Below are 60948 nucleotides of genomic sequence, written 5' to 3'. Positions count from 1 at the left end.
GAAACTCTGGGAAAGAGGGAAAGGAAAAGAGAATGACAGAACATCAGTAATGTTGCATATCATAAGATATGAAAGTAGAGGACAGAGAATGTGTATTGAAATCTGTTGAAAATCTGGGGAAGGAAGTAAAGTGTAAGGGAGAGCAATGGAAAGGATTAAAGAGCCCAGAGTAAAGCACACCCACAGTGGATAGATATTGGAACATCAACTAAATATTAATTACAAAAAACAGTACTGTAAAATAAACACAGTGTATTCAGAGGGGGAAGGTATTAGTGTGGGGGGGTGAATGAAGGATATCAAGTATATATCCTTATATATCCTATATATATATATATATATATATATATATATATATATAGGAACATATATAAGTATATGGTGGATAGACTACATATAAGTATATGAAATAGAACTACAAAACCTCTTGCAGAAAAGGTTAGATTAAAAAGAATTAACCTAGAAGGTAACACACACACACAGGAAATCAATGTGAGTCAATGCCCTGTATAGCTATCCTTATCTCAACCAGCAAAAACCCTTGTTCCTTCCTATTATGGCTTATACTCTCCCTACAACAAAATTAGAAATAAGGGCAAAATAGTTTCTGCTGGGTATTGAGGGGGTGGGGGGAAGTGGGCGGGGGTGGAGTGGGTAGTAAGGGAGGGGGTGGGGGCAGGGGGGAGAAATGACCCAGGCCTTGTATGCACATATGAATAATAAAAGAAAAAAAAAAAATAAAATAATAACAAAAACCTCTTGCAATTGCTTTAAATGGGGTGGAAAGAAGGCTAGGGGCTGAAGGAAATATAAATAATGTACAATATAAGTCTGATTGGAATTGTCACTTCAAATCCCCCCATATAAAGAATATAGTCTAATAAAAATTTTATTAAAAAGAACTGCATTACTTTGACTATTTTGCATTAAGTAAAACACCCAATAATATATTATTGTATGCTAACTTTACCAATATGCCTAAAAAAGGGAGAGAAAGAAATGAAGCACACACAAATACAATTGGAGTAAATAAAATTAACAGTGAAAAAAAAATTATAAGAACCTTCCATACACTATTATAGTAGATTTGCAAAAAAAGTGACATAAGTAATTTTTCAATAATCTAACTTATGAAGAATGATCTAAGAAACTCCAGATACAGTGAATCCTAAATTTTGAAATTATGCCAATTAAAACTCTTTCTGTATTATTTTTACTTTCTTATTTTAATTTAGATGGCAAAAGTTAAATGTTTCAATTGTTTTAGGAACCTAATCCAAAAGGACAGTACATAAAAATATGTACATATTAAAGAAAATATAGGTTGGGCTTAGTGGCTCAAGTCTGTAATTCCAGCTCTTTGGGAGGATAACGGTTTGAGGTCAGTCCCAGTAAAAACTTTTTGAGATCCCATCTGAGCCAGTCAGTATACTTAGGCAGGGTTGTATGTGCTTATCATCCCAGTTACTCAGGAAGGCAAAAATAGGATGATTTCAGTCCAGGCTGGCCCATTCATAAATTAAGGGCCTATTTAAAAGAATAACAAATACAAAATTGGCTGTTAGAGTGGCAGAGTACCTGCCTACTAAACACAATATTTACTAAGAAGGCATAAATCAAATAAGAATTAATGCAGTTAGCTATTACCAGGAAATACAGTTAATAGAGGAACAGAATATTTGGGTACATTAAAAAAGCAAAACTGAGGACATGGATTCAATATAGGACAAACAAATTGAGAGAAAAACAAAGAGATAAAAAGGAAAATACTTTCAAAGACACTTTTAGAAATCCAATAACTATTTTGATAGTGAAATCTTGTCTTAATTTTGTTTGAAACAATTTACTATAATGTTTGCCATTAACAATAGAAATTTGAATATTTGACATTGAATGTTTTAAAATATTGTTCACAAGAGTATCAGTTTTTTGTTTATTTTGTTTAGCTTTGCTTTGTTCTTATTTCTTTATTTTGGTAGTGTGTTGGCCCATGATATTATCCATAGCTTATGTATTGTCTTGTCTCGAGTGTCAACAAGCACTGATATACTTCAGTGTTGTGTGAACTGGATGATCCCAGAGCGAACAATACACTACAAAAGTGTCCTTAGTTTGCCTCCAACTCACCTATATACTTGCCCCCTCTCCACTAAATAAAATAAAACAAACAGATAAATCATTTTTGTTTAATTTTAAAATACCCATAGATCTAATTTTGAGTTCACTGAGATATTCATGCTGCCTTCTCTGTATGACCAATGTTTATATCCTCACTGGAGAAAACAGGATCCACAAAACTGAGTCACAGTTCTTAATTTGGTGATCTTACTAATGGTGTGTTATAACATGGCAAGAAATTAACTTTGATTATGATAAAAAGTCCCATCTTGACATTCTGTTTGAGAATTTTCCTTAAGAGTTTTCCTGATTCTTTTGGGAAATGTAATTTAATCTGTGATTCTATATATTGAGTCTGACTCTTTCAACTCTTCAAGTTTGAACAAAATATTTCCAAGCTGTTTTGTGAGGGGCTCTTTTATTTATTTGAATATTAATGTAAGTTCACAAACATTCTCACTACCCTAGTTAATTTCATACTCTGCCATTATGGATTTCATCCATCCAGGTTAATATCTTAAAATGGCAAAATCAAATAAAAGCTTAATCCCCTTGTTGTGTTTGCCCTTGATCTAATGTCCGCATATGAGGGAGAACATACGATTTTTGATCTTTTGGGCCAGGCTAACCTCATTCAGAATGATGTTCTCCAATTCCATCCATTTACCGGCAAATGATAACATTTCATTCTTCCTCATGGCTGCATAAAATTCCATTGTGTATAGATACCACCTTTTCTTGATTCATTCGTCAGTCGTGGGGCATCTTGGCTGTTTCCATAACTTACAAGATAAAAGTGAGTGCACTTTTAGGTGCACTCACCTAAAGAATTAGCTAGCATTTGTTGCCCTTAATGCAGAGAAACTAAAGCAGATACCTTAAAAGCAACTCAGGCCAATAGGAGAAGGGGACCAGGTCACTTGCTGTATGACTCTAGATAAATTATTTAACCTCTCCTTTGTGTCCTCATCTGTCAAAGTTAGTGTAGTAAGGGGAAATCTCTACTTGGTTTGCAAAAATATGTGCTTAGTCTAAGTTATAAATTTTCACGTGTGTGAAAATAGGAGTGAGAAGTTGTCATTTTGGGTGTTTGTGGTGTCATAACAAGCACAGCTGCTGCCATTCACAGCATCTTATAGTTGAAACCTGGACTGCAAGGAGAAACCCAGCTGGTGCCCCAGGTCTTTCGTTGTTTAAATCTGTGGTTTTGGAGCAATTTCAAACATTGTCCACCTTTGCAAAATGGAGATAATCAACTGCTCGAGTGCCACTGAGTTTTAACCTCTTTTCATGTTTGAATTTTTATTTCCCTTTAAATAGACACTTAAGAAAATCATGAAGCACACGAGAGAGACAGATGGGAAGGTAATCTCCACACTCCGACCACCAGTGTGCAAGAATTCTTCTTGCTTCACATTCTTGCTAACTTTTTCATTTTTGCCAATCTGGTGATAATAAAATAAAGTGCATTCGCATTTCCCTGGTCGTTAAAAGGTTTGAGCGTGTTTTCCTGTCTCTAGCTCACTTTCGTGTTTCTCTCCAGTGAAATGCTTGCTTAGGTCTTTTTGCCCAAAACCTTTGAGTTGGTTTTTCTTTTTCTAACTTTCTTATAGTTCTTTGCATGTTCTTGATAATGCTCTGTTTTGGTCGTGTGTTGGACATATCTTCACCCAACTTGTGGCTTGTTTTATTATCATCTTATGCCGCTTAGAAGCTCCTGGTGCTAATGCTTTTGCATTTATTAACATTTTCTGATGACTATCAAAGTCAAGGCCCTTTCTCATATGCTTACTGGCCATTTAGAGATCTACTTTGGTGACATGACTTTTCAAGTCACTTGTCCATTTGCCTATTTTGTCACCTGCCTTTTAGAGGTGTGTATGTGTGTGTGTGTGTGTGTGTGTGTGTGTGTGTGTGTGTGTGTTTTACCCACTCTAGTTATGAGTCCTTTGTATATCTGTGGTACAGGGATCTTCTCCCATATTATAGTTAGCCTCACTCTCTTAATATCTTGTGATGATCCAGGAGTTCTTCATTTTAATGAGCTCCAATGTACCCTTGTTCCTTTATGGCAAATGCTTTGGGGGGTCTGTTCCATAATTAATTGTTTTGCCCAACACCATGTCTTTTGATGGAGTACATGCATTCAAGAAGTGTTTTCTCGGGATTCTGTACTCTTTCTATTTTATATTACAGAACTGATTTTCTGGGGCCAGGGGTGTGGCTCAAGTGGGTAGAGCACCTGCCTAGCAAGCACAAAGCCCTGAGTTCAACGCCCCCAGGACCACCAAAAAGAAATAAAAACTGATATTCTGCCTGTTTACAATTGCCAAGTTCTCATCATTCCTATTATTTCTAAAGGAGCATGAGAATGTAGAATCAGAATGTGATTTCTGAAAAGTGCTGGGAGTCACCATGTCAAAGTTCATTCACGACTGGAGGCATGACTCAAGTGGTAGGGCACCTGATTTGCAAGCACAAAGCCCTGAGTTCAAGCCTCAGTCCCACCAAAAAAAAAAAAAAGCATACGATGAATGTATTTTGTATTCATATATGAAAATAAAAGAATGAAACCTGTTGAAATTGTTCTAAGAAAGGAGAGAAGGGGGAAGAGGGAGAATGATGGAGGAGGTAAATCTGAGATGTGTTGTAAGCACATATGTAAATATCGCAATGTATGCTTAAAAAACGTTAATTCAACTTGCGAAGCAGAGATGGCTCACTCGTATAATCCTAGCTTCTCAGGAGGCAGAGATCAGGAGGATCATAGTTCAAAGACAGCTCCAGCAAATAGTTCAACAGACCCTATCACAAAATTATCCAACACGAGAAAGGGCTGGTGGAGTGGCTCAAGCCATAAAGTACCTGCCTAGCAAGTGTGAAGCCCTGCGTTCAAACCCCAGTACCACCAATATTAAACAGTTCACTTAAGACATTGGCTCAAAAAGTTTGGCCTCAAGCAACAGCCAAAGAACTTTTTAGCTCTTCACTGACTGGTCCCACCCTGGCTTTAATTAGGATTCCAAGCAGGCAGAAGACAAATTGGCGGTCCAAAGCTGAAGGCCCTTGGTCAGGGAAATTTTTCATTCTTGAATGTCTTAGCTGAAAGACAGAAGTAGGGTGACCTGCCCCTGTCCCCTGTATGTAGGTTCTTGGAGCCAGTTACAAATATTTGATTTTTTTACCTTTTATTTGAAATGCCAAAAGTCAGCCATCAAACCAATCTTTGCTTTTGTTTTGTGAGACAGGATCTCTTTGTGTAGCTCAAGCTGGCCTGGAACTCACTAAGTAGCCAAGGCTGGCCTTCAACTTGAGGTCACCCTGCCTCAGCATCCCAAGTGCTGAGATCACAGGCAGGTGCCACCACGCCCAGCTACCATCAGTCCAGTCTTCAACTTTGACCTCCTTGAATTCTAAGGCAGGATGATTAAATATTAGATATAATCACGATTTTCATTTTTAAACACAGGCTTCAGAAACATCTGACAAGGACACATCTGAAGAGGATGAGGCTGACGATGAGGATGAAATAGAGGGTGATGAAGACCCCCTTGATGAACTGTCTGCATCAGGTGTGCTTGCCACCAATGGTTCTGTTAGCCATCATTTAGGAACTGGACTGCCTAGGCTCATATTCAAAGCTCCTCCACTTCTGAGCTTTGTGGCTTGGGGCAGGTCACTTAACCTCTCTGTGCTTAGCTTTACTTTACCATCTGCAGAAGGGGAAGCTAATGTTGTCATGAGATTTCAGTGAGCTAAATCTGACTGATGGATAAGAATAGTGTCTGACATGTAGGAAACTCTCAAATATCAGCAGCAGCTGCTGTTATTTTATACATCATGCTAACAGACTGTTGGTGGCAGCTTTTTCTCAGTTGAATGTAGGGATTGCTGGCTTTTCATAGCTCAGAGTCTCAGAAAGCATCCATGATTGACTACAGGTGTAGTCTCATTAAGGAAATTGCAGTTGGGTCATGGCATGAGTGCCCTCTAAAACGTATTGTTGACTCCGTGTGAGTAGGAAGCACTTTATAGTAGAGGCAATTGCCTTTGAGAAAACACAGTTCATCCATCTTCATCCCATCAGCAGATGTTGAACAGGTAAGTCAGGTGTTGTACAAATGCTGGGGGATGAAAAGCCACAGCCTTCATCATCAAGGACCCATAGCCAGTGGGGAGACAGACATGTGGGCCAACAGTCATAGTGTCACAAGATTAAAAAGTTAAAAGAAGGTCAGTCAAAATACAGTGGGAACACAGTGGCAGGAGCCCCTGAGTCTGGGCCTATGAGGAGAGGTGAAGGTAGTAAGGAGCGTTTGAGGGGAGACCAAGCTCAGAGTCATGACTGGCTAGGCAGCAGTCGGGCAGGAGCAAGAAGTAAGAAGCAGCCCTGCCCTCTGGCCATCAGTCTTTCCCAGCAAAAGAGAGAGGACAGTTTCTTAAAGATGGTCACTTTGTGTATTGAGGCCCAGGTAAGTGTGTGTACAGGGCAGCATGGGGCCACAGCTCAAGTATATGGGCCTGGATCCCCAGAGTCCTGCCGGCCTAGTACTTCCTGCCTCAACAGGTACCTGTACCTCCCCCACCACACCCCACATCACCTCCAGATTACAGCTTTTGTTTTTTCTTGTATTTATTGTTGAAACTCCAGTTTCAATTTTGTTTTGTTTTCTTCCACAGGCATCCAACATAGAAATTCATCTTCCAAACCCAAGATGCCTTGTAAAAATGCCATGAGAAGACCTCAAAAGCTGGCGGTTTTACAAGCTGCAACCAGTGAGGGCGACTAGAATAAAAAAGCCTATTTTAACACTGATATGAAAGACAGCAGACAAAAGAGCACAGGATCCTCAAGGTGAGTCACTCAGCTCCTCATTTATCCACATAGGAGAGTTATAACTGACATTCTGAGAATTCTAAGCAGTATTATTTCTTGAGCCCTTACTTCACACGTAGCAAACACTGTGAGGCACTCAATTTAACAGAAACACACTGATGGCCTCCAACATCCTTCTACGATTTCTTCACTGCTTTAGAGTTTTCATTGTAGCAGTCTTCGACAAGTCTCTGGTTAAGCTTATGCCTACTCATTTTTTTCTTTTTGAGGCTATGGTGAATGGGATTGTTTTCCTGACTTCTTTTTCAAACAAGTGCATTGTTGGTGTATAGAAAAGCTACGATTTTTACATCTTGCTTCCTTGGTGAAATTCCAGATCAGATCTCAGAGTCTAGAGGGCTTAGGATCTTTTAAGTATAGGATCATCAGCAAACAAGGATAGTTTGACTTCTTCCTTTCCTATTGAAGGACTAAAGGACGGACTGCAGGAGGTCCCATAAGGTGATAAGTGATGAAGGAGAAAATCTCTCCTTCCCAGGAAATCTCTGTCTGCACCTGAGAGACATCTCTGGACCCAGGCAATGCCAAAAAAGGCTATAAAACCCAATCCCCAACCTGACCCATGGGATCACTGGTTTCCGGGTTCCCCTGCATTCTCCAATATGCAGTCTTTCTCTTCTCTTCTCTACAAATAAAATCTTCCTGACCTCTGCTGTTGGAGTCCACCTGTGCTTTCTTCCTCAGAGCGGGCTCAAGAACCCTGAGCACCTGAAATTCCTGCATGTGTCATCCATGCATCACTATTTGTATTCCCTTTCTTTCTTTCCCTTTCCTTATCACTCTGGTGAAGAACTCAAACACTACATTGAAGGAAGAGTGGTGCTTGTGGCCAGCCTCAATTGCTCCTGGTTTTTCAGGAAATGCTCTGTTGTTCTGCATTTTGTGTAATATTGGCTCTAGGCCTGTCATCTGTATCCCACATTGTGCTTGGGTATGACCCTTCTATTACTAGTTTCTTCAGGTATTGTTACCATGAGAGGATGCTTGATTTTATTAGAGGCTTTTTCTATATCTGTGTAGGTGATTGCATGATTCTTGTCCTTGCTTCTGTTAGTATGCTGCATTGCATTTATCGATTTGTATATGTTGAACTATCCTTCAGTCGTGCAGCGAAGTCAGTTTACACATAATGTATGATATTTTCAATCTGCTGTTGAATTCAGTTTGAAAGTATTTTATGAAAGATTTTTGCATTGAAAATGAGGCACAGGCTAATGACATCGAAAACATATTCAATAAAATAATGGCAGTAATTTTCCCAAATCTTGGGAAAGATTCTCTGGAGGCTCCCTGAATTTCAATTGTTCCTTGTTTTCTGCTTGCCACAATAGTTCAGTCTCAAATAGTAGATAGTCTCTCAAGATGGCGAATGGCTATTCATTTTGGAGTAATAAGAACTCTAACCACATTATCTCTTTCCAGATCACATACAAAAAGAATACCCCAAACTGGAAAAGCTGCTCTCAGATCCACCATGAGCGTCAACACAAATCAGGAGTGGATGTGTGGCCAGGTAATTGACATTAGTCACAACACTGAAACACCTGCCACAAAGTCCACCCCTGATACATACAAACACAATGTGAACGATTCCATGGCATCTTGCTAAAGTACTCAGGCACCTTTAGACCATAAGATAAGGCACAAACATTTTCCAGCCCGTTTGGGTATGGCCTCATTCCATCATCACAGTATACAGTCTTTGGAGAAGAGGAAGAAGACCGTGGTGAGTCTACAAAACTGATGTAGAGGGCTCTTCCATTAAGTTAGTTTAGGGAGAATAGTTAACTCGAGTCTAATTTTTATGTCCCACATTTCCTGCCAGATATAAAAAATAAGTCCTTTTCAAAATCCAGATTCCTCTGAGCTCCTTGTCCTCTGGTGGCCTGACAAACACGTAGATGTTCCTTATGGGCAGAAGGTTACGGAGATCTTTGGAATTTGTCCTTTATTCTGTGTTTCCAAAACCATAAGACCATTGTTTTTCTCTCCTTAAGAAGCTCTCTTTTCACTTAAGTGAAGCATCGTGGGGTCCTTTTGGAGTTGAGGAAGTCAGGGGCATTTATGAGAGCACCAGGCGTCACCAAGTCTGGAGGGCTGCCAGAGGTCTAGGACCCACCCCAATGGGAGGCCAGAACCAAGTTGCCAGAGACCACCAGCATCTCTATTAATCTTTCTTTTCTTATACCCCCGATTAGACATACAAGCCTCGTGGGATCAGGGAGATTGATCATCTTCTGCTGGATAAAACCCCCACGCCAACGACTCAGAATTTTCTGCCTCATACTTGAACCTAGAAAGAACATGGCTGTCAAAAAACAAAAGAAACAAAGAAGACATCCAAAGGTCACCTTGACAACTACTTCAAAAGTTGTTCATATCATCTTGTTTGAATAAAGAGGTTTCTGTTTTCCTTGAAAAAAATCACCATTGTCTCTCTTGTGTGTGTAGGAGTGAGTGAATCAGAGTGAGTGAATCGAGGGTGCTTTCGTTAAGTGGTGACAATCCTGTTTCCTAAAGAATCCTTTTGCAGGAATTATCCTCTCTCAGTATATATTGGAAATCCTACAAATAATGTTTATTCTGTTTAGCAATGACATCAACTTTGGCATTTGGAGTTGTGTGAACAATTCAGCTTGCTGAGAACAGCTATGTCAGATTGTTTGCAATATACAAACACTGAAGGCTGTATAATACAGTAAAGTTTTACCATGATAAGTGTATTTTTAATCTTGCCATGGTCAGTGTATAGCATTGATACTTCAAATGCTGGGGGTCCTAGAAACCGTAACCTTAGAACAGTCGGCATCTTTTACACTCATCAGTGTTTCCTTTTGAAGTACATATTGTTGTTTACCTGAACCATAGATGCCTTTTTTGTGTACATAAAACAGTACTTGGCTGTTGTTGTGGGATACATTTAATTGCTCTGAATGTCAAATGTTTATCTTTTTCTGCTTGTACTCCCCAAACCTGTCCTTCAGTATACACTCAGGCTTGGAGCATATAACCTAAACGTGGTTGTCTTTCTGTAGGCACTGGCTGCAGTTGAGGACAGGAGCAGTGCACACAGCTGTACACACATGTACGTATGTACACACGTATATCTGCACACACATGTACATGTGTACACACACATACCTATCTATGTACACACATGCAAAGGATACGACACGCCATGAAACTTGAATGTGTGACTGAGAGGTGTAAAGGACTCTACTTGCCTAAGTCATGGGCCTCACCCAGTGAGCCCTGTGATTGGTCACACTGTTCTATAGGTGACAAAGAAATAGTGTTTTAAGAACAAGACAAAAAACCCTTGAATGCACATTCCTTGTCCTAATGCCAGTGAGCTTTCAGTGTTGAACCACAAATAGTTTAAAGCAGGCCAGTGTTCTTTTTACTCACAGCTCTTGGATTAGTAAAAGGAGAGAATTATTCTTTGTGACTCCTGATTCTTTGCTCGTCAGAATCTGTATCCTTGTTATCGAGTAGGGTGGGATGTGTCAGGTTTTAAATTATTTTTATATATTAGCCGTTTCCTAAAGAAGTCAGAGACAATCACCCTAAAATGAGTTTTTTCTCTCTTCCATTTTATGATGATGATGATGGTGAGTATGATTATTTATCATTTGATTATTCTACTGGGGGTACACTGTGACATTTACAAACGTTTCTACAATATATCAAAGTTGAATTCACTCCTCCGTCATTCTCCTTTATCTCCTCTCCTCCCATTCCTGGAAGAGTTTCAACAGGTCTCATTTTTCCATTTTCACACATAAGTACATGATATATCCACCATATACACCTCATACTCCTTTCCTTATATCCTCCCCCCCCCGCCACTGTTACCATCCCCCAGACGAGACCTGTTTTACCTTCCTGTTCTCCATTTAAAAAAAAAAGACATTTCTGTTTATTTAAGATGACTATATGGGGAGTTTCACTGCAACATTTCCTTGTAAAATGGATTTCTGGTATTATTCTGTACAAATGCCATGTGTTGAAATGCCCTGTGATAGCTCCCTGTAAATGTGTGCTCTATGAAATAAACTGCATGTTTTGCTTTCATTGTAATAGTAAAACCTGCACTGGTGGTGGTGTAAAGGTGGCACCAATTGTTAACCAGGCAGTGAACACAGGCAACCAGCAAGTTCAATAAATACTGATCAGATCCAGTGATTTCTCTCTTCATCTAGTTGTCCATCAGGCAGAATTCCACTTTTAGGACAAGCAGGTGTGAGTTTTCAAACTTTGGTCTTCTGGCAGCTATTTGAATGCAAAGCAGAGTGATCTTGATCTACCGGGCTCAAGCAGTACTTCCTCTGAGCTAGTAGCTCTTCCTTGCCAAGTCTGGCACCAGATGCTGTTGATCCATCTGTTGGAACTGTGGACGTGGGTGTTCTTTTCACAACTCCAAGGTGATGATGCACGGATGACACGTGCAGAAATTTCAGATGCTCAGGGTTCTTGAGCCTGCTCTGGGGATGAAAACACAGGTGGACTCCAACAGCAGAGGTCGGAAAGATTTTATTTGTAGAGAAGAGAAGAGATAGACTGCATATTGGGGAATGCAGGGGGACCCAGAAACCCGTGAGGGAAAACCCGTTAGGGGGAAGTTTAGGGTAAGTTTCTGAGCTACAAGCACTAGAAGGCTTACTGTGGCCATTGCTCTGAGGCATCCTGTCCTTCCCTTGGCTACCTGATCTAACTCTTTGCTTAAGTAACCTACTGACTGGGGAGTGATGCCCCAGAGTTGAGTCACCACTCCTAAGGCCAGTCCTCCCTTTTCATAGACATATAATTGAAAGTTCTCTTGTACTGGGAGACCCAGGACAGGAGCTGTTATATAAGAGCCTTTTTTAACCTGTGGAATGCATTTTCTGACTTCTCATCCCACTCAATAAAGAGCTGGGTTTCCTTCTGTGCTTCCTTAAGGATTTGATATAAGGGCCTGGTTAGGTCTGCATAGCCCAGGATCCAAATTCTACAGTATCCTGTGACCCCTCCCAAAAAAGGCCCTCAATTGCTTTAGAGTTTTAGGTAGAGGAAACGTCAGGATTGGACGGATTCTGTCTTCTCCTAGAGACCTCATTTCTTTCTCCAGGACAGGATCTAAATATGTAACCCTAGACTGACACAATTGGGCTTTTGCTTTAGAGATTTTATAACCTCTATCTGCTAAGAAGTTTAGTAAGGACTCAGTGGCTCCTGAAATGACAGGCTCATTTGGTGCACAGAGCAGGAGGTCATCTACATATTGTAGCAGAGTAGCTTGTGGATATTGCCATTCTGCCAAGTCATGGGTTAGAGTTAACCCAAAGAGGTGGGGGCTGTCTCCGAATCCCTTGGGGAGGACAGTCCATGTGACCTGTCCAGACTTTCTTGTGGGGTCCTCAAAGGCAAAGATAGGTTGGCTTTTAGGGTGTAAGGGAATGCAAAAGAAGGCATCTTTTAAATTGAGGACAGAGTAGTGAGCAGTACCTGGAGATATTTGGGTTAAAAGCTTATAGGGATTTGGAACTACAGGGTGGAGAGGCACTACTGCTTCGTTGATCAGGCGGAGATCCTGGACTAGCCTCCATTTGTTAGGTCCCTTCCTGACACCGAGAATCGGAGTATTATATGGGCTGGAAGCGTTCTATTAGCAGTCCCTGTCTCTTTAAGTCTTTGGTTATGGAAATTACCCCTCCTTAACTTCTGGCTTTAAAGGATATTGTTTTTGATGGGGAAACCAGGAGGGGTCCTTGAGATGAATTAGGGCTGGGGCAGCTGTTCGTGCCCGTCCCACAGTGTGTCCATCCATCCACACTGTGGGGTCTACCTGTTCCTCTATTAGGGGCAAGCAAAAGTACTCTCCTGGGGGTAAAATAGCTGTACCCCCAATTTAGATAGAAGGTCTCGCCCTTGCAGAGGAGTAGGGGTTTCTGGGACAATTAAAAAGGAGTGACAGACTGTTGGGGATATACCCAAAAGACTGTGACACAGGTTACTCCAGAGGCACCTGCACGCCCATGTTTATGGCAGCGCTATTCACAATAGCCAAGTTATGGAACCAGCCAAGATGCCCCACTACAGATGAATGGATCAAGAAAATGTGGTGTTTATACACAATGGAATTTTATGCAGCCATGAAGAAGAATGAAATGTTATCATTCGCTGGTAAATGGATGGAATTGGAGAACATCATTCTGAGTGAGGTTAGCCTGGCCCAAAAGACCAAAAATCGTATGTTCTCCCTCATATGTGGACATTAGTTCAAGGGCAAACACAACAATGGGATTAGACTATGAAATGAGTGAGTGAGCATTGCAGATACATGAAATATATATATGCATAAAATGTCAAGCACAATACCAGGATACCAGGATATATTATATATGCATAGATCTGATATATACTAACATATGCAATATCTTATTTATATATAATATCTTACATATATATATACATATACACAGATATATATATCTCCTACAAGCCTGGTATTGCATATAAATAGACATACTTAGTATTGTATTTGTGATCATGTGTACACATTTCTAGGGGAAGAGGAAAGAAGAAAGAAGAGAGAAGTGAGTCCCCCCATCTCTCCACACTAATTTAGTAAAACCATTGTTCTCAGCAAGAAAAGTGTCTCCTCTCTCCACGCTAAGACTCAGCCTTGGTGGTGGCTTAGAAATGGAGTGGGGCTGTGACCGTGGGGCTGAGCTAGCTTGTCTAAATGCAAACCTTCTCTTTCCTCATTTTTCTTTTTTTCTTGGGACTAAGGTTTGAATTCAGGGCTGTGTGCTTGCAGATCAGCTACTCTTTTGTTGGAGCCACACCTCCAGTCCATTTTGTTCTGGTTATTTTGGAGATGTGGTCTCTTGCACTGCTGGCCTTCAGCCACAATCCTCCCAATCTGAGCCTCCCATGTACCAGGATTACAGGCATGAGTCACCAGCAACTGACCCCCCATTTCCTCATTAAAAGGAAAATGAATACCTAGCCTGGTGTGCACACCTGTAATCCCAGAACTCAGGAGGTAGAGGGAGGCAGGTGGGTCCCAAATTCTGACATACTCCACAGTCTGTTTCATCTTCTCCTGGAAATGGAGTTCAGAATTATTTCCTAAACTTTGTCACGTCCCCTCTTGACACACAGCTTTCAAACAACTACCTTCCTCCAAAGTGACGTAAATAAGAAGTTCTTGTGCTTACTCTGTACGTCCCTAAGACATAGCAAAGACACCAAGGGGGGACAGAGAGGAAATGGAAACATCAATTTATGCTGAGGAAAAATATCTTAAAATGGAAGCAAACAAAAAAGATGACGCCAGTTTGTCAAGCAGAGCTCCTGGAAGTCTCAAGGCAGAGCGAGGCCTCCTGAATTCCCAAAGGATAACCCAGAACCAAACTTGAAAGTAAATCAGATTACCCCAAAGCCCTTGGAGAGTTTCACAGGTTGACAAAAACAAAACCAAAAAATCTGAAATGTGCAATGTTCTGGCATTTTTAACTGGACTCTGCAAAGAAAGCAGATTCAAACACTGATTAGGTGACAAAGCAGTAGAAATGAAGGTGACTTGGGTTCCATTGGCCAGTGAGGACAATATTAAGGGGTTTCTGATTCCTGACCGTCCTCTCATTTACACGCATGGTTTACTGGTGAACACAGCGGACTCCATGAGGACAAGAGTACACTTCTTCCCTTCCCAGGTAGAGAGTGACTGTGTCCCCATTGTTGGTCAAAAGCAGGCAGTTCTCATTTCTCTAACTCTTGAGCCCCACGTTAACCATAAAAGATGTCTGTCCTGCAGGCAGGGTGTGAAAGCAGCATGGCGGCCCACCTCCAGGAACTCCACCCTGGTGTATTTAACAGACCCTCTGGATCACAAGAGACTTCCGCGGCCTCCTGGGCCCCACAGGGAAATGGACTTGCGGGGTGAGGTCCGTAAGCATCCAGACCACCAGGCAGATATGCCAGCTCCCTGAGTTCTCTGCCAGCCGTGCAGAACTCAGGGCTCCGTATCAGCGGTCAGCCCGAGGCTTGCATGCTTGCTGCCGCTGGCTACGCAAATTTGGGGTGGGTTGGTAGGGAGCTTACAGAGCAAGTGGGGACCTGCCCTGCTCAGAGTGGTGAAATTTCCAAAAGTCAGCAGCAGCTCCCAAAATGCAAAGAACAGAAAGCTCCAGAGTGGAAGCAGCCCCAAAGCAGACAAGTAACACTCCTGCAAGAGACTCCTGCCACTTTACCTCATCTGAGCAGAGCTGGGGTCAGGCCCAGTGCCTCAGCCAGTGGGTGGACGCTGGTCCCGAACCATACACAGTCTGGTAGTGAGGGAAAAACACCTCCACCTGGCTGCTACACTGAGAACCTGAACCTCGAGGGCCTTGCAACTGAAAGACTGGAGGTGATTGAAACTTCCAACCAATGACTTGGCCTCAGATGTGGACAATCCAATGCAGAAACACAGGAAATATGAAACGACAAGACAACGCGGCCCCTTCAAAAGTCAGTAATTCCGCGGGAGCAAACACACACGACAGTGAAATGGTGGGACACAGAGAATTAAAAAAATAAAATTTTTTAAACAATGAAATTAAAAAGGACACAAATAAATGTCTGAATAAAGTACAAGAAAGCCCAAATAAACAAGTGCATTAAATGAAAAAGACAATGCAGGAAATGAAAGAAGAATGAGTATATAAAACTTCTGAAAACAGTCAAAGTGAAATTTTTAAAATGGAAAGCTCAAAGTCAAATAAAAATCGCAGTTGAAAGCCTCTCCAGTAGACTGGATCAAATTGAAATCAGATTATGAGTGCTTGAATACAAGGTGCAGGTTAGATGTTGCAAATGAGGATAGGAAAGCATATAAAGAAGTATTAATTAACTAATACTTCTTAATATTAATGGCCTCATGAACGCCATTGAAAGATCAAACCTCTGAATCATGGGCCTGGAAGAAGAGGTGAAAGCCAAAGGCGTATAAAATGCATTCAATAAAATAATTGCAGAAAACTTCTTGTATCATGAGAAAGTGACGGTCTCCAGAAGGACAAGAAAAGCACAGAGACCATGTCATATTGTAGTTAAAATTCTAGGCATCCAGCACAGGGGAAGACTAAAGGCGCAAGAGAGAGAAACCGAGTCACCTAAAAGGCAAGCCCATCAGAATAACAATAGATTTTCAACAGAAGGTTTGAAAACAAGGAGGCACGGAATGATGTATTTAAAGTCCTGAAAGAAAGTTGATGCCCACCTGGATTTCTCTGTCCAGCAGAGCTATCCTTCATAACTGAAGGACAAGTAAAAAACTTCTATGATAAACAGAAAGAAATACAATTCATGATCACTAAGCCAGCACTGCAGAAGACGCTTACAGGAATCCCACACACCGAAGAGGAAGATAAACGCAGCCAAAAATACATAGAAGAGCACCAATCTGCCGAGACAAGCAGATAAGCAAATGGGTTGTCAAGAAGAATAAAATACAACAGAACTAGTGAAATTGCACTATTGACTACGTATCATTCAATAAGAGAGCTGGAAGTTAATGGTGTCAGCAAAATACACAGACTGGTGAATTGGGTTAAAAAATAAGCCCCAACCATGATTTGCTTACAGAAACACACCTCGCTGGCTTAGAATCAAATTCCAAGTAAACAGGGCCTGAAGGAAAGCAGAAGCAGATAAACTGTCATCTGACAGAGCAGATTTCACACCAAAATTAGTCAGAAGGGCAAAAAGATCACTTCACGCTGATAAAGGGAACTATTGTGCAGGAGGAAGTAAGTCTAAAAAACATACATGGCACTGAACCTCAGTGCACCCCATTTCCTACAAAATACGAAAATACAGACTCCCAAACAGTAACAATGGGTGATTTTGTTCCTTCTGTCTTGCCAAAGAGATGTGGGTGAGACAAAATCAGCGAGGAAAGTTCAGAATTCAATGAGATGTGATATCAAATGGACTTCACAGACATCTACAGAATATTCCACCCAAACAGCTGCTGAACATTCATTCTTCTCAGCCCATGGAACTTTCTCCAAAACAAAAATTAGTAACAAGATGGGGGCGGAATATATAAAACCATGGAGACTGGTCAACTGACACTTGAATGATCGGTGGGTCATTGAAGAAATAAGGGAGGAAGTGAAAAAACTGCTAGAAGCAAATGAAAACAGAATCACGACTTATCAGAGCCTTGCACACACAGCAAGGCCAGGGCTAAGAGGGAAGTGATAGTTTCATTTAAAAAATCAGAGAGTCCTCAAATGAACGATGTAACAACGCACCCCAACTCTTCTGTGTCCCAGCCACGTACAAGCCATCACTTCAGAGGTAAAAGGATCCCAGCGTCATTGCCACGAGTTCTCACAATCCAGTTGGAACCGAATCTATACCACTACCTTTTGCAAGCAAACCGAAAGGTAACCAGTTTTGCCAACTTGAGAAGTGAAATTTTCTGGCTGGGTTTTCCACAAGCACTGTGTTATAGGGCAAATCCATAGGGTGACATGCACACGTAAATTACATCTGTGTTCATTTATAAGCACAATTGAGCCAATGGCAGAAAACGAATGTGCTGTAAAGGTTATAATAAAATATGATTCCATGGTAGGAACAGTTTTCTGCCTCAAGGAAATCAAACTGCAGCCACTGGCATGCACCATGTAGTGTGTGTACCCCATTTGCTGTCTTGGGACCTATGGGCACGTGTTAGAGTTGTACGAGGTCAGGGGCTCCATCGTCTCAGGTCTGCCTGTGGGTAGGAAGTGTTTCATGGATCCCTCTACTGCCCCAGTTGTCCCTCTTCCACTTTCACGACCTTGCCTTTTGCTTTGTGTGGCTTCGTCCACCTCCCACAAATGAGAAAAAAGCACGTTACACTTGTTTTTGTGGGCCTGGCTTAGAAGGAAAATACGCCACGGAGGACGGGGCATTTATGAGGATCCTCTGGAAAGGCTGTTCTGGACCACGGCTGGCCTCTGTCCTCTGTCCCTGGGAGGGAGGTTTTGTGGGGTGGGGGAGCCCGGCCAGGGTCAGCCTCATCTGCTTTTTAACTGCTACCTCTCACCAGCTGCCTCACTTTGGATAAGTGGCCTCTTTTCTTCATTCATTCTCACACCTTTTTAAGATCAAAATGTCAATGCGTTTACATTCGCGTGTCTGTAACATCACTGAGGCAGGACGGACAGATGAGAAGAGCAAGAAATTATATCATTTTAATAAATATTTAAAGGGCCAGGCTCTGACACTGGAACGAGGAAGTAAAAACTGAAAAGTCAGGTCCCCTCCCCTCTCCTTCTAGAAGCTAAGTGACAGGGACAGGGGGACCCAAAGGAGCTGCCTGCTTCTGCTTTGGTCTTTGAGATGTTAACAAGCTCCTAGGCCCTTGAATGGGTGGAAAATACCAAGCCTGGCAGAGGGAAGTCCTACTGTCCCTGCATTTTGGGTGGGTCGGGATGAGCCCTTGCTGTGTTACAGCCATGTCAGCCACCCAGACCCGTGATTCCGACCACCTTCATTCCCCCAGTTCCCCAGCATAAGGCCAAGGATGGGGCCGCCATTACAGATCTCTACTCCCATTTCCTGCATGGGGGCAGAGCATGCCTCTCTCTCTCTCTCTCTCTCTCTCTCTCTCTCTTTCTCTTTTTTCCCCATTTCTCCCCACTGTTATCCTGTTGTACTAAATTTCCTTCCTAATGAATTTTACTACATCTTGCTTTTGCATCTTGCTTGAATCCTTTTCCTGCTAGACACAAAAGCCAAGGTATTTATCAGTACTGCTCTTCTGGTAACAGCACCATATAAATGATATATTCGTAGATTTGGATTTTCCCTATTGTTTGGCACCACTAAAAACTTCTCTATGCATTACAGTGTACTGAAACTTGGGCATCTTTCCAGAACGATTCCATTTTGAAGCGGAAGAGACTAACGGCCTCAAGGACCAAATGGTTCGATCAAATAGCGCTTTTTTGGGCATCGGTCCAATCACAGATGTTCATTTGAATGATTTCCGTGACTCTGATTCCCAGCAGAAGAATTTACAGTTCTTTAAGGAAGAAAGAGTTGGGAAGAGGGAAAGCGTGGCAGGTTGTGAAAGGCGACAGTTTGGCCGTGGGTTAAATTGGGCTGGGGCTGTGGTGTTGGAGAGGATGTGGTCCATGGCTGCAGTGGGATGCTGGAATCCGAGGGATGGGAAGAAGCCACGCGTGTGGGGAAGGAGGAAGCGTCCAGATGGAGGAGAACCTGGCGGCAATGGAGGCCTCTTCAGAGCCCGGCCGGCAGGAGCGAGCGGGTTGGATTTTGCACAGGAACTGCTTGTGTGATCTTAGAACCCATCAGAGAGCAAAAGGAACCGGGACACTTGTCCTCCTATTGCTGTCTGCACACAATTTTACATCTCTTCCCAGGAAGAACTAAGTGAGTCAACATGCAGGATCCAAGGGAAGTGCTTGGAGGCCCATGTCCTCCTCCTGCAGGGACACACTCCTTCCTAACCCGGGTTCCTCCCTCCCTGCTCTCCCCTGCTCACACCTGTGTGTCCTGCACCTAGAGATGGGAACTGCTGTCTAAAACCCGCTCTCACTTGTGCACGACAGCAGCGATGCATCTGTTATCTGTAATTCGGGTGGCTCTGGATGGCAAGGGTAGCACTTCTGCCATGTGACATCGTCAGGATGCACCCCGATGCTACACAGATGCCGGGGGGCATTCGTGATTAGAAAGGCCAGGGCCCCTGACACATGGGCACCGTCTCCCTTGCCATCCAATCGGCTAAACCAAGTCAAGCCTGCTCACCGTGGTGATGCAATTCTGTGATTCTCGTGTGGTTGGCTGCTTCGAGCTTGTCCTTGCAGAAAGGAGCAGAACACCGGGAACATCAAAGGAAGGGAGGACGGTGGTTAATGTTTTATTTAGTATTATAACAGATCTGAGTGTGCTTTGATTAGAGGAACGAAGAAGTTTCTATTTGCATGAGCGCGTCGCAGAATTTATTTATAGCCCATCACGGGTGGGTCCCATGGGTGTTGGGAATATTTAACAAATGGTAATTCCATCAGACGGGGATGGTGAATTATTGATTTGTATCTGCATTTACACCAAAAACCCATTTCTACCTCATTCCCACCCTCCCACCATTAAATGCACACCCCGTGTGCACTCAATTATTGTATTCCAACATCAAATTCCTCTGCTCCTCCTCCCGCTTGATGAGATCAGTGAGCCAGGGAGGGCCCTGCATGGCCTCCTTGCCCTCCAGCAAGCAAGAAGGCTGCATTTGGAGACGAGGGCACCTTGTCAGGAGTTACCTTTGGCAGCCAGTCAGGATGGTGAACCATTTCCAACACAGATGAAAACGATAATTCAAGAGATTCGGATGCATCCTATGGGGCCGAGCTCCTGCCCTAGAAACCTGCTGGTCTGGGGACAGGATCCCTGCTGCTCCCTCCCTCAGTCTCACCTCAGGGCACCCGCTCAGACTGGCCTGCTCCCCAAGCCCACAGTCCCTTTCTGTCACCTCCTCCAGCATTCAGTAGGAGAAACTGTGGCACTCTGGTTCCAGGGAGAATGACCTGAGTAATGATAGTCAAGAGGGCATCAGGAAAGAGCCTCATGTCTGAACAGTGGCTTAGAAGACACACACTTAGCGCCTGGTCGGAGACCTGAGGATGATGACGGGCTGAAGGAAGTGGACATGGCCGGATGGCGCCTCAGCCTTTCCCTGTGAGCAGTGGGGATGGCACTGCTGTTAGGAGGAAGCTGTGTCCACTACAGGGTGTCCTCGGAAATCCTGCCCCATGCTGCTAACCTCTCACCCCATGTCCTCACGGGAGTGCCCTCTGACCCTGTGTCTCACTCACTCTCATTGATACACACACAAACCCCAGGAACAAATGGCCCCAGAGTCCTCCTGGATCCCAGTCAGGGTCTCTTAGCTCTCTGCCCCACGCATTTCCTTCACTGAGAAAGTCACCGGCCACCTCCTGTAAGCTATGATAAGACAGAGCCTCATGGCAGGAGCATGTGGCAGAGAAAAACCGACCACCTCATGGTGGCCAATACCCCATTAAGCTATGAGTCGATCAATGGGTCAATCGACCCACTGGTGAGTAACAGCCCTCCAGATGTCGTCACCTCCCAAAGGCCCCACCTCTGAGCACTGCTGCACTGGGGACCAAGCCTTCCACACATGAACCTTGTGGGGACATTTCAGATCCAAACGATGAGATATAACAACACTGCACGTGAAATGGAACGACAGCACGGGGAACGGGGCGTTTTCCTCCAACGTGCTGAGGAGGGACAAGTGTCATCACCACCTGTTTTTGGTTTTCAGCAGAGGGAAACAGCCTCAAGGAGTAACAGAGAGCAAGTGCGTCCTCCAAAATCTTTGACTTCTTCCTTATGTTAAAAAAGGTGCATAAGATAAAGCAAAATATTCCCCTTTTGATACTAGGTTTCCATCAGAGTAAAGTGGGGTGTCATTAATGAAGACACTGTTTCATTTTCTCAGGCATAAAGGATTTCTAATAAGACCCCACTACAAACCTCTAACTTTACTATGAAAAAACCAAATTAAAATGACCATTTGAAATATCTGCTGTTTGTCAGTTCCTCAATGACAGATGTACTGTAGTAGGGGATGCTAATAATTTTAGGGGTACAGGGTATATGGTGACTCTTTGTACCTTGTTTCCAGTCTTCCTCTGAGCCTCAACCCTCTCCAAAAACAAAGTCTTACATAGCTGCAATTTTTCCTTCTTGCTTTAAATGATATGTGTTGCATCCATAATTTTTCTGTGAAAAGAAGTAGCCATTCTCTGTAATTTCAGCAGCGTTTTGTCTTGTGCAAGTGTTCTTGGGCACACCAATCGGGATCAGCATTGTGGAAAACAGTGAAAGTTCAGAAGGAAAGTAAACGTGGACCTTCCGTGTGACCGAGCAACCTCTCTTCTGCATATACCCTTCAAGGAAGGGAAATCACCCCCTCGTGAAGATATTTGTGTTCCCATATTCACAATGGGTGAGACATGGGAACAAGTGAGTTGTCTGTGGACGGGGAAATGCGTAGAGCAACAGTGCTGTATACGCACAATGGAAGGCAATTTAGGGCCCAGAAGGAAATCCTGACATTTCTGACAACGGGATGACCCATTAGATGATTTAGAAGAGGGAGTACGGGGTGGAGGAACCTCCTTACCTCATGGCAGTCATGGGGCAAAGAGAGTAGCAGGGTGGGCAGAGGTCCCACTGTCACCTCAATGGCACGCCCCCAATGACCTAACTTCCTCCCGAAAGGCCCCACCTCCGAAAAGCTCCAGCACCTCCCAGTAACTCCTTTCCGAGCACCTTTGCAAACACTGGCAGCGGGTTATTTGTAGAACCGTGATGCGATCGATTACATTTGAAGCCTAAGGGCCTCAACCAGCCCTGGGGGATTAGGCCGAGGCATCTCGTGGTTGCTAAGCTTAGCTGTCACCACCAGCTGTAATCATTGTGTTTCATTGGCTACTTAAAAGTTTTCCTTCACATGTGGGTTGATTTTACTTGAATTGATTCTGCCGTAACACGACGTGCAGTAAGCAAGAGGCAAGACACGAGGGGAGTCGGTGTGCAATGAGTTCTTGGAGAAGCGTCCATGGGCTGGGGTGTAGCTCGGTTGTTGAGTGCTTGCTTATCGCGTGCAAGGCCAAGGGTTTGATTCTCGGAACTCCCTCCCCACCGTGCAAAGGGAAGTCTTTGTTCCTGAGGAGATGGGGTTGGGTTGGTGGAAGGGGGACAGAGACAGCAGCACAACCAATGGGAAAGGCCTACAGGGTCCCAGCCCCATTCTAGTCCTCTGGAAATTCTGACATGCAATTCAGAGTCTCCTTATTGTGAATAAAAACCACGGGCTTTCTTTTGTGCACCTGTGGCTTTCCCTAGACAATGTTCACCCTACCGAGAGTGTCCTAGCTTTTCCTGGGTCTCTCTGCACTTTCAAATCTTCAGGCTATGCACAATTTGCATGGGAGAGTTGTAAAAGCGGGTCCCAAACTGAAAAACAAGTCAAACAATTACACACAGATATGCACACACACATCTGCACACACGCCCTTACACACTAAGAGAACCTGAGCTGTGCTTTTAGGAATAGTTGAAAGGTAAAAGTGATGCAAAGGGTTGGTGCGTCTCCCTGTGGCACGTGCTGTAAGGCAATCAGTAATACATTTCCCCCGAAAGCAGCATACCTGGGATGGTGCAAGTGGGAAATCTCCATCCTCACTGACCTGTGTTTTCACAATTTCCCTGCCAGGCACCAGGGCTCACGCCTGTAATCCCAGCTATGCAGGAGGTGAAGATCAAGGGAACCGTGGTTCAAAGCCAGCACACAGAAAAAGTCCGTGAAACGCCATCTCAGCAAGCAGCTGGGTGTGCTGACGAGCTCCTGCCATTCCAGCTTTGCGAGAGGCTGACATTGGGAGGATTGCAACTCCAAGCCAGAAAAAGTCACAAGACCCCATTGGAACAGAAAAACCTGGGTGGGTGGTGTGTGCTGGATTGGGCCAAAGAAAGAGAGAGAGAAGGAGGGAGGGAGGGAGGAAGGGAGGAAGGGAGGAAGGGAGGAAGGAAGGAAGGAAGGAAGGAGGGAGGGAGGGAGGAAGGAAGGAAGGAAGGAAGGAAGGATGGAAGGAAAGAAGAAAGGAAGGAAGGAAAGAAGGAAGGATGGAAGGAAGGAAGGAAGGAAGGAAAGAAGGAGGAAGAAAGGAAGGAAGGAAGGATGGAAGGAAAGAAGGGAGAAAGGAAGGAAGGAAGGATGGAAGGAAAGAAGAAAGGATGGAAGGAAGGAAGGAAGGAAAGAAGGAAGGAAGGATGGAAGGAAAGAAGGAAGGAAGGAGGGAGGGAGGGAGGAAGGAAGGAAGAAAGGAAGGAAGGAAAGAAAGAAGGGAGGGAGGAAGGAAGAAAGGAAGGAAAGAAGGAAAGAAAGAAGGAAGGAAGGAAGAAAGGGAGGGAGGAAGGAAGGAAGAAAGGAAGGAAAGAAGGAAAGAAGGAAGAAAGATAAGAAGGGAGGGAGGACGGAAGGAAGACAGGAAGGAAAGAAGGAAAGAAGGAAGGAAGGACAGAAGGAAGGAAGGAAAGAAGGAAGGAAGGAAGGAAGGAAAGAAGGAAGGAAGGAAAGAAGGAAGGAAGAACGGAAGGAAGGAAGGAAGGAAATGACAAGACCTTATATCAAACATAACCAAAACAAAAAGGATTAGAGGTATGGTTCAAGTGGCAGAGTGCATGCCTAGCAAGTGTGAAGTCCTGAGTTCAAATCCCAGGACCACCAAAAAGAAACCGTCACAAGTTAATGTTAGGCTTAATATTGGGGAAATGATCATTTTCTGTTTCTTTTTTTCCCCATATAGGTGTATCTTATCTCAAAAGCTGTCATCTTGTAAGAAACAACATTTTCAAAAGACAGGCATCCTTCCAAAGACACTACTGCGTTGTAGAGACAGCTTTATATTAAAGACGAAAATGCGGCAGCTGGATAACTAGCTGTTCTGCAAGAAAACACTGCTTCGGCTTCCTTTCTCTCATCCGTGGTTCCTCAGACGTAGAGACCTGTTTTTTTAAGACACGTGATGGAAATTCAAAGAGAGACGTTGAGACCGGGACACAGTCAAATGTCCTTCCAATTCTCACCCTTATAAGACAAACTGATGTCAGCTTTTTCATTTTTCTCATCTCCTGCATCAGAGGTTTGCAAAATCAGCCTGTGGGCCACATCCAGACAGCCATCATTTTTTGTGAGTTTTCTTAGAACACAGCTCTTTGGCTTATGGCTACCTGCTCGGTACCATTTCAGACTTGAGCAGTTTGCATATAAAGTCAAAAGTCGTCACTAATTACTATTAAAATTACATATCACCTACTGTCCGGATAACAGACAGCACACTGTCAGCTCTTTTCATATGGCTGACTAAAAGTACTGGCAGTAATTTCTAGATCACAAAATTTTGCTTTGAGGAACAAAGGCCAGAGAAAACTCTATGTAATTCCCATAGCGAGCACATGAATGCCTTCTGCAGAGTGCTTTCTAAATGCAGAATTTCAAGCCGGGACCTGGTGGCTCACGCCTGTAATCCTAGCTACTCAGGAGGACGAGATCAGGAGGATCGAGGTTCAAACCCAGCCCAGGCAAGTAGTTCAAGACCCTGTCTCGAAAATACCCCACACAGAAAGGAGCTGGCAGAGCGGCTCAAGGGGTAGAGCACCTGCCTGGCAAGTTTGAGGCCCTGAGTTCAAATCCCAGTACCATTAAAAAAAAGAGTAGATTCGGAATTTCGGAAGCAGGGCTGAGAAAAGGAAGCAGTCTGTCTTATTTCAGCACATTCAACATAGTGTAATTCAAAGAGCCATTTCACATCTGTGTGATTTAATTAACACAGCATCTGAATTAATGGCCCTAGCACTAGTTCTGACTTGTCAGGTTGACATAAAATCCAGCTGCTTTCTACTGTGCTTCTCTCAATCTACAACAACATCTGGATCCAGTCAAAGCAGGTGGAACCAGTAAGATGATATGCTGTAAAATATTGCTTAAAAAGAAAAAAACCAATAAGGGAAAAGCATATGAAATAACTTTAAGATAATTTTTCTTGCCTTTGTCATTAAAACGTGATTTTTTTCCAGACCCTCACAAATCATTTTCCTGTCAGAATTTATATTTTGCAAATATTTTTGGTCTAATCCACCCATGTTCTGATCGTGTGAATGCTTTAGTTTATGCTGACAGCCAATTCTATTGATTAATCCTTTTGAATACATTTTAATTCTTTTGAATACATGAAATATTTTTTGGCAGCACTGGGGTTTGAACTCAGGGCCTCACGCTTTCTAGGCAGGTGCTCTACCGCTTGAACCATTCCCCCAGTCCTTTTTTTGTGTTGGGTATTTTTGAGATGGGGTAGCTGGGATTACAGGTATCTTCTGAATATTTTTAATGTAAACCTAGAGCAATGCTTCTTTGGGGGATAGTCAAGAAATGCGTTATGTGAATTGCAGACTGTAATATAAGCAGTTGAGAAAGCTCCCTCAACCTGCATAATTAAATTACAATGCATAATTAAATTACAATGACAGACCAAGAAAGGGATTTTCTGCATTAAAACAACAATTGAAGAATATCACTAAGTAAATATTTCTAAGTCTGTGTGGCTCTGATTGACTTGCCAGGAAAGCCATGTGGTCTGTGTGCATGGCTCTGAAATATTTATAGTACATGGGAGGCAATTTTCATTACCAACCTTCAAGCTCCATTTTATGGCTAAGACTTAATCAACATTTGCCTCCAGGATTATTTCTTAAGCCAAGTTAGGAGGTCCTTTACCAAAAGAGCCCAGACGTAAATACGTAGAACAATGTGCAAACTTATTTCACAAATGGAGACCCTCAGCTTTATCTCCTAGTAGGGAAAGTGACAAATTCCAAAAGTCAAAAACTACAAATAAAGATAGAAAATGACATGGGCCACTAGCGCTCAATTGAGTAGCATCTTTGCTCTTAATTTTTTTGTTGTAGAAACCCTTAGAGCAGAAGGGCGTCATCTTTACTGAGCTCCGCAGGGTTTGGTAAAACCGTGAGTGTTAGTGTAGAAAGCACTGGCGCTGCTCCCATCCCAATGCAGAATACTCTGCTGTCCTCCCCTCCCTGCTGGGTTTCCGTGGGAAGCGCTCAGTTGGCACCCGTCCTCTAAGGAGCCCGACGAGGTGGTCCGTACAAGGCAGACCCCAGGGACAGACAGAGAGCCAATACTAAAGACATCTCTAACAGAATTCTGCTACTCTCTGATACACATGCAATCCTACCATGGCCTGCTATGACTCCCCCTCACCCCAAGGGCAATGGCTTTCCACATCAGCCAGCACTCCAGGCTCAGCCACCAATCCTTATAAACATTTCATTAGAAAGGAAGAAGTGCCAGGTCAATCCACTGAAAATGACGTTGTGTCTGCCAAGGGGCTTCTGTGAAAGGCACAGGGAGAGCTTTGTTTCTGGACACATGTGCCATGTCCAGGCATCCCTCAAAGACATCGCAAGTTCAATTCCAGACCACGACCAAAAGAGAATCTCAAATGTACACTATGTTCTCCAATTCCATCCATTTACCAGCGAATGATAACATTTTGTTCTTCTTCATGGCTGCATAATATTCCATTCTGTATAGATACCACATTTTCTTAATCCATTCATCAGTAGGGGGCATCTTGGCTGTTTCCATAGCTTGGTTATTGTGAATAGTGCTGCACTAAACATGGGTGTGCAGGTGCCTCTGGAGTAACCTGTGTCACAGTCTTTTGGGTATATCCCCAAGAGTGGGATTGCTGGATCAAATGATAGATCAATGTCTAGCTTTTTAAGTAGCCTCCAAATTTTTTTCCAGAGTGATTGTACTAGTTTACATTCCAACCAACAGTGTAAGAGGGTTCCTTTTTCCCCGCATCCTCGCCAACACCTGTTGTTGGTGGTGTTGCTGATGATGGCTATTCTAACAGGGGCTATTCTAACTAACTATTCTTAGTGTGGTTTTAATTTGCATTTCCTTTATTACTAGAGATGGTGAGCATTTTTTCATGTGTTTTTTGGCCATTTGAATTTCTTCTTTTGAGAAAGTTCTGTTTAGTTCACTTGCCCATTTCTTTATTGGTTCATTAGTTTTGGGAGAATTTAGTTTTTTAAGTTCCCTATATATTCTGGTTATCAGTCCTTTGTCTGATGTGTAGCTGGCAAATATTTTCTCCCACTCTGAGGGTGGTCTCATCAGTTCAGAGACCATTTCTTTTGATGAACAGAAGCTTTTTAGTTTTATGAGGTCCCATTTATCTATGCTATCTCTTAGTTGCTGTGCTGCTGGGGTTTCCTTGAGAAAGTTCTTACCTATACCTACTAACTCCAGAGTATTTCCTACTCTTTCCTGTGTCAACTTTAGAGTTTGTGGTCTGATATTAAGATCCATTTTGAGTTAATACTGGTATAGGGTGATAAACATGGGTGTAGTTTCAGTTTTTTGCAGACTGCTAACCAGTTTTGCCAACAGTTTTTGTTGAAGAGGCTGCTATTTCTCCATCGTATATTTTTAGTGCCTTTGTCAAAGACAAGTTGGTTATAGTTGTGTGGCTTCATATCTGGGTCCTCTGTTGTGTTACACTATTCTTCATGTCTGTTTTTGTGCCAGTACCATGCTGTTTTTATTGTTATTGCTTTGTAATATAGTTTGAAGTCAGGTATCATGATACCTCCAGCATTGTTCTCTTGACTGAGTATTGCCTTGGCTATTCATGGCCTCTTGTGTTTCCATATAAATTTCACGGTAGATTTTTCAATTTCTTTAATGAATGTCATTGGAATTTTGATGGGAATTGCATTAAAAATGTAGATTACTTTTGGGAGTATAGACATTTTTATTATGTTGATTCTACCAATCCATGAGCATGGGAGATCTCTCCACTTTCTGTAGTCCTTCCCAATCTCTTTCTTCAGAAGTGTATAGTTTCCCTTCTAGAGGTCTTTCCCATCTTTTGTTAGGTTTACACCTAGGTATTTGATTTTTTTTGAGGCTATTGTAAGTGGAATTGTTTTCATACATTCTTTTTCAGTTTGCTCATTGTTAGTGTATAGAAATGCTAACGATTTTTCTATGTTGATTTTATATCCTGCTACCTTGCTATAGCTATTGATGGTGTCTAGGAGCTTCTGAGTAGAGTTTTTTGGGTCTTTAAGGTATAGGATCTTGTCATCTGCAGGTAGGGATATTTTGACAGTTTCTTTACCTATTTGTATTCCTTTTATTCCTTCTTCTTGCCTCATTGCTCTGGCTAGGAATTCCAGTACTATGTTGAATAGGAGTGGAGATAGTGGGCATCCTTGTCTGGTTCCTGATTTAGAGGGAATGGTTTCAGTTTTTCTCTGTTAAGTATAATGCTGGCTGTAGGTTTGTCATATATAGCTTTTATAATATTGAGGAACTTTCCTTCTATTCATAGTTTTCTTAGAGCTTTTATCATGAAATGGTGTTGGGTCTTATCAAAGGCTTTTTCTGTATCTATTGAGATGATCAAGTGGTTTTTGTCTTTGCTTCTGTTAATGTGGCTTATTACATTTATTGATTTGCATATGTTGAACCACCCCTGCATTCCTGGGATGAAGCCTACTTGGTCGTGGTGAATGATCTTTTTGATGTGTTGTTGAATTTGGTTTGCCATTATTTTATTGAGGATTTTTGCATCAATGTTCATTAAGGAGATTGGTCTATAGTTCTCTTTTTTGGAGGTGTCTTTGCCTGATTTTGAGATAAGTGTAATACTGGTTTCATAAAATGTATTAGGCAGTTTCCTTCCCTTTCTATTTCATGGAACAGTTTAAGGAGGGTTGGTATCAGTTCTTCTTTTAAGGTCTGATAGAATTCAGCAGAGAATCCATCAGGTCCTGGACTTTTCTTTCTGGGAAGACTCTTGATGCTGCTTCAATTACATTTTGTGTTATAGATCTATTCAGGTGATTAATTTCCTCTTGGTTCCGTTTTGGATTATGATATTATCTAGAAATCTGTCCATTTCTTTAAGATTTTCAAATTTATTTGAATATAGGTTCTCGAAGTAGTCTCTGATGATTTCCTGGACTTCCATGGTGTTTGTTGTTATCTCCCCTTTTGCATTCCTGAATCTACTAATTTGGGTTTTTCCTCTCCTCATTTTAGTCAGGTTTGCCAGTGGTCTATCGATGTTATTTATTTTTTCAAAGAACCAAGTTTTTGTTTCATTAATTCTTTGTATGATTCTTTTGGTTTCTATTTCATTGATTTCAGCTCTTATTTTTATTATTTCTCTCCTTCTATTTGTTTTGGGATTTGCTTGTTCTTGTTTTACTAGGAATTTGAAATGTATCATTAGGTCATTCATTTGGGATCTTTCAGTCTTTTTAATATATGCGCTGATGGCTGTAAACTTTCCTCTCAGGACTGCCTCAGCTTTGTCCCATAGGTTCCGGTAGGCTGTGTTTTCATTTTCATTGACTTCCAGAAACTTTTTAATTTCCTGTTTTATTTCATCAATGATCCATTGTTCATTAAGTAATGAGTGATTCAGTTTCCAGCTGTTTGCGTGTTTTTTGTCTTTATTTTTGTTGTTGAGTTCTAGTTTTACTGCATTGTGATCAGATGTGTGCATGCTATAATTTCTATTTTCTTATATTTGCTGAGGCTTGCTTTGTGCCCTAGGATATGATCTATTTTGGAGAAGGTTCCATGGGCTGCTGAGAAGAATGTATATTGTGTAGAGGTTGGATGAAATGTTCTGTAGACATCAGGTAGGTCCCTTTGATCTATTGTATATTTTAGATCTTGGATTTCTTTATTGATTTTTTTGTTTGGATGACCTATCTATTAATGATAATAGGGTGTTAAAGTCTCCCACAACCACTGTGTTGGCGTTAATATATGCTTTTAGGTTTTTCAGGGTATGTTTAATGAAATTGGGTGTGTTGACATTGGGTGCATATAGGTTGATAATTATTATTTCCTTTTGGTCTATTTCCCCTTTTATTACTATGGAATGTCCTTCTTTATCTCATTTGATCAATGTAGGTTTGAAGTCTACTTTGTCAGAGATAAGTATTGCTACTCCTGCCTGTTTTCGGGGGCCATTGGCTTGGTAAATCTTCTTCCAGCCTTTCATCCTAAGCCTATGCTTATTTCTGTTGGTGAGATGGGTCTGCTGTAAGCAACAAATTGTTGGATCATCCTTTTTAATCCATTTTGTCAAGCGGTGCCTTTTGATGAGTGAATTAAGTCCATTAACATTAAGTGTTAGTACTGATAGGTATGTGGTGATTCCTGTCATTTAGTTGTCTTAGTTGTTTGAAGGTTTGATTGTGTGTACCCAAGTCGAGGTTACTCTCTACTGTCTTGCTTTTTCTTTTCCTGTGGTTTGGTGCTGCCTGTCTTTTCATGGTTAAGTTGGGCTTCACTTTCTGCGTGCAGAATCCCTTGAAGAATCTTTTGTAGTGGTGGCTTTGTGGTCACATATTGTTTTAGTGTCTGCTTATCATGGAAGACTTTTATTGCTCCATCTATTTTGAATGATAGTTTTGCTGGGTAGAGTATCCTGGGGTTGAAGTTATTTTCATTCAGTGCCTGGAAGATCTCACCCCACGCTCTTCTTGCTTTTAATGTTTCTGTTGAGAAGTCTGCTGTGATTTTGATGGGTTTACCTTTGTATGTTATTTGTTTTTTCTCTCTTACAGCCTTCAATATTCTTTCCTTAGTTTCTGAACTTGTTGTTTTAATGATGATATGACGTGGGGTAGTTCTATTTTGATCTGGTCTGTTTGGTGTCCTGGAGGCCTCTTGCATCTGTATGGGAATATCTTTCTCTAGATTTGGGAAATTTTCTGTTATTATTTTGTTGAATATATTACACATTCCCTTAGCTTGCACCTCTTCTCCTTCTTCGATGCCCATGATTCTCAGGTTTGGTCTTTTGATGGAGTCGGTGAGTTCTTGCATTTTCTTTTCACAGGTCTTGAGTTGTTTAATTAATAGTTCTTTGGTTTTTCCTTTAATTACCATTTCATCTCGAGTTCTGAGATTCTGTCTTCTGTTTGTTCTATTCTGCTAGACTGACCTTCCGTTTTGTTTTGCAATTCTGTTTCATTCTTTTTTTCTGAGGTTTTCCATATCCTGGGTGGTTTTTCTCTTTAATGTTGCCTATTTTTGTCCTGAGTTCATTTATCTGTTTATTAATCGTGTTCTCTGTTTCACTTTGGTGTTTATACAGTGCTTCTATGGTTTCTTTTATTTCTTCTTGTGCTTTTTGAAATTCTGTATTTTTGTTGTCTTGGCATTTCTTGAGTGTCTCCTGTACATTTTGGTTGACCCTATCCAGTATCATCTCTATACGATGCTCATTGAGTACCTGTAGTATGTCTTCTTTTAAATTATTCTTGTGGGCTTCATTGCGTTTTTTGGCATAGTTTATCTTCATTTTGTTGGAGTCTGGATCTGAGTATCTGTTTTCTTCATTCCCCTCTGATTCCTGTACTAATGTTTTGCTGTGGGGAAACTGGTTTCCCTGTTTTTTCTGTCTTCCCATCATTGTCCTTGGTGTTGTTACTGTCCCTGTACTGTGTGCAATTAAGTATTTTCTAGCTTGTAATAATAACGATGGTGATATTTAGAATGGAAGGGTGAGAGGAGATGGAAAGCAAGAAGTTAAAGAAAAGGGAAAAACAATAAACAGACAAGTAGGAAAAAACAAAACAAGGAATCAAACAAAAAAGTATCAAAGGTATAAATGGAGTGTTAGTGTACTAATCCACAGTAAGCTAAACAGGCATTAGAGAAACAGAGAGAGGATTGAAAATAAAAAATAAAAAGAATAAAAATAAGAATAAAAATAAAAAATAAGTAAATGAAGGAAATATATATATAAATAAAAAAAACAAAATGAAAAATAGAAATTAAAAAAAAACAAACCTCCAAGTTCAAATGCAATGAAGTTTCAGTCTTAATAATTTTGGTGTCTGTCTCAGTCTCCAATCCTGGAGATGGTGCCTCAGATGTTGTTCTGTAGTTCTCTCATCAAAGGGGACGCATAAAGTAGAACAAAACTGCACACAAAAAACCCCCCACAAAGTGTCCCAAGTTCAAATGCAATATAGTTTCAGTAAGTTTTTCAGCATGCAGGTATAGTTTGGTTGTTTTCTCATCAAGGGTAGGCAGAGAGAGAAAAAAAAAAGAGTCTGGAGACAGTTCTGAGAATGGTATCTGCAGCTGTGGCTTGCCTGCCCCTGCCTGCTGCTCTCAGCCTGCTGTTGCTGGAGGCATTTTTTTATGCAGATCTCAGGAGTGAGCTTAGCACTCACCTGGCCCTGAAGGCTTTGTTTGCTCAGATTTCTCCTGTGTGTGAGCCTCTGCTACAAGCTTTCTCCTTTCCAAGCACACTGGGAAAGGTGACACTGCACTTGCTTTCTCAGGCCTGCGTATTTATTTACAGTTCATGTGGGAAGTGGGTCATCACCCCTCTCCTGTGAAGTTTTCCTCCCACCGCCACTTTCACAAGCTTTCCTGCTCCTGATTACTGGGTGGTGCTGCTGCTCCTGCCAGCCACCATGTTTGTTTACAGCTCATGTGGGAAGTGGGTCTTCCCCCCTATCCTGTGGAGTTTTCCTCCCTTCACCACTCTCACAAGCTTTCCCACTCCTGGTTGCTGGGCACGTGAACCCGCTACCACCAGAGCCTCTCCGGCCCACCTGGCTTGTTATTTACAGTTCCAGGAAGAATTCCCTTCCCCCAATCTTTGGCGCTCAGTGTGCCCCACCCTCTTTCCCATGTCTTTATTGTTCTTATTGCTTATTACTCAGTTTCTCTTTTTTCCCTGGGTGGAGGTTGGTCTGTCCAGGGGGCTATGCTGCTCTAGCCCGGGGTTGTCTGTGGGACTACCACGGTACTGCTAAGCTCACCTTGTCTGCGTCCTCCCAAGCCATCTGGGCACGGGCGACTGGTGGCCCGGGGGCCCTTCTGGTTTCTCCGTTTAACATGAAGTGGAGATGTATTTTCAAATTTAGTTTGCAATTATTTTATTGAGGATTTTCATATCTATGTACATCAGAGAAAGTATTCTATAATTTTCCATTTTGTTGTGTCTTCCATCAAGTTTTGGCATCGTAGTACTGGTTTCAAAGACTAAGTTGAGGAGAAAAAAGATGGTGAATTGCTAAAAATAAATGCCAAAAAGAAAGAGAATAAAAATGCAAATAAAAAATATCAAGATGAAGATAAGAAATAGTACTTTCTGTGGAGCTGCTTTGTCTTCTTTTTAAATGTGAGAACTGGTTGATCCAGTATGGACTGCCTAGTTTACAGGCCTACTTCAGCAGGAGTGTGCCTCTCAAAGCCTTCAGCTGGTTCCCCAGTAAATAAAAGTAGACTTAATCTTTTGTTTAAAAGCTCCCAGGATGATTTCTGGGGTCCAGGCTCTTAACCCCCCCACCCCAGTCCCCAAACACTCCCTACTTAAGGTGCATCATCCTCCATCTCCCAGGGCCTAACCTGGTCTATTTTCTAGACCAGAACTCTCAGGTTTCTTGGTCAGAGATACTGTGCTGTGTTCTGGGATTGCTGACTCTCTGCCCAGTTCCAGGAAGTTTGCAGTGGTCCTCAGGACTCTGTCTCTTGCCTTTTGGCCGTTTCTCTGATGGAACTGATTTAGTCTTATGTGTCTCATGCCACAGGGTCCACCTGAGTGGGTCAGATTTCTCTATTTGCCTGCAGATTCCTTCACCCATCTCTCTCCCCATTGCCTTTGCTTTCTTTGGCCAATCCACACCATGTCCACGCATCCACACCTACCAGCAGCTGCTGTTGAGCTTGTGGGATTCTGTAGTGATCAAATCTATGGTGCCATTAGGGCTGACTTCCTTAGCAGTGCTACAGGGAGTTTGGCATGAGAGTACCTTTTCAGTAAGGTGTGTCCATGAAGAAAGTTTCCAGGTGAATGTCAATAAGCCACCATCTTCATCATTGTTGATGTTTTTCTCTGAATGATGTAACTGTTGGTGAGTGTTGGACATTAAAGTCATCCATTATTATTGAGTTGGAGTCTATCTGTGATTTTGTGTCCAGTAGGGTTTGTTTATAAAAATGGGTGTGTTAACATATAGAGCATATATGCTTATGAACATTACATTTTCTTGATTCATTGTTCCTTTTATCACAATGAAGTGATACTACTTGTCTCCTCTGATTAGTTTTAAAGTCTAGTTGTTACATGAATACAGCGACTGCTGCTTGCTTGTGGACTCCCAGTCTTGGAGTACATTTTTCTAAGCTTTCATTTTAAGCCTGTGTTTGTATTTGCCAGTAAGCTCCATCTTATGTAGGCAAGAAATAGCTGGGTTTTGTTTTTATTGACTTTGACGGTCTGCGTCTTCTGTTGAATAATGGAGATCGTTGACATTCAGAGTTATTATTGAAAGGTTTGTAATAATTCCTGTCATTGTGTTGTTTTTATGGTGTTTCATTCTACCCAAATCCTCACTTGCTCCTGTACTCATTCAGTGAGATTTGTTCATTCTTATATTTTCATGTTTGACTTTATGTTAGGGTTAAGTGAACAGGCTCCTTTAACTATTTTTCCCAGCGCTGACTCAATGTTCGTGAGTTACTTTTTTTGTAGAAGCATTTTATTTTTCCTAACTAAGAATTATTATCTTGCTGGATATAGCAATCTAGGTTGCAGTTATTTTCTTTCGTGGTTTTGAATACATCATTCTGTACTGTGCTGGATTTCACAGTTTCTGTTGATAGATCTGCAGTAACACTCACAGGTTTTACTTTGTAGGGCACTTGGTGCTTCACTCTCACAGCTTTATTGTTTTTCCCTTCTTGGTATGCTTAATAGTTTAACTATATTAGGACACTGGGAGAATTGTTTTATTTTTTGGTTTGGTATCCTAAACGCCTGTAGTACTTGGATGACTATCTCTTTCTCAAGAATTAAAAAATTCCTGCTACATTTTATGAAATGTGTTTTTATGCCTTTACCTTCACCTCTTCTTCTATGCCCATGATTTATATGTTTGGCTTCTTTATGGTATCCCAGAAGTCTTGCATATTCCATTCATACTTTCTTCATATTTTTCTTTATCATTATCTGATTAATTTAACTCACCTACTTATCTTGTTCAGGATTTTTATAATTTTGTTGAATTCTCTGTTCATGTACTTCATTGTATTCTTTATTTTATTCAGCTATTTATTTCTAGTCTCTTTCAATCCATTCTGGTGTTTATCCATGTCCTCTCTAATTTATTGATCATTCTTACTACCATTCTTTTGAATTCATATTTGATGTTTCATTCTCTTCACTATCATTCAAGTCCTTAATTATGGAATTGTTGACTTTTGCAGAATTCATATTGTGTTCCTTGCCAATTTCTTGCATTACTGTGTTGGGATTTGCATATTTGAGATCAAGTCATTGGCTGGAGGTCTTAATTACCTGCAGTATTTTAGTAAAAACTGTCTTGATTTTCTGGTAGGACTGGTTGGTATCATGATCATTATGCAGTTTCTCCTAGCAGTCTGGTGTTATTGGACAGCAATAACAAAATCAGCATTTAAAATATAAATCAAATATTTAAATGAGTTAAGGAACAATTTGAAACATCATTTACTCTTCCAAGAAAGATATATATTAAAGATACTAAGCTTTTTATAAGGTATGCTAGGATTTTAAAAATATTGATGTTAGAGGAATTCATTATTAAATAGTAAAATAAATGTGGGTTGAGGGAATGTAAAAGGAAAAAGGAAGATTTGCAGTAAGAGGTGAAGCATTTGGGATGAGTGACATGAACTAATAATATGCAAGGATACCATACAATTATCTCAGAGAAAGACAACAGAAGCAAGGACTGTAACAGGATGGAAAAAATTAAAATAAAGAGAAAGCACAATAAGTCAAAATGGTTAAAAATTAAAAATAAAATGGCTAGTTCTTTCTTGTAGAGAATATTGTAGACTAGTTGTTTTATGTCAGTGCAGCAGGTGTTCTGTAATCTCTGGCCCTCAGTTATTGGTCTGAAGTTCTTCTGAAGTGTTCACTCCTGATTGTCCTCCAGGCCTGGGGTGTCTGTGATTCTTCTCTGTGTTGACCTGGGTACAGTAATCAGTGTTCTGCTATGACTGGGTCTGGGTCGGGGGCAGTTGCTAGAGGAGGCGTGACCTGAGCATTGGGCTGCTATGACCCAATTCAGTCCTTCTACTGCATTGTGCCTGCCTCTAGGCACAGTATTAGCAACTGAAGGGGGAGAGGGGAGGGGTGGCCTGCATGAACAGCTGTTGGACAGGTGTGGTTCACAAAGTATGCCCAATCCTATGGTCCTCCTTGGGCCTACTTCATGTTCTGTGTTGGTGACAAGGTGCACTGGGTAGCACCTGTTCACCGGTAGTGAACTTTGTCATCTTTGCAGGCTTCTGTTGCTCTCACTCTCCCATGTGCTCTGCCCTGTGTGGTGGATTCAGGATCTGTAGAGCTAGCCAGCTCTCACTCCATGGGGGCTGCCCCATGCTAGCACTTTACCCTGGGTTGGGACTCAGACTCTGGTTATTCCCTGTCCTCTGCAGTGAGGCTTGATGTCTTCCCTTTAGCTTACTAGTTCACACTCGGCAAATTGCCAGTCAGTGCACAATTACTTCTCACTACACAAATACACAGTGGGTCTAGGGATTGAATATGTTAGATCCCACACTGTGGAATTTTCCCACTTTCATAGCTAGAACTGGGTACGGTTGGAGACTCAGGCTCTGGAGTGACTCTGGGTTCCACTTGAGTGATGTTTACCCTTTGTTGTGTAGATCAAAAGTATGAAGATTCTTGATTGCCCTGGTTTCTGTCTATATGTCTGTTTTTTACTATCAAGTTCTGCCTTTCTAAATTGCCCACATTTTCTTGTGTTCGTGAACCTAAGGTTTTATTTCAAGTATGCAGAAACACTGAAACATGGTAGGTACTTTTAATCCACTGTTTGTTCTCTTACATAATTTCTTTCTGCTACTTGCTTATTCTATTTTTTGAATTTTGAAACAAATTTTATAAAATTTTAAATTTAGACAAAAGCATTTCTTTTCCCTATTAAAAAAACCCCCAAGTCTTTGTAGTCTAATGTTTTAATAAACACACAGGAAAAAAAACCATCTTAAACTCTTTTTCAATTTTGCAACAATTTTCAAGAATACATTTGTTAACAGAGCCTAATACATTATGAAAGAAGTTGAATACAAGTTGTATTTTTGATGGAATGAAACTGAAAAATATCTCCTGTCTACATGGCTAAACTTTGATATTTTTTGCAAGCCTCTAAGCAGGCAATTTTACAAAGCAATGACTTTTTAAATCTTCTCTTGAACATTTAGAAAGGATATATTTTTGTATGACAGGATAAAGCATAGGCAGGGTGGAGTGGGTAGAAAAAGAGAGGAATATTTCCTGTTCCCCAAGTGGGAAATGGCAACAAAGACTCCCAGCAATAATATTTAAAATGACTTTTTTTCTCCTTTATCTCTAGCTTAAGCATTAACTCTAGAATGCCTATATATTTAATTAGGCCTGGGTGAAGTAAGAACGTTAAATAACTGGTTTTCTTATGAAAGGCAGCAGAAGAAAAGGTAGAAAAAAATAGAAAAGACAGAAGCAATAGCTCCTCTATATTATTTTTATAACTTCAGTCAATAAACTATCTTGCAGATTTTCATGCACACACACACACACACGCAGAGATGTTTTAAATTAGGAATGCCAGGAATGTCAACTGAAGCATGCCTATGATGAGCTCAAAAATATATAAAAATGTAGTGGCCACAGGTATGCTAGTTAACTAAAATTCTCCCTATGGGGCACCAGGATAGAGTTAGTACTTGTCATTTTTATGCAAATGAAAACAGAGATCTCCAGTTTCTTAAAAAATGTGTCACAAGGACAGTGTTTCCTGTAATGTTTACAGTATTTCCTAAATAATCACATTACAATCTCTACCTGTAAGAAAAGAAACATGAAGAACATGGTAGCTAAGAATCTTGATTTCTCAATTTTAGTTGCAGTTTCTCTTTGGGTGGACAATGCTGGCCCATCCAACTATTTAGGACAGATAGTACTGGAATATCCAAGACATCACTGTTCTAATACTGTACTAAATATCCTAATAAGGGAACATCCCCATATTACACAAGATGAATTCTCTTTAGGAAGCTTGCTAGAAACATATACAAGATTCTCTTCCCTTTTCATAGATAGGAAACAAAAGCAGTTAGAGAGAGACAGGGTAGATGAGCTTTTATTGACAGTACAAGTTTTGCCTTTGTCGCAACTCATAATGGTTTTCTTGACTACAGTGGAGAGAGTTAGATAAATGTGTAAGCTTTTAGGAGACAACTTTAAAAATGTGATGTGTGTGTGTCTCCTGACATATAAAATTGAACGCAATTACTTTCTTGTTAAAGGGGGATAAAGCCCACTCCCCTGCCTTATATATTTCATAAGAAAGGATGGGGATCAGGCTTCTTAATGTAATCAAGGGATTAGGTGTGTTATTCCAGTAAGGCCGATCCTGAAGAGGAGCAGACTGCCTGTTTCCCTTATGAAAAGAGAATCAGGATAGAGGATATTTTTTAAAAATTCTAAGCATACGGGGTATTGTCTCTTTGGGCTATACCTATGGGTGACGTGAAAGGACCTGGGTAAATGTTCTAATATTCCATCAGAAAGCAAGCTTTAAAAAAAAAAGTAACTATGGCTGCTTTGCTCGCTGGGAAGTGTAGTTCAGCCAGGCTACTGCAATATGGCATGTAAACTGGCAGCACTTGAATTCCAGGTCCCCCAAGCATCCAGCTGGAAGTATAAACTGGATGAGGAAAGTTCTGGAGGCGCCTCCTCTCTAATCTTTTCCAGATTGAAAAGAGGCACTGTTTGAGCAAGTGTCAAGCCATACTTTTGTCAGTTTTCCAATTAATGGTTTACATTTCTGCATAGGCATTTCTCTGTTATAATTTCTTGCTACTTGCCGAAGAGAATAGACAGCAGGCTCTGGCCCATAAATAATAGCTCTGAGTTATTATCAGAACAACCTCAGAGCACAAGCACAAGCACCTCATTGCTGCCAAGCCTTCATATTTGGGCAGCAATGCCCAAAATCTCCTGAGGGAGCCTTCTAAACCAGTGGGCCATGGACTCATTTTTAAACAACAGAAGCTCAATAATTCATTTCATGGTGACCAAGGACCTCATCATTCCCACCATTTTCAGCTCAGCACACTAGAGCAGGCACAGGGAATACAGAAGAGGCAAGAAAAGATGTCCATAGCCTGCTCAAGCCACAACCGATCAAGACAAATGACTCTTTAGAATTCTCCACCTTTGGCAAAAAAGTCATCCAAATATCTCTAACCAATAGCTATTAGGATGTATACAATGTCAAGGTCATCCTCAGGCTTTACATATGATCAAATCAACACCTGTTAATAACACAAATCACGAATATTTGACCAAAGCAGAGAGTTCCCAGGAGACAACAGCTTATTCCTCTAGACAGCCTCCCAGAGATTCGGAAATAGAGGCCAAGACAGCCAAACCCTCTAACTGGGAGTGAGCATTTCTGGCATTCACTATGACTCAGAGGGTGTGATGCCCAGAACAGAAGGAAGACTCCAAAAGAAACTTCGGCCTCACTCCACAAAAACAGTAAACTGTCAAAAGGGAATATGCATACAGAATGTAGATTGTTTTGGGGTGAATATAGGCTCTGCTGAGGAGCTCCTTGCGGTGTTTCAGATTCTGACCAGCAGAAATTATGAACCTGCCATGAAGACATGGGACTTACACATGACAGACTATTGCCATGTCCTGATGAAAGCAGTCAAGCACCTCCTCCCCCGTCACCCTGCGGCCCTTGTAAGGGATCAATGGCAGCAGTGGGGGAGGGACCAGATCAGCCTGCCCTCAGGTCTATCCCCAGCCTTTGTCAAGGGGGAGATGCATAGTTTTTTCCCCCAGGCTGGCTTCAAGGCAAACATATGATGATTGAACAGATTAATTCCATGATCTGTGATGTGGAACTTCTCTCAATAATCTAATTGCAAGTGGGCATGACCTTCTTCAAGTTAAGCTGGATCCTCTGCCCAAGACTGTTACCCTGGCATCTGCTTCTCAGCTGGGGAAGATGTCTCTCCATCTCACGGAAGATGTCCTTGAAGCTGACCTTTCTGGAGTAGATGCCAAGCTTGTGTTCAATCCCCAAAGCCCTTCCGGTGAGCTGGAATTAATTTTGCCATAGTGAAAAGAAGCTGCCTGTTACCTACTGATAACAAGGGCCTGAGGAAGATGACCCATGCCATGAGTATAGTGGCCTTTTATCCAAAGGAGTATCTGCTCCTGGTGGTGGGTGCTGTCCTCCATGTGCTTCGCCTGGGAAGAGGCCTTCCTTCTGTGCCTGCTATCTCTGAGCCCAGAGGATATCACCATAGTGGTGACTGGGAAGGGCCACCTGTGAGCTGACTTAGTCAATGTAATCAATTTTGACCTTCTTAGCAAGTGGGAAAAACAGCTAAATGCCTCTTTCAATGTTGTCAGCATTGACAAACCTCACTTCCTCAAAACCAACAAGATCCCTTACTGTTGATCAGTTGTGCCCATCCTAGAGTTTGCCAACAGTATGATATTGGCACACCAGCCTTGTTCTGGCCTCTGAGTTTTACACATAGATCATCATTGCAGTCAAGACAACATTCTTACTTCAGTTTCATGACTTTGGATTTTGCTACTGTGACACCAAAAGGCTACCCTGGGATTACTTAGGCTCCTCCAACCTGAGAGAGATGAAGCTCCTGCTGGAGGAAGCCATCATGCTGGTACACCTGAAATATGGTGTTCTTTCCTAGCTGCCCACCAAACAGTGCAAGATGGTGATGGTTGCCCCAAGATGGATCAATACCAGGCCCAGGGCTTTCCTGGATGCAGCAGAGAAGGAAATTACCAAGGACAAAACTAAATAGCAGCAGAAAGAAGCCCTCTTTCTTGTCTTCCACAGAGCTGCTGAAGCCAAAATCCCATATGTCGTAGAAAATATTCTGGACCTTTGGACAGTGGAAGAGACACACTTCTAGTGTTAGTACACCATCACACTGGATCTGGATGCAATCACCAAGCAACTTGACAGAAAGCATGTTCAGTACATCTGCATTGATGGTTGCAACCTGTAAATAGATAGAGAGGCCCTGTGCAGTTCCAGCCGCCCCAGGGACACTCATTGACACTGCTGACCCTCACTGCTACCCCACTTGCTCCCAGCTCACCTGGTGGTGTTCAGTAAACTCTTTTGGAACCCAGGGGTGCTGATCCAGGACAATGACCAAGAGCACAGGATTATACAAACTCTGTGGCAGTAGAAGAAGGGAGCGTAAAAGGAGACAGTGATTGACTTACTTTACATTCACGTATGGAAATAAACTGAAAGTCAATTGTTGAGATTGCTGACAAAGTGAGAAGGGATAAGAAAGGATAATGTAGGGGATGAATTTTATTTTTATTCATTTATTCACATGTGCATATATTGTTAGGGCCGTTTCTCCCCCACACTCCCTCCCCATCCCCCCACTGCTCTGGCTTCCAGGCAGAACTTGTTCTGCCCTTCTCTCCAATTTTGTTGACAAGTAGACATAAGAAATAATAAGAAAGACATAGCGTTCCTGCTAGTTGAGATAAGGGTTACTATCCAGAGAGATTGCTTCCATGCACAAGTGTGTTACAACCCAAATTGATTCATCTCTACAGACGTCTTCACTACTTCTCAGTCACCTTCTCTTATTGACCTCTGTTGTTTTAAGGTTACTGCATTACTGCTCTACTGTGGGAACATCAAACACTTCCATGTTTTGGGTTTCCTATCTTTCCCTATTCCTCCTGTATGTGCTCTCCCCTTAGCCTGTCACCCAAGTCCAGCAACACTGCTGCATTTGCCCTAGATCTAAAGTCCACATATGAGGGAGAGCATACAATTTTTGGTCTTCTGAGCCTGGCCAACCTCACTCAGAATGATGTTCTCCAGTTCCATCCATTTACTTGTGAATGATAAGATTTCATTCTTCTTCATGGCTGAGTAGTACACTATTGTGTATAAATACCACATTTTCTTGATCCATTCGTCACTAGTGGGGCATCTTGGCTGTTTCCATAACTTGGCTATTGCGAATAGCGCTGCAATAAACATGGGTGTGCAGGTGCCTCTGGAGGAACCTGAGTGTCATTCCTTTGGGTGTATCCCCAGGAGTGGGATTGCTGGATCATATGGCAGATCTATGTTTAGATTTTTAAGAAGCCTTCTTATTGTTTTCCAGAGTGGTTGCACCAGCTTGCATTCCCACCAGCAGTGTAAGAGGGTTCCTCTTTCCCCACATCCTCACCAACCCTGTTGTTGTTGGTGTTTTTGATGATGGCTATTCTAACAGGGGTGAGGTGGAATCTTAGTGTGGTTTTGATTTGCATTTCCTTTATGGCCAGAGATGGTGAGCATTTTTTCATGTGTTTTTTGGCCATTTGAATTTCTTCCTTTGAGAAAGTTCTGTTTAATTCAGTTGCCCATTTCTTTATTAGTTCATTGATTTGGGGGGAGTTTAGTTTTTTGAGCTCCCTGTATGTTCTGGTTATCAGTCCTTTGTCTGATGTGTAGCTGGCAAATATTTCTCCCACTCTGTGGGTGGTCTCTTCAGTTTAGAGACTATTTCTTTTGTTGTGCAGAAGCTTGTAAATTTCATGTAGTCCCATTTGTCCATCCTTTCTGATAGTTGCTGAGTTGCTGGGGTTGTATTGAGGAAGTCCTTGCCTATACCTATTAGTTCCAGAGTGTTTCCTGCTCCTTCCTGTACTAACTTCAGAGCTTCAGGTCTCATATTTAGGTCCTTAATCCATATTTAGTTGATACTAGTACAGGGTTTGATAAACATGGATCTAGTTTCAGTTTTCTGCAGGCAGATAACCACTTTTCCCAGCAACATTTGTTGAAGACACTGTCTTATCTCCATCGTGTGGTTTTGGCACCCTTGTCAAAAATAAGGTGGGCATAGCTGTGTGGATTCATATCTGGGTCCTCTATTCTGCTCCACTGGTCTTCATGTCTGTTTTTGTGCCAGTACCATGCTGTTTTTATCATTATGTCTCTGTAATATGGTTTGAAGTCGGGTATTGTGATACCTCCAATGATGCTCTTTTTGCTGAGTATTGCCTTGGCTATTCACGGTCTCTTGTGTTTCCAAATGAACTTTAGAGTAGATTTTTCAATCTCTGTGATGAATGTCATTGGGATTTTGATGGGAATTGCATTGGACATATAGATTGCTTTTGGGAGTATTAACATTTTTACTATGCTGATTCTACCGATCCATGAGCATGGGAGATCTCTCCATCTTCTGAAGTCTTCCTCGATCTCTTTCTTTAGGGGTTTTTAGTTTTCCTTGTAGAGGTTATTCACATCCTTTGTTAAGTTTACTCCTAGGTATTTGATTTTTTTTTGAAGCTGTTGTAAATGGAATTGTTTCCATATGTTTTTTCTCAATTTGTTCATTGTTGGTGTATAGAAAAGCAAATGATTTTTGCAAGTTGATTTTGTATCCTGCCACCTTGCTGAGGCTGTTTATGGTGTCGAGGAATTTTTTGGGTAGAATTTTTTGGGTCTTTAAGATACAGGATCATTTCATCTGCAAATAGGGATATTCTGACAGTTTCTTTACCTATTTGTATGCCTATTATTCTTTCGTCTTGCCTAATTTCTCTGGCTAGGAATTCAGGTACTATGTTGAATAGGATTGGGGATAGTGGGCACCCTTGTCTCATTCCTGATTTTAGGGGAAATGGTTTCAGTTTTCACCATTAAGTATAATGCTGGCTGTAGGTTTGTCATATACAGCCTTTACAATGTTGAAGTACATTCTTTCTATTCCTAATTTTCTTAGAGCTTTTATCATGAAGTGGTGTTGGATCTTATCAAAGGCTTTTTCTGCATGTATTGAGATGATCAAGTGGTTTTTGTCTTTGCTTCTGTTCATGTGGTTTATTACGTTTATTGATTTTCATATATTGAACCACCTCTGCATCCCTGGGATGAAGCCAACTTGGTTATGGTGAATGATCTTTTTGATGTGCTGTCAAATTCAGTTTGCCATTCCATTTTTGAGGATTTTTGCATCGATGTTCATGAAGGAGATTGGCCTGTAGTTCTCTTTTTGGAGGTGTCTTTGCCTGGCTTTGGAATAAGTGTAATACTGGCTTCAGAGAATGACTTAGTCAGTGTTCCTTGCCTTTCTATTTCATGGTACACTTTAAGGAGGGTTGGTATCAGTCCTTCTTTAAAGGTCTGATAGAATTCAGCAGAGAATCCATCAGGTCCTGGACTTTTCTTTTTTGGGAGACTCTTGATTGCTGCTTCAATTTCATTTCATTTTATAGATCTATTTCAGTCGCTAATATCCTCGGTTCGATTTTGGATGGTCATAAGTATCTGGAAATTTGTCCATTTCTTCAAGATTTTCAAATTTATTGGAATATAGGTTCTCGAATTACTGTCCTCATGATTGCTTGGGTTTCCATGGTGTTTGTTGTTTCTGCCCTTTTGCATTTCTGATTCTACCGATTTGGGTTTTTTGTCTCCTCATTTCAGTCAGTTTTGCCAGGGGTCTGTCATCTTATTTATTTTTTCAAAGGAACAGCTTTTTGTTTCATTGATTCTTTGTATGTTTTTTGTTTGTTTTTATTTCATTAATTTCAGCTATTATTTTTATTATTTCTCTCTTTCTGCTTGTTTTGGGATTTGCTTGTTCTTGTTTTTCTAGGAGTTTGAGATGTAGTACTAGGTCCTTGATTTGAGATCTTTCTATCCTGTTAATACATGCACTCATGGGTATAAACTTTCCTCTTAAGACTGCCTTTGCTGTGTCCCATAGGTTCTGACAGGTCATGTTTTTATTTTCATTAGCTTCCAGGAAGCTTTTCATTTCCTCTTTTATTTCATCACGGACCCACTGATCATTGAGCAATGTGGTGTTCAGCTTCCAATTGTTTGCATATTTTCTGCTTTTGTTTCTGTTGTTGAGTTCTAGTTTTACTGCATTGTGATCAGATAGAATGCATGGTATATTTTCTATTTTGTTATATTTGCTGAGGCTTGCTTTGTGCCCTACAACATGATCAATTTTGGAGAAGGTTCCATGGGCTGCTGAGAAGAATGTATATTGTGCAGAAGTTGGATGAAATATTCTGTAGACACCAGCTAGGTCAATTTGATCTATGGAGTGATTTAGTTCTAGAAATTCTTTATTGATTTTCTGTTTGGATGACATATCTCTGGGTGATAGGGAAGTATTGAAGTCTCCCACTACCACTGTGTTGGAATCTATAGGTGTTTTTAGGTCCTTCAGAACACATTTGGTGAAATTGGGTGCACTGACAGATAGGTTGATAATTGTTGTTTCCTTTTGGTGTATTTCTCTTTTGTTAGTATGGAGTGTCCTTCTTTATCTCACTTGGTCAATGTAAGTTTGAAGTCTACTTTGTCTGAGATAAGACAAGAGTAGCAACTCTTGTCTGTTTTTGGGGGGGCCATTGGCTTGGTAAATCTTCTTCCAGCATTTTACCCTAAGCCAGTGCTTGTTCCTATCAGTGAGATGGATCTCCTGTAAACAACAGATTGTTGGATCTTCCTTCTTAATCCAGTTTGCCAAAAGGTGTCTTTTGATGGGGGAGTTAAGTCTGTTAACATTCAGTGTTAATATTGATAGGTATGTGGTGATTTCTGTCATTTAGTTGTCTTGTTGTTTAAGGGTTTGATTGTGTGCAGCTGAATCAATGTTACTTTGATTCCTTGCCTTTTCTTCTCCTGTGATTTGGTATTGCCTGTCTTCTCATGGTTTTGTTTGCTTTCATTTTCTGTGTACAGAATTCCTTGGAGAATCTTTTGCAGTGGTGGCTCTGTGGTCATATCTTGTTTTAGTTGCTGCTTATCATGGAAGGCTTTTATTGCTCCATCTATTTTTAGTTATATTTTTCTGGGTAGAGTACCCTAGAATTGAAGTTTTTTTCATCCAGTGCCCAGAATACCTCACTCCATGCCCTTCTTCCTTTCAAGATTTCCAATGAGAAATCTGTTGTGATTCTGGTGGGTTTACCTTTGTATGTTATTTGTTTTTTCTCTCTTAAAGCCTTCAGTATTCTTCCTCTATTCTCTGTGCTTGTTATTTTAATGATAGTGTGTCATAGGGAGGTTCTATTTGGTCAAGTCTGTCTGGTTTCCTGGAGGCTTTCTGTACCTGAATGAGCATAGCTTTCTCCAGGTTTGAGAAATTTTCTATTATTTTGTTGAATATATTATGAATTCCTTTTGCTTGCACCTCTTCTCCTTCTCAATGTCCATGATTCTCAGGTTTGGTGTTTTGATGGAGTTGGAGAGTTCTTGCATATTCCTTTCACAGGTCTTGAGTTGTTTGACTAATAGCTCTTCAGTTTTTCCTCTAATTTCCATTTATCTTCAAGTTCTGAGATTTTGTCTTCTGCTTGTTCTAGTCTGCTGGCATGGCCTTCCACTCTGTTTTGTACATCTGTTTCATTCTTTTTTTCTGAGGTTTTTCCATATCATGGGTCACTTCCTCTTTAATATTGTCTATTTTCATCTTTAATGCATTTATCTCTCTATTTATAGTGTTCTCTATTTTACTTTGGTGTTTATTTAGGGCTCCTATGAGTTCATTTATTTGTTTCTGTGGCTTTATTTTTGGTGTCTTGGAATTTCTTGAGTGCATCTTTTATGTTTTGGTTGACCATGTCTAGTAACATCTCCATGAAATTCTCAGTGATTACTTGCAGGATTTCTTCTTTGAGGTTGTTCTTGTGGACATAGTTGGGTTCCTTGGTGTCATTTGTCTTTGTTTTGTTGGATTTCAGAACTGGGTATCCATTTTCTTCATTTCCCTCTGAATCCTGTATTAAATTATTTTTTGGGGGGAGAATAGTTTCCATTCCTTTTTCTTCTTCCCATTGCTCTACTTGGTACTGTGCAACTATGTTCTTGATAGGCAAATTTTTGGTTTCGGTCATCTGTTTTCTTTCCCTTGATTTAATTTTTGTTTTCTTTCTGTCTTGGGTTTTTAGCTAAGTTGGTATGCTATTTCTGACCCTGCTCTGGGTGTAATTTAGTATTAACTAGTTCACAGGTTTAACACCCTCATACAGAAGATCCCCTGGCGGTAATATCTATAAGCAGTGGGATTTGGCAGGGTTAATGTTTGTAATGCTAACTATAGAAATTTGGGGGTTGGATTGGGTGGCACTAAAGGTGGGGATGGGAAGTGGCATGGGTGTGTGGGGAAAGCAGTGTGGGGGCTGCTGTTTTTGTGGTCCTTGTGTGTGTTTGGGTATATTTCTGTTGTTGTAGAAGAAGGTATTTGCGTTAGGTATTGCAGGGGTTTGAGTTGTGTATAGTTGGTATAGTAGGTTGTTCAGTGGGTGAAGGAGGGAGGGGTAGTCAGGTGATATGTTAGGGGAGAAAGTAAGGGGAAGGTGAGGGCTAGGGGAAGAGAGTGGGTGAGTGGGGAGCAATGGGTTTTAGCACAAGAGAAGGATGGAAAGTAAAGAGGGTGAGCGTAGGGATGAGAGGATGATGATGGTTAAGTTGATAGTATAGAAAGAGAAAAGAAAAAAAAGATAATAGGAGTAAAAGTTAAACTAGAAAACCCACAATAATAAAACTAATAACATCAAAGAAATCAATGGGGAGAGATGAACAAACAGACAAGAAGGAAACAAACCAACAAAATAAACTCCAGATTCAAGAACAATAGAATGTCAGTCTTAGTTTGAGTTCTGGTGTTACTCCTCCAGCATCCAGTCCTGGTGTTGGTATGTAAGCAAAAGCTTGTTGTAATCTTGCCAGGTCTTTGGCTTATGAGTAGTGTGTTTTTTCTTCTGTCTTTCAGCAGCAGCTGCTTGGTCAGCTCCTCCCTCAGTGGGGTGTGGCAGTTTAAGTTTGTGTGTTGTCCTCAGGTTCAGGAGATCAGCTCTATAGCCCACCAGCTGTCCTGCTTTGGAATTGGATTTTTGCTTTGTTGGTTTATAGGGGGCTTGTTTCTTTGCCTTGCCCTCTTTCTCTGTGGCAAGGTCAGTGAACTGTCAGCTGGCTCCCTGCTGTCCGTGTCTTGTGATGGTTTGCTGTTTGTCTTTAATTTTGTGGAGCTGTTTGACTTTGGGTGTTGCTCACTGGCTCAGGAGATGACCTTTGTGGTCCACTACCTGCCCTACTTCAGGCAGTGGCTTATCACCCACCCAGTTTCTGTCCTTCTGCCTTTCCATGCTTTATTCATTAATATTTCACACAGCTATCAGCTCCTTGCCCCTGTCCCCTTCTCTGGTGTGCTTTCAGCAACCCTGCCCCCTCCACTGTGTGCTAGTTTTCAGTTCCTTGTTTATTGTTCTTTTTTTTTTTTGCATGGGGGTCAGCACAGCCAGTGGTATGCTAGTTTATCCCAGGGGTGGCTGGGGGAATACCATGTGATACTTGGCGCTTACCTGTTTGGTCTACTGAATGTCTCCCAGGCAGGTTTGGAGGTGGCGTCTGGCGGTCCAGCAGCCATCTGTTTTCTCAGTGTAATGTGGTGTGGAGTTTTCTACAGGCTAGGGGTTTGGAGTGTTGAAGTTTTGATTCTCTTTGGTGCTTTATTTCTGCCAAGTGTGGCTCCAGTGTCCCAGCAAGATTTGTAGTCACAGAGCTCACACTGTCTGGTTCTGCACCCTAGTCACAACCTTGGACCCTAGGAGATGAATTTAATCCACTTACACCTGGTGTATAATGGACACAGATATACCAAATAAGGATGCATAGCAACTCAAGCATATTCAGTTTAGATGAGGGGTGGGGGAGATAAAAGGGGCAGACAGGGAAGGAGTGAGAGAGGAGGGAGGGAAAGAAGAGAGAGATAAGGTAAGAGACAGAAATTCATAGCTCACATACACATTCTCATCACAGAGTTTCTTTTCCTACCTGGCCAGGAAAAATAGTGAACATTCATGTGGAGGGAAGTAAAACCTGTTCATTTTGGTTTTACTATTGTATTCCAGCTTTGACTGTTTACCAATCTTATATCTATGTTCCTTGCTCTTCCTCCAGGCTATCCAATGCAGAAGGATAGGAGGCCTCTAGCATGCCATAATATTCAGCTGTATCTTCTGTCTCTATTATGAAACGGTCACCATCTATTTCAGGTAGCAACCACTTTTAGGAAGACATTCAGTGGGCCTATAAATGGCATTTATAATTAGTCTGAAGTACCTATGTGAGTATTGACAAGTACAGTCAATTTAGGTGGTCATGAAATATTTGAAAATATGCATAAGTGCATTCTAAATACAGATATAACATGAATTCTAATAAGTTTGCAAATAAGTCACATCTATGACATATTATCAGAATTCCAAACATCACTAATTTTATTTGCTCTTTCTTTTCCCTGCACCAAGCCTAAAATAGGCAAAGGAAATAACAGATTTTTTTCAAAGTACTGATTGAATATAAGTAGTCTATAACTTTAGGAGTAGCATAATTTTTAACCATTTAATTATAATTTTTTTGTTGTAACTAATGATCCTAATGATTTAGAATGCCTCTAAATCTTTACAAGTCATCTATCACAGACAAATCTGATGAGAGAAGATGTATTTATAAATAAGTTGACCATTGTCAAATATGCTAGTTATAAGGCTTTCTGTCTTGAGCAATAAGATCTTCTTATAATGTTTGTTATAAATATCATATTTATAATTTCCTATTAATCTTATTGACCTCAGTAAGATTTATTAAAGAATAATGGAGAGAGTGATGGAGTGGATACATTATATGCATGTACAAAAAAAGTTGAAAAAACTTATTAAAATTGTTTAAAAGGAGGGGAGAATACCAAAGCATAAAAGAGACTGTAAAGTATATTATGTACACATGTGGAAAATCACCTTTAAATGTGCTTATAAAAAAATGAAAGATTTTTCCATATCAAGACAGATAGATTTTTTTTGTCTTCTATGGTTAGGTTTGTGATTGCTTAGGAAATTAACATTTTACCAAAGTTGAATTTTATATACATATGTTTCTTTTAAGGTCTTTTGAATGAAGTTTGATTTATAACTGGTTAAAGGAGTTACTATTGTTATAATATGTGGTACATTTTAGTGAATCAAATTTTATAAAATTTTAAAAGCATGATGGCCCCAAAATAATGTTTCTATTATGACTGTTGTCTAAGCATGCATAAAAAACACTAAAATTTGGTGAGTTACTAAAGTCTATGTATTGTTGTCTTTTCAGATAAAAACGAGTGATGTCTATGTAACTCAATAAGGGACAATCTTGTTTTATTCATCCTCACTTCAAAGCAAATTTAAGATTAAGATTTTAATGTAAAATATGCATAAGACTTACTTTTGAAAAGAAGCTTTCTCAATTGTACTAGTGATAAACACATCAACATTAAGCTGAATAGTAAACTCCATTTAATAGGTGATAACATTTTGAAAGTAACATGGAAGACTTGAAGAATCCTCCATGTGATGCTATAAATGAACAGAGTCAGGGCAACATAAGATAGACTATATTCCAGAGGAAAAAGGAAGAATGAGCATCAAGAATAAAGAAAGAGGTGAAAGAAAACTAAAAAGAGCAAAGAAAAAGAGAGGTGATTCAGAGAAAATTAGGAAACAGTATCCAACTTCAAGGCTAGCTCTCTGAGAGTAGGGTAACCTGAAGTCACAACCACAAGGTAAACATGGAGAGTACAGAGATCCCTGGCAAAAAGAGACTGTCAGCCCTAGCCATAGGAAAACCTGTGGTCCTGAAAACCTGTAAACACAGTGGGTAGATTTGGTCTGATAGTAACTCCTCCTGAGTTACTGCATTGGAGAATAAATTCATAATTAATTCATAATAAATTAATAGCTTTGCAACTCTTTGTGACTTGGGGTGCTATAACATCTTGAGAAAATGCCTATTGTTGGAGACTGAGTTGTTCTGGGGACCTGGACCAAGAGACAATAAAAGTCAGAGAGCTTAGTAACACCCTGACAGACCCTTCATTGTAAGGTACATTCATAGAGGGGGGATTCCAATGCTGACCCATTGAGACATTTAAGCAGCTGAAAACTCAAATTATGAAAGGCATGGCAATACAAATCTCTGTAGCAGACACTATGCTCTGCAGAGTTTGAGAGCTCTGAGCTTCTGGTTTTCAGGATCTTTGGTCTCCAGAGCTGCTCCTCTCCACAAGTAGTTTGCTGCTGAGAGTTCTGATACCAAGTTTGGTGCACCACTTGATTTTCTGAAGCTTTCTCCCACCCTCAGCATTGTTCATTGTTTAGAATGATCTGAAAACACTGAGACCTGCAGACAGTTTGTTGAGTGTCCCAGCACCCCACAGCATGGAGCTCAGTGCCTTATTTATTTCAGCAACTCCGATGCACTATGGAACACCCCTGGGCTTGGATTTTTGTTATCCCTGGGTGTATAAAATGGGCTCCTGTGGAACGCTCAGGAAGCTGCTCTGCCCACAGGCCACGAAGCTCACCAGGGCCAGCAAAGCTCCTGGTACTCAAAGAAGTGAAGCTTCTTAAATTAATGCTGCTCAGGTAAGTAATAATACCCCCTTGGCCAAACCACTAAGCCCACATACAATAACAAGAAATACTGTGGGAACAGAGAAAAACTAAACTACTCCTGGTACATAACAAGCTATCCCCCCAGACCTGGAGGATTTTAGTATTAGAGGACCTAAAAGAAGCTTTTCTAATTCTTTGTCTTCTTCTTTTATCTTTCCTTCCTTTTTAACTTTTTCAGTGTTTTTACTATTATGTTGGTGACCTGCCAAGATTGAAACAAAAGGATATCAATCATTTATGCAGATATATAACATGTATGAGGCTAAAGCAATCATAAAGATTCATCCAATGAAGAAGACTGGATGGCTGAACTCTACTAGACCTTTAAAGAAGAACTAACACCAGTACTCTCCAATCTGTTGCATAAAGTGGAAAGGGAAGGAATATAACCAAACTCATCCTTCGCCAACTGTTACACTCATTCTAAAAGCAGACAAGGACACACAGAAGAAAAAATTATAGAATACATTTTTTGATGAACATAGAATCAAAAATTCCTAGCAATATACTTGTAAAGCAAATTCAGCAACACATTAAAAAGATCATACAATGTGATCAAATTGGTTTCATTCCTGGTATGCAAGGATGGTTCAACATACACAGATCAATAAATGCAATCCAGTATGCAAATGGAATCAAGGACAAAAATCACATGATCATCGCAATAAATGCAGCAAAAGCTTTGGACAAAATCCAGCATCCTTTCTTGATTAAAAACTCTGATGGAACTAGGAATAAATGATACATATGACAAACCTTATGCAATATCACAGTAAATGGGGAAAAATTGAAACCATTTCTTCTTAAGTCAGGAACTAGACAAGGGTTTCCATGCTCTCCACTCTTACTCAATAAGGTATTCTAATTCCTAGGCAGAGCAATAGACCAAAAGAAAGGAATAAAAGGGACTCAGGTAAGGAAGGAAAAAGCCAAAGTATCACAATTTGCAGAGGTTATGATCCTATACTCAAAAGACCCTAAAGATCTCACCAAGAAACTTTTAGATTTGATAAACACTTTTGGCAATGTAGCAGGGTATAAAACTACATACAAAAATCAGTTCATTTTCTATATACCAACAATGAAGAGGCCAAGAAAGAAATATGAAAACAATAGCCTCAAAATAAAAATACCTAGGAATAAACTTACTAAACAGATGAAAGACCTCTACGATGAAAGTTACAAAACACTCAAGGAAGGTATCGAAGAAGACACCAGAAGATGGGAAAATAGAAGTCCTGTGTTCATACATTGGCTGAACTGAATGTTGTGCCAAAGGCTATACTACCAAAAGCAATCTATAGATTCAATGCAATTCCCATCAAAATTCCAAGGTCATTTTTCACAGTAATAGAAAAATAAATCCTAAAATTTGGAAGCCCTGAGGTCTTCCAAACGAATGGAGACACATATCTGAGCAAAAAAGATCAATGCTGAAGGTATCAAAATTCTGTACTTGAAATTATACTACAGACCCATAGTAATAAAACCAGCATGGTACTGGCACAAATATAGTCATGAAGGCCAATGGACTAGAAGAAAAGACCCAGAAAAGAGCCCACATAGCAGCAGTCATCTGATTTTTAACAAAGGAGCCAAAAAGTGGAGAAAAGTCAGCCTCTTCAATGGGAAAACTGCTTGTCTAGTCTACATGTAGGAGACTGAAACTAGACCATGTGATCTCAACCTATAAAAAATTCAAACTGTATCAAAGATCTTAATGTAAGCTCTGAAACTACTACAGGAAAACAGGGAAATACTGGAAGATGTAGACATAAGCAATTATTTTTCTGAAAAGGACTCCAATTGCTCAAGAAATAAGAACAAGAATTGACAAATGGAATTGCATCAAATTAAAAAGATCCTGCATATTAAAGAAAACAGTTATCAGAATCAAGAGATATCCCATAGCACTAGAGAAAATCTTTGCCAGTTTATCAGCATATACAGGATTAATATCCAGATTATATGAAGAGCTGAAAAAAATTGAAGTGCAAAAGAACAACTAATCCAATTAATAAATGGACAAATGAATTGAAAGGTCACTTCTCAGAAGAAGAAATACTAATAGCTAACAAACACAAATGGAAATGTTCAACATACTAAGCTATAAAAGAAATGCAAATCAAAACTATCCCAAAACCGTGTGCAGGTGGTTTGCGCCTGTAGCCCTAGCTTCTCAGCAGGCAGAGATCAGGGGGATTGCGGTTCAATTAGGCCCAGAACAAACAGTTCCATGAGTCTTTTTCTCAAAAGAACACTTCACGAAAAAGTGCTGGTATAACAGCTCAAGGTGTAGGCCCTGAGTTCAATCTCCAGTACTGAGAAAGAAAAAAAAAAAACTACACCAAAATTTCACCTCCATTTAACAACCATCAAGAAAACAAACAATAACATATTCTGACAAGGATGCAAGGGGAAAAGGAATTCTCATACACTGTTGGTAGGAATGTAAATTAGTGCAACCCCTATCAGTACGAACGTTTCACAAGAAACCAAAGACAGAACTGTCTTATGACCCCACCATACCAGTCTTGGGCATATATTCAGAAGTGTATAAAACAATACACAACAGAGACACTGGCATAGCCATGTTTACAGTAGTACTATTTACAATAGCCAATCTGTGGGTCAGCCTAGGTGATCAATACCAATGAATGGGTAAAGAAAATGTGGCATATGTCCATCATGGACTATTATTATGCTGTAAAGAAGAATGAAATTATGTCATTTCCAGGCAAAGAGGTTGAACTGGAGATAACCATGTGGGGTAAGACAAGCCAAGCTCAAAGTCAAGTAACACCTTACATGTGCTCCTAAGATATGTACCAATTTGTATATGCAAAATGAGAATATCAACCTAAGTACACAGAACTTGAAAGAAAGATGCAAGGGAAATTCCTGACAAAAATGAAGTGGCTACAGGTAACCTAGTAAACTTAAATCTAGGAGTTCTATGGACTGTTAACGTTCATGAATTTTGAATCAAGTTCTTCCCAGTGCTGTCTTCAGAATTCATTTGGTTAGAAACTGGCCTATGGATTGGAAACAAAAACAGTGCTAAATCTGCTAGATCAGTAAAGTTGTGCTGGGATTCCTTCCTAGAGAATCACTAATGCTATAGATACCCGCTCTCTGTCTCTCAAAAAGCCTTGATACTCATGGAGTATCTCCAGTGTTTATGTGGCCACTATCTTATGTGCACCTTCCAAGTATAAGTTGTTAGAAATCCTTCCAAAGCAGAGACTACATATAGGTGCTTCTGATGCAATTCCTTATGAGACCACATCTCATTGTGAGTCAAACACTTCATTAAAACTCTAACTTTGGGCACACAGTGTGAGCCAAAAGAAACAGCTGTATCTTTTCTTTAGTGTCCTGTGACACTCAGGTAAATACATTTCTAATTGTACTGTGCTTGTTTTATTTTGCTTTTTTTTTTCCTTTTGATGATACTGGTATACAAACTCAGAGCTTTTCACTTGATAGTCCTGTGCTAAGCTGCTTAAATCCTCAGCTCTTTCTGTACTGGTTGTTTTGGAGATACGGTTTCACTTTTTTGCCCTGACTGAACTAGAACATATTCTTCCTATTTGTGCTTCCACAGGAACTGGGTTAATTGGTGCCCACGAGATGCCTAGCTGTTTTCCATTGAGTTGAGGTCCCACAAATATTTTGCCTGGGCTGGCCTCCTGATGTCAGCATCCTGAGTCGATAGGAGTACAGGTGTGAGCCACCAGTGCCTATAGCAATAGCAGCTCCAAGTCCCATGTGCAATATCAAAATTATCATGATTTTAGAGACAACTGGACATTTTGTTTCAAAAATCAAAGTGAAGATAACTATACCAAGGTATACCATGATTAATTGGCCAAATCCACAAGAAATATTAGATATCTGGTTGAATAAATTTCATTGGAAATAGTGAACATGTAGTTATACATACATTTTTTTCTTACTTTCAAACTCTGTAAAAGTACTTGCACATGGAAGTAAGATAAGAACAATGCATGTGGGGCTTATAATATGTGCAGTCCAAATGTATATAAAGCATGAATCTGGATCTGGAAAGATATAAATGGAAGTGTACTAAAACAAAGGTCTTACATTATGCATAAAGTGGTATAACACTGCTAGAAGGTACAGTGTAAATACTATGACCCATGAAATGGTCATGAACTGTGACAAAGAATAATCTGGCAAAGAAACTCATTGGCAATATTTGAAGAGGGGAAGGACAGTTATCCTTGCAGTCTATAATTTCCATTTCTGAGAACTGTTGTTAGAGTAAGAAGAATTGACTCGTGTAGGAAAATAAACATATTTACATATCTGATGCAATAGTCCATGGTAGATGCAATTTAGGTCAGATGATGATAGGGCTAATAATTGGAAGTGACATAACATAATTTGAATGACTGAAAGGTAACATGGATCATATAGTAATGACAGTGTTTGACCAGATATACCATTGAAGGGCAAAACAATGAAATAGAAAGAAAATTCATTGCAGGTACTTTCTGAGGAGCTGGAAAATAGTGAAGAAAGTCAGAGGCAGTTTTGAGGGAATACTTTAAGGACCAAATGCTTTGCAAGATTTTTCACCGCGTCAGGATACATTCTCCAGTTTGCATGTACCTCTCAGAAGTAAAAGCTACTGCCTCACTGATTCAGGATATTAGAGGGAAAAGTTCTGGTCTGATGAGACATTGTAAGACAAGAGGATAGTCCCACAAACAGAGAAAGCCAAAAACATGTGTCCCCAAATTTCCATATAAACCCAAAAAGGTTGTATCTTGACTATTAAACCTTACTTATAATCAGAGTTTGGAGGAATTAATATAAAAAGGAACCAAAAAATGCTGAAAGAATTGGAAAATCAACTAGTGGCAATGCCAAGAAAGAGTCAGGAATTTCCTTTGTTAGAACTAAATCTGCTCTTCCTAGGAATATAACTACCCAATACCTACAACATAGTATTTACAAGGTTCAAAAATAAAATTCAAACTCTTTACATATGTAATTAAAGAGTTCCACCTCATAAAATGTATGATAATTGCACAAAAGTATTTTTTCTGTAATTTTAAGTGACTAGCTGAAATAACAAAATTAAATACAATCTGGGAGTATCAAAATATGTGAGATCATTTTGTGGTAACACATAATTTTATATTAGAAAACACTGTAGTTGCTATCGCTGATATTAGATGTATATGACTAAGAAAATGTGCATATCATGAAAATACATGCTCTGGTTTAAATTTTGTACTGAATGGTTTAAACACTCTTTCAAATATGTCCCTCTGTCTCCTAAATGTTGTACTTCACTGAGTCCTAAATCTATCATTACACATGCTGGCTACTTCACAAACCTCTTCACCGATAACAATAAACTCCTCACGCTGGGGTGTCATCTCCAAAGGAAAAAAAAAGTATGACTGTGCTTGTTTTCTCCGAAGCACTACATGTTTGCATTAGAATAAACACTGAGAGATGAAGAAAGATGGTAACAAGGCTTAGACACGAGATGATATTAGATCTGAGAGGTAGGCAGCAAAGCCCAGTTAAAAATCACCTTTTGATGTTTAGATCAAGGCTGTTTGCTAGAAGAGAAAACTGAAAGATGTGATTTTCATTTTGGATGAAATGAAAATCTTCAGGTACATTTTTGGAGACCTACAAAGGAGATTAACCTACGGTTTAAAGGACTACATTCTTGGGAAGAGATACAAGCAAGAGAGAAGTAACTCCATTAAGATGCAAAGTCTAAATCACACTGTGAGAATGCACACTTGGATAAGTGAAGAACAGGATAAAACATTTGGATAAGCTATGTTAAAGAGAGAAAGAGTAATTCAGGAAAAAAGAAAGGACGCGATCAACAAGATCATTTCATAAAATCAAACAGAAGAATTTGCAGGAGATTATCATGGAGAATAATTTCAAATAAGGTAAATACTACAGAATAGCCTTTTAAGTTGCCTATAATTTAAATTCCTGTTGAACTATAGACAAATTGAACTAATAGGTTAACATGAAAATAGGCAGCTGAAATACTACTCAGAAAATGTGACTTTGGGCAGCCTGTATTATAAGATACATAATTAGATAATATGTGAGGAACTGGTTGAGGGCCTAAACCAAGTTCCATTCACGCATCAAGTATGGACATAACTTATACCACATGGTTTTACTAAGTATAGGGGAAAAAAAACCTTTTACATCAATTTGTGTTTTAGCAATAGTACCTAATACCACTGCAGGATATTTATTTCTTAATTGGTAATGAAACACTTTGTACTACAACTATATGAACAACAAAGACTGTTTTAGGCTTTGTGATAAATATGAATATTTATCATGTTTTCTTCTGAGTGTCAAGTCAAGCAAGGTAACAAACAGATCCATTTCCACTGTATCAGAAATATCAGTCACCAATTTAAATGGCTTTTAAGTTCTCATAATTTGCTCTTATCACATACAAACTTTATCTAGCTTGTATATGTCTATGACTCATACTTTATTTTTACTTTCCCATTTTAACTAATTAACTCATAAATGTGATGAAATATGCAGAAAATTACATAAGCCGTTGAATAGAGATGTACCCATTTTCTTTACTTTTGGAGACACATAATTTCTTAGAAACGACCACACAATGACTTTTTTTTCTATTTTAAGTTATTGGTCTTTTTATTTTTATTGTTTTATTTTATTCATATGTGCATACAAGGCTTGGGTCATTTCTCCCCCTGCCCCCACCCCCTCCCTTACCACCCACTCCACCCCCTCCCTACCCCCCCACCCCCTCAATACCCAGCAGAAACTATTTTGCCCTTATTTCTAATTTTGTTGTAGAGAGAGTATAAGCAATAATAGGAAAGAACAAGGGTTTTTGCTGGTTGAGATAAGGATAGCTATACAGGGAGTTGACTCACATTAATTTCCTGTGTGTGTGTGTGTGTGTTACCTTCTTTAATTAATTAATAAATAAATTAATTCTTTTTGATCTCACCTTTTCTCTAATTCCTGGTCCCCTTTTCCTATTGGCCTCAGTTGCTTTTAAGGTATCTGCTTTTATCTTCTCTGCATTGAGGGCTACAAATGGTAGCTAATTTTTTAGGTGAACACAATGACTCTTACACATAAAACTGCTTAAAAAAATAATCCACATTGCACTAATTGGTAAAGAGCAGCATAAAGTTATATTTAGGAGAATTAAACTACTTTTTGCTGTAGATTTATTAAGAATGTTACCATGCAGAAATAATTCAACATCTTAAGGGTGGTGGTTTAATGAAACCACAGAATAGCAAAGGGAGAAATATTGTGTAGTAAATAAATTTTAAATTATAGAAAATACTTTGCAGTATTACCTATTATGGTAGGGATGCTAATGTACAGCATAGGAGTCCTTACTCCTTACCTTTCGATCTCCTGTACCTGTTTCATTGAAGGTACTTATTTTACAATGTAATATTTTGGCCTATGATTTTTCAGATAAATTGTACATAATATATATATTTATGGTAGTACAGTTTTCACCAGTGCTTCCCACAAACGTGTCTCCCAGTATTCATAGTGTTGCATAATTTCATACCACGATGTCCTTGATCTTTCCTATCTGACTTGTGCTAACCAACAGGGCAAAAATGTGATAACATGGTTTAAAATAACTTTGCCCACTAGAATTTGCTCTCTTGGAATACTGACATCTTGTGACAAAGCCTGGGGATAATGAGTTGAATATATTTCCTTATCCGAACATAGCAGAACCACTAGATGTGAATAAAGTTATACTCAACAAGCAGCCTGCAAGGCACAAGATGGCAGAAACCTCAGTTGTGACCCAGACAACAAACATCATTGATATTTTCCATATTTTTGAGTGTAAAACACTAATAAAAAAGTACTACTACTGAAATGGTTGTTTTATAAAACCCACATTTTTATTGATTCCTTATGTATCACACACTGACACATTAGTTCCACATTATTAAACATTTGACATATTGTTGAGTAGGGAAGAAACAAATGAGTGACAAACTAAACACATCAACATACCTTCACAACCATGCACACAAATTTTCATTATCATGATGCATGTATGCCAGATGAATGAATCTTAAAACGTTTGTGGAAGCTAAAAGTGGCTCTGAGTTTATATGGGCAAACTGAATGTAGTGTGCATTAGTCAAAGATCCTTCAGTGGCAGAGTTGGAAACGGAACACACATTATTCACCTACTGAACTCAAGCTCTCCACAGACCTCAGATATACCAGTTGCCCTTTTGCATTCAGCTACACCATTTCTGGAGATTCTAGAACCAAATTTTGTGCACATGGAAGCACACACTCAAACTTCTAGCTACACTGATTTCTGATAAAAAGGTCATTCCTAACAGCAGTTTTCATTTCTCCACTTGTGGAGAATGAAAGGATCCCACAGAAGTGCTCCTCAATCTGATGACAGAGGTCCATAGACTGCAGGTCAGTTTCTTTGTCTCCTTGATATGTGTAAACATTTCTGCTCCCACCATATCCGTAGTACAAAGCTCAGGAATTTCTGGGCTGGAGATGATGAAGTGAGCAGAGCTGCACATGTGCAGAGGGAACAGCTGTTCTCTTGGTTCTGGGTCCATGATGTCATTGGACGGACAGCTACATTTCCCATAA

At 40.4% G+C, this 60948-nt stretch overlaps 1 pseudogene; it reads left to right on the top strand.

Moving 5' to 3' along the window:
• The first annotated feature begins 18966 nt into the window (after nt 1-18966).
• Nucleotides 18967-41981, top strand: LOC141419414 (SWI/SNF-related matrix-associated actin-dependent regulator of chromatin subfamily A-like protein 1; annotated as a pseudogene).
• Nucleotides 41982-60948: the final 18967 nt, after the last annotated feature.

Source organism: Castor canadensis, chromosome X (assembly GCF_047511655.1).
Source record: "Castor canadensis chromosome X, mCasCan1.hap1v2, whole genome shotgun sequence".
Classification (NCBI taxonomy): Eukaryota; Metazoa; Chordata; class Mammalia; order Rodentia; family Castoridae; genus Castor; species Castor canadensis.
The sequence above is the reverse complement of the archived record's forward strand: the minus strand, read 5'-3'. Positions and strand labels throughout refer to the sequence as shown.